Source organism: Triticum aestivum, chromosome 5A (genome assembly GCF_018294505.1).
Source record: "Triticum aestivum cultivar Chinese Spring chromosome 5A, IWGSC CS RefSeq v2.1, whole genome shotgun sequence".
Taxonomy (NCBI): domain Eukaryota; kingdom Viridiplantae; phylum Streptophyta; class Magnoliopsida; order Poales; family Poaceae; genus Triticum; species Triticum aestivum.
In genome coordinates, this window is record NC_057806.1 from 307427236 (window position 1) to 307499324 (window position 72089).

The following is a 72089-nucleotide window of genomic DNA, read 5'->3' on the forward strand; positions in this document are numbered from 1 at the left end:
TGAGTAGTGATGAGGGGTATTAGAGATTAGAGGTTAAAATAATTTAGAAATTTGAAAATAAAAAAATTCAAAAAAAATTCAGAAAAATCATAAAATTTCCTTTAGTACCGGTTGGTGTTACCAACCGGGACTAAAGGTGTACCTCCAGGCAGCGGCCACGTGGAGGGCCTTTAGTCCCGGTTCGTATAAGAACCGGGACTAAAGGGGGGGGGCTTTAGTACCGACCCTTTAGTCCCGGTTCCAGAACCGGGACTAAAGGCCCTTATGAACCGGGACTAAAGGCCCCTTTTCTACTAGTGATGGCACCCCAGACAAACCGGCCAACCATACTAACAGAGATTGTCGGGTCTTTAAACAAGCCAGCAAGGTCAACAGCAAAAACAAGGAAGGAGAATCACAGAGCGAGAACGATGATGAGGAGCCCCGGCAGCCGAACACTAGGGAGCAAAAGAAATTTCCCCCTCAAGTCAAGATGGTGAACATGATATACGCCACACACATCCCCAAAAGGGAGCGCAAGCACGCACTTAGGGACGTCTATGCATTAGAGCCAGTCGCCCCGAAATTCAATATGTGGTTGTCACTTCCGATCACCTTTGACCGCCGAGACCATCCAACCAGCGTCCGCCACGACGGTTCAGCCACACTGGACCTCAACCCAATCATCGATGGATTTCACCTGACACGAGTCCTAATGGACGGTGGTAGCAGCCTCAACCTGCTCTATCAGGATATAGTACGTAAAATGAGCATCGACCCCTCATGGGTCAAGCCCATGAAGACTGCTTTTAAAGGAGTCATACCAGGCGTAGAGGCCCGTTGTACGGGCTCAGTAACGCTGGAGGTAGTATTCGGTTCCCCAGATAACTTCCGAAGTGAAGAACTAATCTTCGATATCGTCCCATTTCGCAGCGGCTATCATGCCCTGCTTGGACGAACCGCATTCGCTAGATTCAATGCGGTGCCACATTACGCTTATCTCAAGCTCAAGATGCCCGGTCCACGTGGCATCATTACAGTAAATGGAAACATGGAACGCTCCCTCCGTACAGAGGAGCACACTGCCGCCCTAGCAGCAGAAGTACAGAGCGGCCTTCTCAAGCAGCATTATAATCCGGCTACCGAGCCCCTGGACATCATCAAGAGGGTCCAGACCACACTGCAGCAGGACAGCTCGGCTCGTCAAGAGCCGAATTAGCAATTTGACCTCTGTCCCAGCCCCGATGAGGCAATGTCACTAATACCGCGCGCACATAAACTACGCACTCAAAACCCCATGGGAATTGACGGAGGCATAACTCGTTTGCGATCCACTGTGCAGCTCGACCGACCCTGGGATTCGCACGCTTTTACTTTTCCTTTTTACGGGTTTTCTTCTCTTTTGGAGGTCTATAAGGACAACCCGCCGGCAGAACACACCAAGGAGGCAAGGAGCTCTGGCTTACAAGGGAATCCCTAGGTGGTCTCTACTAAACGATTGCCATACTTGCTTTTCATACCCGCACGTAGCTCGCCCTTGGTTGCGGCATGTTAAATAGCCCTACTTGCTTATCGCATTACTTGTACAAAGTACTCCTTGACGTACTAGTTACATCACAATGGTGAATACACGGTAGCGTCAGCTTATTATTTCATTTTTTCCGTTTACTCACCTCGGTATTAATTACTCACTACACACGTACATCATGGTACATATTACTATGCCAGGGGCTTCATTACACCCAACACTACGGCAATAAAAAGTCCGAACACTTTTATAGTACAGTTCGGCGCCCTGAACTTATAGCATTATATGCATCGGCTCCGAATCATGTCTTTGGTCAATAGTTGGGTTGCCCGGCTCCTGTGCTTGCTACCTTACGTTCCGCTATATCGGCTAGGGTAGTAAAGGGAGAACTATTACGATTGTGTCCCGGTTCTTCCAGACGAGCACCTCAGTAGAGAAAGCCGAAAACTGACTGTCATGATGCGGCGAGAGCCGGTCTGCTGTTCGAGAGGTTCTGAATCGTTAGAGATTCTTTTCCACTTCTTGCGAAGAATCGGTTCCCCTGATTAGGCGTGCATAGCGCCCCTAGTTCGGTCTTCCGAATACCAGGGGCTTCGCCAGCTTTCTTAATTGTCAAACTCCTATGGCTAAGTGAGGGCGGTAAAGGCCGCATAGTCTGATTGCCTTGTTCGTTGCACTAAACACCTCCTTTAAGGACCAGAATGTGGAGTAAAGAGTGTTTAGATTTATCCCTAACACCCCCGTACTATCTACGTGGGGGCAGAAGCCGACGACTGGTCAACCCTCAGAGTTAATAAACGGTCGCACAGGAGGTAAATTTAAATCATAAGCATTATACTACATAACATCATTATTCCACATTACAGGACAGGATAATACAAATGTTCTCATGGGAATATAACATCCTTCGAACATTGCTCCGCCACAAGGCGGGACCCCTCCAGGACACCATCAAAATAGAGCTCGGGTCGACGATGCTCCTTGCCCTCCGGCGGCCCCTTGGTCATCAGCTTCTTGGCATCCAACTTTGCACAATGCGTCTTGACGCGGGCAAATGCCATACGTGCACCTTCAATACAGACCGACCGCTTCACGGTTTCAAGCCGCGGATAGGCACTTACAAGCCGTTGAACAAGTCCGAAGTAGCTGCTAGGTATAGGCTCGGATGGCCAAAGTCGGACTATCAGGTCCTTCATGGCTAGATCTGCCGACCTATGCAGCTCGACCAACTTCTTCAGCTGGTTGCTGAAGGGCACCGGATGTTCAGGTCCAAGATATTGGGACCAGAACAGCTTCTCCGTAGACATCCCTTCTTCGGCTCTATAATACTCGGCAGCATCTGATATACTGCACGGCAGATCCGTAAACGCCCCTGGAAAACCCAAATTCGGATAAGTACAAGGTACGTTTCTTTTACATACTTGCTTTGCATGGAGAAAGACTTACCCGCCGCAATGTTCTTGGCCGCCTGAATTTCCTGGAGGGCGTTCTGGGCTTCGGCTCGTGCGTTATGTGCGTTCTGGCGGGCCTTCTCCAGTTCAGACTCTTGCGCCTTACAATCGCGCTCCAAGGACTCAAATCTCTCTATCACGCCCTGGAGCTGTTGCTGCGCCTCGTCAACCTAGGCCTCGTGCTTCTCGCACGCGGTGCTTTCCTTGGCCGCTTTGTCCTCGGCCTCGGCTAACGCCTTCTTGAGGGCGGCCACCTCGGTCGTGGCCCCTAATAAAGTTTATGACACTTTAGTCCGGACGGACTATTCATTTTTTCTTAAAATATACCTGCAGGTTACGGCATACCTTGGCTATCCTCCAGCTGCTTTTTCACGAGGCCGAGTTCCTCCTCGACCCGCTCCAATTTCTGCTTCAGTCGGGAAACCTCCGTAGCATGAGCGGTGGCAGCCTGTAGCGATACCTGCTTATTCACATAGACAACTTATGTTAGACTCCTGCGATATTTCTTCTCGATCCTCTGTTCAGCTTTTTCTTCCTGAACACCAAATAGAGCATCAGGGGATACTGTCTATACTGTGATATTCTTCCTACAATTGCATTACTTACCTCAAAGCCTGATAGAAGGCTAGTGCAGACTTCGATCAGTCTGTTCTTGACGAATTGAGCCTTCTCTATTACCATGCCCATAAGGGCATGAAAGGATCGAGAAGAGGTGTCTAGAGGGGGGGTGATTAGACACTAAGTGCCAAAAGTTGCAGTTTTTAATATTCTTAAGTTTAAGTTGAGTTTAAGCACAAGTTTAACAAACACAATACATATCAAGCAAGCATGCAATGAGTATATGAGCAGCGGAAGGTAAAGCATGCAACTTGCAAGAATGTAGAGAGAAGGGTTTGGAGTATTCAAACGCAATTGGATACACGGATGTTTTTGTCGTGGTTCCGATAGGTGGTGCTATCGTACATCCACGTTGATGAAGACTTCAACCCACGGAGGGTAACGGTTGCGCGAGTCCACGAAGGGCTCCACCCACGAAGGGTCCACAAAGAAGCAACCTTGTTTATTCCATCACCGCCGTCGCCCACGAAGGACTTGCCTCACTAGCGGTAGATCTTCACGAAGTAGGTGATCTCCTTGCCCTTACAAACTCCTTGGTTCAACTCCACAATCTTGTTGGAGGCTCCCAAGTGACACCTAGCCAATCTAGGAGACACCACTCTCCAAGAAGTAGCAAATGGTGTGTTGATGATGAACTCCTTGCTCTTGTGCTTCAAATGATAGTCTCCCCAACACTCAACTCTCTCTCACAGGATTTGGATTTGGTGGAAAGAAGATTTGAGTGGAAAGCAACTTGGAAAAGGCTAGAGATCAAGATTCATATGGTTGGAATGGAATATCTTGACCTCAACACAAGTGTAGGTGGTTCTCTCTTAGAAAATGTGTATTGGAAGTGTAGGTATGTTCTGATGGCTCTCTTCACGAATGAAGAGTGGGTGGAGGGGTATATATAGCCTCCACACAAAATCTAACCGTTACACACAATTTGCCAAACTCGGTGGGACCGAATGGTTAAACTCGGTCGGACCGATTCAGCAAACCTAGTGACCGTTAGGATTTTCGGTGGGACTGAGATGCAACTCGGTAGGACCGATATGGTTAGGGTTAGGGCATAACTAATCTCGGTGTGACCAATTACACAAACTCGGTGGGACCGATTTTGGTAATAAGCTAACTAGAGAGTTGGTCAGGCAAACTCGGTGAGACTGATTACACAAACTCGGTGGGTCCGATTTTGGTAATAAGCTAACCAGAGGGTTTGCATTGTAATCTCGGTAGTACCGATTGCTCAAACTCGGTGAGACCGATTTTGGTAATGGACATACACAGAGAGATTACAATCCCATTTCGGTGAGACCGAGATCCCTATCGGTGAAACCGATTTGCTAGGGTTTGTGGCAGTGGCTATGACATCTGAAACTCGGTGGCGCCGGATAGATAGAATCGGTGGGGCCGAGTTTGACTTTTGGTTTAGGTCATATGTGGATGTGGGAAGGTAGTTGAGGGTTTTGGAGCATATCACTAAGCACTTTGAGCAAGCAAGCCATTAAGCAACACATCATCCCCTCTTGATAGTATTGGCTTTTCCTATAGACTCAATGTGATCTTGGATCACTAAAATAGAAAATGTAGAGTCTTATCTTGAAGCTTGAGCCAATCCTTTGTCCTTAGCATCTTGAAGGGGTTCCACATCCTCTAGTCCATGCCACTCCATTGTTGAACTTATCTGAAACATACTAGGTAAAAGTGTTAGTCCAACAAGAGATATGTTGAAATTAATTACCAAAACCACCCAGTGAGCACTTGTGCTTTCAGGGCACGGTTTTCATTCACGATAGAGGCGCCTCGTAGCGCCTCCAGTAGATTGTTCGATGCCTCTGGTTGGGCAGAGGTCACTGGCGGAACAGGCACGTTACCTCCTTGGGGGAATGCCGATCGCTGGACCTCGGAGCTGTGTAAATCTCCGGAGTAGTATCCGGCCGAGGCCCGAAGGGAACTCGGGCCCCATCACCAGTCCCTGGGGGAACTTCCTCCCCCATGTGTCCGGCGGCCGAGGAGTCATCCTGGGATGTCACCCCGATGATCTCCGGAATCCCCCCCCCCCCGCCTGGGAAAGTCTTTTTGGACGCCACCTCGTCATCGCCCTTGGGTGAGACGGGATGAGCAAGTGGCAGAGACATGCTAGCCATCTCCTCCATGGCCAGCGAATCCTCTGTCGAGGATCGCGGGGACCCATCGCGTGCCGAAATGAAATGACAAGGTTTAAAATATGTCAATATTATAAATCAGGAAGGCCAGACGTTTGCAGATCATAGTACTTACGAAGCGGCCCGAGGCTTGGTTCGACGAGGTCGCTCCGGGCTACTATCAACATCCCACGTGGAGTTATCCGCGAGGGAGCCTCTCCCCCTCTTGGGCGCCTCCGCCTCCAAACTCGTGGAGGGCCCCCTTTTCTTCCTTCCTCCCGCAGGAGGGGAGTCGCCTCCCTCCTCGTCGCCATCATCGGCAGCTGAGGGGTCTGACTCATCATCACACGAGATGACCAAGGTGCTCCTTCGGCGAAGCCCACTCCTGGTGCCCTTGGCCGTGGTTTTGACCTTCTTCTCCGGCACGTCATAAGGCGTCGGAAATAGCACCTCTGTAAGGAGCGGGTTTCCTTCGTCTTCGGGCAGTAGAGCCGGACTATTAATCCGTCCCACTAGGTCGACCCAGGCCTGAAAAAGAAATTGATAAGAAGGCTTAGTATCCTTCCTTAAAGTGTGTCCTTAAAGACTATACCTTGATGTCTTACCGAATTGGCCTGCCGCTTAAAGTTGAGCCCACGATCTTTGGTCGAGGGTGGCAGTGTCTCGCTGCCCTTGAAAAGCACCTTCCAGATATCTTCGTGCGTCGTGCCGAAAAGCCTTAGCAGCGTCTGGTGCTTGGCCGAATCAAACTCCCACAAATAATAGGTCCGGCGCTGACATGGAAGGATCCGGCGTACAAGCATGACCTGGATCACATCAACGAGCCTGATCTTCCAGGTTATCATATTCTGGAGGCACATTTGGAGCCCCGTGATCTCTTCCAAAGATCCCCAGGTCAGGCCCTTCTCTTGCCAGGAGGTAAGCCGCATCGGGACTCCGGGTCGAAATTCGGGAGCCGCCGCCCAGTTGGCGTCGCGCGGCTCAGTGATGTAGAACCACACCGATTGCCATCCCTTCATCGACTCTACAAAGGAGCCTTCGAGCCAGGTGATATTGGGCATCTTGCCCACCATGGCACCTCCGCACTCGGCCTGTTGGCCGCGCACCACCTTCGGCTTTACATTAAAAGTCTTCAGCCATAGGCCAAAGTGAGGTGGGCTGCGGAGAAGGGCTTCGCACACAAGTATGAATGCGGAGATATTAAGGACGAAGTTGGGGGCGAGGTCATGGAAGTCCAATCCATAGTAAAACATCAGTCCACGAACAAATGGTGGAGAGGGAATCCTAACCCACAGACAAAATGCGCAAGGAACACCACCCTCTCTTGAGGTTTGGGAGTAGGCACAATCTATCCCTTGGCAGGGAGTCGGTGAACGATCCCCTCGACCAGGTATCCGGCCTCTCGGAGCTCCTTGATATCTTTCAACTCCACGGAGGAAGTCATCCACTTGCCCCCAGCTCCGGATCCGGACATCTTGGGAGTGCTTTCTCGGATGAGGGAAGGGCTAAAGCTTGGGCATTGGAGCTCAGGGACGAAAGGGCTGAGGAGGAACCGAGGTGTGGGTGAGGAAAGGGAATCCTTATCCCCCTATAAAGGCTATGAATATCAAGCGCCTCCCCACTCGCCTTAAAATTGCCTATTCCCAAGGACCGTGAAAACGGCATGGTTGGGTCACCCACACCCGTATTTATGAAAATCCTGCAATAAGGGGACACGATCTCTGCTTCGACAAGACGTGCCAATGGCAACCGCGTCTCGAAACATGGAGCGGCAGACGAAAAATGGTTCGAAATTATGACCGGACAGACGTGATGTCACATTGTAAAAAGCTGTCAGCGGATGGAACTCGTGCAAAAATATGTTATCTCTGCGGTTGTGTATGGTGTGTGTGACAGATCCGGATACTATCATCGCATTCGAAGACTACCTTGAAGTTTGGATAGAAGGGAACCCGCCTTGCAATGCCGAAGACAAATCTGCGCGCAGGACTCCTCGTCATTGAGGCCAGGTCCAGGGGCTACTGAGGGAGTCCTAGACTAAGGGGTCCTCGGGCGTCCGGCCTATTATCCATGGGCCGGACTAATGGGCTATGAAGACATGAAGGCCGAAGACTGCACCGTGTCTGGATTGGACTCTACTTGATGTGAAAGGCAAGCTTGGCGACCGAAGATTCCTTCTTATGTAACCGACTCCATGTAAACCCTACATCCCCTCGATGTCTATATAAACCGAAGGGGATAGTCCGGAAAGGACAACACATATACTCATTACCATATTCACATAGGCTAGACTTCTAGGGTTTAGCCATTATGATCTCGTGGTAGATCAACTCTTGTAATACTCATATTCATCAAGATCAATCAAGCAGGAAGTAGGGTATTACCTCCATAGAGAGGGCCCGAACCTGGGTAAACATCATGCCCCCGTCTCCTGTTACCATCGATCCTAGACGTAAAGTCCGGGACCCCTACCCGAGATCCACCGGTTTTGACACCGACAGAGGGATCATAGCCGGCAAGGTTACGTTGAGCTGACCCAACTTTGGTGTAAATCAGAGTTCTTCGATCTCCCCCATAATGCGGTCCACGCCCATTAGTTCTTCCAAGGAGAGCATGATACTGAACACGGGTGAGACTAAGCCTTCCAAGAACAATTTCAGAACATCACCCATCCTATATCCCGGGAGACCAGATGAAGTGGATCAACGAGCTACATGAGCTTGCTCGGCCTGCTACCAAGGCCGTCTGTGCGAAGTTATGGCTTCAAGTAGTTGTCCCTGACAACTTCTTCTACCTTGTCATTCGTCTTCAGGAGTCAGCTCGGCGGACCACGGAGTGGAAATCATCGCAACTTGGAAAGGAGCTCGACAAGCTTGGGCAATAGTGAAGGCCCACTACCCCAACCTCAACCTTGCGACGACCAACCTGAAGGGGCCAGACGGGGACGATGTTCTTCCGGACACCTTCTTTGACGCGGTGATGGAGTTCACCAGGCTCACCGGGCAGGACTGCACCCTGGAATTTTTTAGAGTAACTTACCAGATTCTACTCAATATGTTGAGGAAGTTATGTAAAAACTTTCAGTCTCAACTATGCTAAGTACTTTGGGTGCCAAAACTAGTTGCCCTTAAAAATACTTATTTTTGTGCTTTCGTCGTGCCTTAAAATTTTCTGCACCCGACTTCATGTATTGTGTCGACTAGCTTTCGACTTTAACCCCCTCGACAACCAATAGGCGAACTAAGGCTGCAACAAAGCAGCGCTTGCATTGCCAATGTAGCCGATATAGCGGAACTAAGGACACGCGGTGAAGCAAGGCAACCCTGCTTGGCCAAAGATACAAGTCAAAAATCATGACAGAAAAAACCAACAAAATGACTAAACAAGAAAATTGACTAGGCGAGTTAGCAGCGCAAATTCAAATAAAGGCTGTAACATCCCTCAAGTCCGGCCTGGATGGACAAAATCAAACAACAAGGCAAACCGGATAGGGCGAATTATCAAGCACGGTCAAATTAAATAAAGGCATAAAAGCATATAAGATACCCTGACTTGGGGGTAAACAAACTTCATTTAATTCACACAACAATGTCTGGATCAAGCTAAACAATAATCTGAACTAAGATAAATGAAAGGAGCTAAGCATAAAAGTGACATAGCAGGGCAATGTTCCAGGGACACGGCTCGAGGAAGCCCTTATCCGCGTGTCGAATCTGATATGCTCCACCAGAGAGCACTTTGTCAATGATGTAAGGACCATCCTGTGGTGGCGACAACTTGTGCTTCCCCTTCTTGTCCTAAAACCAACGTTAAAACGAGATTTTTGACGTTGAATGCCCAACCTCGTATGCCGTGGGCTTGATAGCGGCGAAGCTGGTGGTGGTAGATAGCTGACCTGGCTACGACGATGTCCCAGGCTTCATCTAGGGAGAGGAACTCTTTATCGGAGCCGTGCTTGAATGCGGTAATGGCCTCTGCGTCCTTGCAGTCCACGATCTCGTCCTTCTTTTTGAGGAGTCGGGTCCAATAGTTACGTATTGACTCATTCTTCCCCTGCTTCATGATACACAGGTCGCTGACATCAGCATATTGGACGTAAGTACCTCGGAAATTTGCCCTTAACTCGATTTGAAGGTCCTCGCAACTTCTGATCGATCCAGAGTGTGAAGCAGATCCTTCCATACAACGAAGTCTGCATTTTCTGTGATCAAGTTGTCGAGACCATGCAACACTTTCTTCTCCATTGCCCATTCTCGAGGCATGTCTGATATGACATCCTCTCCTGGTACAAAATCCATGCTACTTTGCCCTCAGACGACGATGATTTTCTGCAGTGATGGGCATCCATGACGTCCGCTACATCTGCTGGCATGCAAAAGGACGTGACTTATATCATTCTGCTAACGACATGGCTCATTTGAAGGCATCAAAACAGTTGCATTTTCAACAACACACAACCCTCTATCTCGCTCGCGCAAACCATCAAGGATGAGGCTTTCTCCTGGGCTAAGGCCGGTGCCAAGGGTGTTAACACATTAATTTCAGAATAATTTTGTACTTTACATGTCTCTAAAAATAAGATGTTTTGACAGTTCAAATTGCTAAAACGTCTTATATTTAGGAATGGAAGGAGTAGTTGTGTTTGGGGTTGAGCAACATTGTCGTCTTTTGTTTATGTGATGTTTCCTACGCCCGGTTTGTGTATGTAGAATGTTGTAACTCTCTACCCCGTTGTTCCTTCTATGATTATATAATGACTAGAGCATGATGCGCGCTTTGCTGCGCCTATTCTTCAGTCGTGGGTTAAGTCCCCTATGTTTATTTCGTGTGTGGTCTATTTCAATTGGTTGGCTCGTTGTGTGTAATTGTCATTTAGTTGTGCTATTTTTCAAGAAAAAAGGATTGCAATATAGAAGTGACAATCATGTTTAAGCATTTTTATAAAAGTATCCAGTGAAAAGGATTGCATATTGCTGAATTATAGTAGTGACAATTGGTTGGCTCGGGACGGGGGCTTGGTGACGGGCGGCGTGGGGCGGGGGCTTGCTGGCGGGCGGCGGTGAGGTGGGGGCTCTGGGCTAGGGCTTTGCGGTGGCAAATCAGGCGGCGGCGGTGGGGTGGGGGCTTGGGGTGGCGGCTTGGTGTCAGGCGATGGTGGGTTGGGGGCTTGGGGCGGGGGCTTCGCGGTGGCGAATCGACAGAGGCGGTGGGGTGGGGGCTCGGGGCGGGGGCTTGGTGGCGGGCGGCGATAGGGTGAGGGCTCGGGGCGGGGGCTTGGCGGTGGCGAATCAGATGTCGGTGCTGGAGAATCGAGCGGCGACAACGGTGGCGAATCGAGCCCGATTCGAGGCGGGCTGTGGCGACGGAGTCACGGAAACGACAGCGGGATTGGTTGGCGGCCGGATCTAGCACGGGACGACGGTGGCGTGGTGAGTGGGTGGGCGGGCGATGGTCGGAGGAAGAAGACGCACAATGGGGAGAAAAGAAATAAACAACAGTTGGCGTGCGACCAACCGTTTTACATCACCTGCAGGTGGAGATGCAAATTTGCATCTCCAGGTGTTGTATTTTACATCATTTAGCCAGGTGATATTTTTTTTACATCTACATCATTTATTAGAGGTGGCTTTTTGATCTCAAAGATGCAAAAGTTAGTTAGTTAGTTTTTCACCGAGAGGGCACCTCTTGCATCCATGGGCATATGCACCCACTTTTCAAAAAAATGCACTTTAAACACATTTTAAGAAGTCAAAAAATTCAAAAGAAAATTTCACGTATACATGTTCGCAAATGTGTGTGCAGCACAAAAATATTTTTTTTGTTTTGTCTCTGTAAAAAAGACAAATTTCAGTGCTTCTAAATAGCGTTTCACGACATAATTTTTTGTCTTTTTTGCACATGCCATAAAAAAAGTTATTTTTCTGGAAAAATTTATGCACACACATAGAACATGGAGACGTATCCGTGCAACCATTTTCAGATTTTTTTTTAGCATTTAGAAATATGTTTTCCGAAGTGGGTTCATATGTACCCAGGTTTATTCATGCACTTCCCGTTTTTCACCTACATTTTCTATTGGAGATGCTCTAAAGGCAGAAGGCACGATCTTACTGGTATAGTATGCAGGCAAGCAGAGCACTTTTGTTTGCTGAAGCACCCTTTCTAACCGATTTATAAATTGGCTCATAAGTATAAGACAACCTGTTGTTTATTTATTTAAGCATTAATAAAAACATTAACCGTAGCATGCAGTAAATTAAGCGGGTTTTTTTTTGCGAGAGCAGTAAATTGATCGGTTAATTATTGACTGTGCAGCATATAGTGTAGTGGCAAAGGATGTTACAAAAATGGTGCACGTCGTGCTGTTAGTGTCAAGTGAAAAAAAAGCATAAATGGGCCAAAAAAAGCCCTCCACAACCCCCAAACCACGAGAGGCCAAAAAATCATGGGAGCTTAGTAACTATAGTAACTACTCCCATGTTTTTTCACCAGCCACGCAACACGCTTATGAGAAAACTAATCATGTATACATTTCTCTGGAGTAGGTAGATACGAGCGTATTCATGAGAAATGTTTTTTCACCAGCCACGACCCATTAGTCAAGTAAGAGCAATTTTAATAGGGTGACCCATTTCGTCCGCGGTCATTTGTTTGGATCGACGTGGATAGAAGACGGTGCAACGCGTTGATCTAAACGGATACGCGTTCGTTTTTTGTCCGTGAGCGACCCATTTCCGACACATTTTTAAGCCTGATTTGTATCGGTGCGGACACGCGACGGACGCGCGCGCTCGCCTACTCTTGTCCTCGGGCCCGCTGGTCTATGGCACATTGGCCTCCTCTCTCACCTTCCGGCCATCAAGCAACTCTCGCCCCGCCTCCTCCGTCATCGGCGTCGCCGCCCATTTTTGCCGGCGACTCTTCCAGCTGCCGTCGCCTCCACATCCGCCTAGCAACGCCGCCCCTACCCCTAGTCGCCCGCCGTCGCCGTTTTGTCGCCGGAGAGCAAACTGGTTCCCGTCGCCGCTTCCCCCACCGCACAACCGCCCGCGACCAAGAAGACGCCCGCTAGCTGGTCTGTGGGCGCCGCGTCTCCCCTTGTCGGCCGTCTCTTTCTTCGACGTCGCAAGCTATTCGACAGTTTGTCAAGGTACGAAAATGGACTCCGCCGACGAGTTCTGTTTTCACAATTTCCTTTGCGACTCCGACGATTCGTCGTCCGACGACGAGGAGGAGATATTGGCTGCCGTGTTGGTCCATCACCACCTCAACAACCAACGACCGTTATTCAGTGGCTCCATTTCGGGCCACCTTCCGGTTTTGAATCGTAACCGAGAGAGCGGGCATTTCCTTCTCTGGAAGGACTATTTTGATGCAACAAACCCGTTGTTCAAACATCATAAATTCCGCTGCCGGTTTCGTATGAGTAGGCATGTTTTCAACTATATTAGAAAAGGAGTGGTCGGCTATGATGACTACTTTGAATGCAAAGAGGATGCCATCGGCAAGATTGGTTTCTCCTCTTATCAGAAATGCACTGCCGCCATCCAAATGCTTGCATATGGAGTGCCTGATGATCTCATTGACAAGTACGTCCGTATGAGCGAGTCCACATGCCTAGAATCACTGTATAAGTTCTGCAAGGCTGTGATTGCTGTGTTTGGCCCTGAGTATTTGAGAGAGCCGATAGCTGAAGACATGCGTGATTGAGAAACTCACGTGCAACTGCAAAATGATTTGGTTGAGTATATGTGGACTCATGTTGGCAACCAATAAATGTATCTTCTTTTATTCGTTTGCAAAACTATGTGAAACATTTTTATTTGTATTTGTCTTGTAAAAGTTTACCATTTATTTGGGCGGTTAAACTATTTTGCTTGTTATTTCATTTCACAATATGTTTGAATGCAAATCAATGTAAAATTGGGTGGCCAGCCGGCCATGCCTATACATTTGGGTTGGCATGTTGAGCGTGCTGCCGACCCATATAAACGGACGCCGGACGGACGGTCGACCCAAATGGACAAAAAAAATCGCTATCCGTTTGGATCGGCAGTTGCTCTAACTCTCCAGAGCGTGAACCAGACACGCAACACGCTTTTATCTCTTCTCTTGTCCACACGCTCACTTTATTCTCGGGCGACGCAGCCGAAAAACACTTTTTCTCCACTCTCCTCTGCTCGACAACATCCCGCCCTCCCGCCATGCTCTCCGTCGCCATGAGCACCCGCCCCGTGGTCTCCCGCCGCCCACACCTCCCAGCGCGAGCTGCTAACCCCACCCCATCCTCCTCGCCTACGACAGGTGTGTCTCCGCGCTTACCGCGTGTTCGTGCTTCCACTGGCACCCAATCTGCTGTTTTTATGTATATAATAATCACGTGAGAAAAACATTCGCAGAGACTCGTGGAGCCAGGCCGGGGGCCGTGGTGAGGCGGTCGCTCCTCCGCCCGCGCCCGATCGTGCTGTCATGTGTAGCCGGTACTAACCTGAAGCTTACCTTATGTGTACTTTTTTATCTCTTGCTGGCAACGTTTTCGATGCCATGGCTCTGAGAACACTGCTGTTTCTGCGTTCAGTGGGAAGTCTGGTTGCTGCTGGGGCTGCGAATGCTGCCGACCTCGGGGATTCTCTGGTGAGACAACATGGAGGGCCTTCAAATCTGTTTTGTTCTTATCGTTCCTGGATGCTTCCTCCTTGTTCTATAGAAGCTGTTAGTTTTAGGCATTAGCTAAAATCGAACTTTGACTGTCAATATCTACAAAGATATTTGGATTAACCCCGCGGAAAAAAAGAGAAAGATATTTGGATTGGTAGTGTAACACGTAGCCAATTTCATAAGCCGTAATCAGCACACCATGCATCAAAATCAATCAGTACGCTATTGCAAAGTGCTTCCAAACTATCTAGGCTATATCTGTGTTTCCTGTTTCTTGCTTGTTGCATCCCTTGGCAAACCTAAAAGGTAAAATCCTTCTTTACGTGGAGCGATCCCCCCAAACCATTTCTTGTTGTTCAGCTAGGATCATTGGGACTTCTCTTGGCTGACTTAGGCATCGGAGATTGGTTTGGAGGTTTATTGTTTTCAGCTGGGCAGCAAGCTAATGAGGCTGTTCTGGATCAGTTGTCTGCTCTCAGTTTCACCAGGTCAGCTTTCTTTCTCTGCAGTTAATTTGCTGTAGACACAGCATCCTTTAATTTTCTGCTTCCTATCCATACCTCTTTTCTTTCTGACCTTTTCCTCTATTCTCCAGCTTGGCAGTAATTTTTGGTGCTGGACTTGTAACTAGTTTGTCTCCCTGTACACTCAGTGTTCTGCCATTGACTCTAGGATATATAGGCAAGTATAGTGGCTATTCTGAAATGATCTCTTTGACCCAGAATTGGTTAGCACTAATGAATTGATATATCACATCTTTTAAAATCTTCCAGGTGCCTTTGGCTCTGGAAAAGATCGAGCTGAGGTAATTTAAGATAACTAAGCATATTCAGGTTTTGCGTGCCATAAAAGAACCAAAAGAAATTGGTAATGGTTATCTGTCAGAATATGTATGTGCAACATCGTTATCTGTCAGAATATGTATGTGCAACATCTAATCTGTACTAAGACGCTTACATGATTAGTTTGGCTCATTGATAGTCTGTATCATACCTGATACAAATTGAGTTGTTTTTGTTCTATCTAGTAGGTTGTTGGAAATTCAGTTGCTTTCTCATTAGGACTGGCAACAACCTTAGCCATCCTTGGTGTTGCTGCTTCTTTTGCTGGAAAGGCTTATGGGCAAGTAGGACAAGGACTCCCAGTGGCTGCTTCTGGGTTAGGAATCGTCATGGGACTGAACCTACTTGAGGTAAATCACAAACCAAAAGGAAAATTCATAAACTGGGGCATGTTAATCAATTTATCTTTCTACCATGCAGTCTTAAAGCCAAATCGATTAGGAGTTGATTTCATTGTGGTTTCTTTTTTCCTTAAATAATTGTAAAAACATAATCACAGTGGTAATTCCTTTCGTTGAAATTTAAGTTTCTGCTATTGCTTCTGTAATAATATTAGGTATAAGCACACTACCCTAATCCATTTTCTTTTCTGATTATGTTGTATCCGACAGGTAGTTGAGCTACAACTTCCCTCATTTTTCAGCGATTATGATCCTCGAGCTGCTGCAGCTAACTTGCCTTCCAGTGATGTTTCTTGACACTATTTTTTATTTCTTCCCTATATATGTCATTATATTTCTTTTAATCAGTCAGTAATATCTTGCTTTTTCCTAACTGTATTTGGTTGTCAGGTGTACAAGCATATCTTGCTGGCCTTACATTTGCATTAGCAGCATCACCTTGCAGTACACCTGTTCTTGCTACCCTTCTGGGATATGTTGCCACTTCAAGAGTATGCATATACTCCCTCCGTTCCGAATTACTTGTCGCGGGTATGGATGTATCTAGATGTATTTTAGTTCTAGATACATCCATTTCTGCGACGAGTAATTTGGAACGGAGGGAGTAACAGGATATATAAGTTGCCTCAGTACTTTATTACGTAGCTTAAAGCTCAAATGCAGAATTATTTTAATTTTTGTGATAGACTTTAATAGTTTAATTAGTAAAGTTAGTAATTCGCCATGTGATTCACATTTGTTTAAACTCTTCGCTTTCCAATCTGTGTTACCGTACTTTAATATGCTTGGTTAATCTTTTGACATAGTAGTGAACATGTAGTATCGGCTTCCTCCAGCTTATTCCTTCTCTTAAATGATGATGAAGTCTGGTAACTACAACTTCAACGTTCTCCTGTCAGGATCCAATTGTTGGGGGAAGTTTGTTGTTGACATATACAACTGGCTATGTTGCACCTCTTCTCATTGCAGCCTCTTTTGCTGGAGCATTGCAGGTATATATATAGAAATTATTAAGTACAGATAAGATAGTACCAGCAAAAACTAACTTCTAGTTGCTCTTGGACTTCATGAACATCATCATTCTAATAGATCAACCACACATGTTTTTTCTACTTTTGAGTTATGATGGCTGATTAGTTAATTGCCTTCTACAGAGTTTGCTGTCATTCAGAAGATATTCCACATGGATAAACCCCATCAGGTATCTACTTCTTAGTTTTTAGTTCTTACTGTGTCTTGTTTTTCTTTTCTGTTGAGTAAATATTTAACTCTACATGAACTCGCATCATGTACTTTTTGGTCAAGATTCTAAAATCAACTCTCATATTGGTGAACTTAATTTTGTGCATCAAATTGTCAACTTTAACCATATGTGTCCAATTCCTTGTACAAATACAGCGGATATACTTCACAATGCTAAATTACTAACTAAATCCATTCCTGGACTAGCTATGTAATTAAATACTTATGTACACTGTATATTGATTGCCAATTACCAACACATGATAACTGACATATGTAAGAAATAGCTACCCCTTTTTCTTTGGAGGTGAACATTTAAAGCATTTACATTAACTATCTATGTATCCTGTATATTGATTGCCCAGTAACAACACACGATAATTACCCTATGTAAGAAATCGCTAGTCCTTTTTCTTTGGAGGCGAACATTTAATCTACCTTTATTTTACAGATATCAAGCATATTTTGTTTTATACAATTTCACTATCTCAGCTCAGGACTTACAGTTACACTTTTTGTCTTTCTTTTTGGGAAAAGATAATACATCAAACCTACCCTTTTATTCTCCTCTAGAATACTGCTTTTTCCAAAGTACTGTTCTAAACTTATACCAAAAATGGCGCCATTCCTATTCCTCACAGAGGTTCTAACCAAGATCCTATTGTCGAGGAAAATATCCTCAGAAAAATACCAAGAATTCCTTTTAAATTGTATTTTCTATTTGTAGAAATGCATTGCACTAACATTTGCTTGGCAGTGGTGCATTTCTATTGGGTGGAGGTGTTTATACCCTACTGGACAAGCTGTTCCCTGCGACATCAATGGTGATGTGAACTGTAGAGTTGTAGGCCATTGCTGAACAAGAGCCGCTAGACAAGGATCACCATTGTTGCACATGCCAACATGTCTTGCGATGTAAAGTAGCTAAACATAAATGGCAAGGAAGTAGCATCAGTTATTTCTAGCTTTTATAGGAATGCAAATATGTTTACGGTAACTTAAACATCTTGATCTCAGCAGTCCACAGAAAAGTTTGAGGTTTGACCCCATTCCCTTCAGGGACCCAAAAGAAAACAACAACACGATAAGTAAATATCTACATGCCCATCTACTATGTATGAACTTGATACTACTCCCTCCGTAAACTAATATAAGAGTGTTTAGATCACTAAAATAGTGATCTAAACGCTCTTATATTAGTTTACAGAGGGAGTATATGATTTGTGCAGTTACCTCAGCAGGTTTTGTTACAGGGGACATCAGCACAGAATCATTCTGTTTTTTACAACCTGCAATAATCAAATCACAGAGAAACATAATACTCCAACTTGAATGGGCTCCAACTTAAACCAGCCTGCTCCAAATATGTGACTAGGTGCTTCCCTGTTTACAGCTCCATAATTCATGCAGGACTTAACATGAACTGAGTAGGAATTTTCTGTACTCTTCATGGAGATTTTGTTCTCAGGCATAACTTCCATCGTTTTTTTACGCGTCAACGGCGGGCTTACGCCTGCCTGAACTTTATTACCAACCGAATAGCCCAGAACATAGTTCAGAGTTACATTGAGGGAGAGGGGGGATTACAGAGGAAGAGTACAATAGTTTGATGAAGCTATAACTTCCATCGCCAATTTCCATATGATCAGCATTCTATCAGCCGGGGATTCATTTCCATATTATCAGCATTCTATCATCCCGGAATTCCTGTTTTCAAATGCCATACTTGTTATTAACATAAAAATATACTTGATTTCACTATTTGTTTGCTATTATTTAAGATAGTAAATCACTTGTTCATTGTGAAGTTTGTTACTCCTCGAGATGCCCGTCGGAGCAAGAGCTTCCTTGCATCAATAGCTATTCCCTCTGGCTGCATTTCAAAGAATTGGGATAATTTCAGAAAGGTTGAGGAAATTTTAGTTTCTTGGTTCTTTCTCTGGTTTCTAACTTCACATCACCTCTTCTGGAAACCAAACCCCTGGCTTTGTGCTGCCTTCTAGAACTGCTAGAGCAAATGCGGCCGCTGCATAGCCCACGGATCTGAATGTCCAATCTAAACTGCTTAGCTTCAATGTAACGATACTGGCAAAACAATGTTGGGCACAAGCAGGGGCTATACTTCAACTTTATTAAATGCATCGTGTTTGTGTTATCCGTATTAAAATTGTTATCCGGAGTATTTTATATGTTAGAACTTGTAGATTTAAAACATAGATTGGGAAACTAATTTAGTAGGTCTATGTCTACCAAGATGGCTTGTGCCGGAAAATTGTGCTTACACGGATAGATTGTTGTGAGCAAATAATCCAGTGGTGGTGTGCCCATTTGAACTTTCGAGATCAATCTGCTCAAACAAAACCAAATTGATTAAGTGGTATTCAACAGTTCTAATACACTGCCCTGGGCATTGACACAACAAACTTAATACATAACAAGTGTGCAAGTACTCACTCTTATGGCGACACGCTCTCCTACAATCCCATCAATAACTCGAATGAAAGGGTCAACGCACTCAGCAAACTTTAGAGTGACATTTTTATCTCTCAAAAGGTCCAGCATATAGATGTGAGAGAACGTCGTACCCTGCCTAGGGCGACGGTTGCGTGTTATATAGAGCGGGGCGCGACTCCCGTATAGCGTACAGAGAAGATTACATTGTTAGGATCCTTAACTTGGAGCCCAAGGGATAGACTAGAGAGATGGAGATAGTTACAAGAGATAAGATGAAATCACAACTAACTACCCTAGTCTAGGCTCGGTGGAGACGTCCTGGTTGAACCGGACCTTGCACGCCATATCTGTCGCTTAACACCCTCTCTTAATCACAACTGTATAAGGTTGAGATTACGCTTGAATTCTTCAAAATTCCTTGTGGGCAACGCTTTTGTAAAGCCATCTGCAACTTGGTCTCGTGAATGAACAAATCTGATTTCTAATTGTCTGTTTGCAACTCTTTCTCTGACAAAGTGGAAATCTATCTCAATATGCTTTGTTCTTGCATGGAAAACTGGGTTAGCAGATAGATAGGTAGCACCCAAGTTGTCACACCACAAACATGGAACTTTGGTATGCTTCACACCAAGTTCTCTTAACATAGACTGAACCCAGATAATTTCTGATGTAGCATTTGCTAATGCTTTATACTCTGCTTCAGTGCTTGACCTAGATACAGTAGCCTGTTTTTTAGCACACCATGATATCAAGTTTGGTCCAAAGAACACCGCAAAACCACCTGTGGATCGTCTATCATCCACACATCCTGCCCAATCAGAATCAGAAAATGCACTGACAAGATTTGATGATGACTTGCTGAAAAAGAGATCAAGCTTCATAGTATGTTTAACATATCTCACAATGCGCTTTGCAGCAGTCCAGTGAACTGTGGTGGGTGCATGAAAAAACTGGCATACTTTGTTGACAGCAAAAGATAAATCAGGTCTAGTCAAGGTTAAATACTGAAGAGCCCCAACTAAACTTCTGTATCTAGTACTATCTTCTTTGTAAACGAACCCTTCTTACCAGGTCAAGTGATAATTTTTCAGTACTTGAGAGGGGGGTCAACGATGGTTTGCATCCTTGTAAACCAACCCTTCTTACCAGGTCAGCAGCATATTTTTCTTGAGATAGGTGGAGGCCATCTTCATGTTTCTTTACCTCAATACCTAGAAAGTAATGCAGGTCTCTCAAATCCTTGAGAGCAAACTCAGCATTTAAGTCTTTTAACAGCCCTGTCACTGCTTCATTTGATGAACTTGTAACAATGATATCATCCACATAAATCAACACAAATATTGATGTATTTGACTTATTGTAAATAAACAGAGATGTATCAGACTTGGAAGGAGTAAAACCAAGTGCTTGCAATTTCTGACTCAGACGTGAGTACCATGCTCTGGGAGCCTGCTTTAGTCCATATAGAGCTTTATCAAGCTTGCACACATAGGAAGGCTTACTCTTGTTCTCAAACCCAGGAGGCTGTTTCATGTATACTTCCTCTTCCAGAACGCCATGAAGAAACACATTCTTGACATCCAGTTGTCTAAGACTCCATCCTCTGGATACAGCAATAGACAGTACAAGACGAATAGTTGCGGCTTTAACAACAGGACTAAATGTGTCCTCATAGTCAATACCATACCGCTGTTTGAAGCCTTTTGCAACCAACCTGGCCTTGTAGCGATCTATAGTTCCATCAGATTTTCTCTTTATTCTGTAAACCCACTTGCAATCAATTAGATTTTTACCTCGCCGTGGGGGAACTAAATGCCAAGTTCTGTTTTTCTGAAGTGCCATGTATTCTTCTTCCATGGCCTTTTTCCACTTTTCATCACCAAGTGCTTTATCAAGAGTGTCTGGCTCACCTGTAGAACAAGCTAGACCAAATTTGGTTATTTGCTTATAATTAAGAGGTTTAATTACCCCTTTTTGCAGCCTTGTACGTGAAGGAAGTGGAGGAGCTGCACTGTTGCCCTCCACAGAGGATCCAACCTTTGGTCGAGGCGTTCCCGAGGCGGATACTCCTGGCGCGGTTTCTGGAGCAGCAGGATCTTCTGCGGCACCATCGGTCGGTGTGGTCATGTCGAGCGGAGCAGAAGATCCCGAGCCATGCATGCGATCTACGTTGGACCCATCATGACACAATGATTGCGCGGGCCCGGCAGAATCCATGCCGGATCGCGCGTCCGCGGCAGGATCGGCACCGAATCCTGTGCCTACACCAGCTTCCGCGCCTGAAGGCCCACCTGGCTGGCGGCGCACGTAGTGGCGGGGTCCGCCCGCTGGCCAATGAGGCGGAGGTTGGCATGTGTCGCCAGCTGATTGGCGCGGAGCGGATGGCGCGCCTGGCGCAGTGGGAGGTGCCCGCATGGCAGTTGCGGGCTGGCTGCTGCCGCGCCCGGCAGTTGGGGCGAAACCCGACGCGCTGACGCCCTGTTGCAGCACAGATCCCGTGGGGGATTCACTGGCGCGCTGCTGGGGCACCGATCCCGAGGCGGATATGTCCTTCATTCGGTGACACATGAAATATCGCTCGTTTGGAGCGTATTGTGCACTGTTTTGAGGATTTCCTTCGCCATTTTCTTCAACGTTTGCATCTGCATCAGTACAGGACTCAAGAGCAAGGTTATGAGGATTGGTCAATAGTGGATCATCACAATCATTTTCCCCTTGATGAGCGCCGGTGAGACTAGATGGTAGAAGAAGTATTTTTTGACGTAGAAGAGCTCCGGCATTGGGGTGAAGATTTGCGAAGGGAAATTTTGTTTCATCAAACACTACATCTCGGGAGATATAGACACGACCCGTGGGAATGTCAAGGCACTTGACGCCCTTGTGTTGAGCACTATAACCAATAAAAGCACACTGTTTGGATCTAAGCATGAGTTTGCGATCATTGTAAGGGCGAAGATTTGGCCAACAGGCGCATCCAAACACATGAAGTGACGTGTAGTCGGGTTTGGTGTGAAGAAGCCTTTCCATGGGAGTTTCATTGTTAATCACACGACTAGGTAGCATGTTTATAATGTGGACAGCGGTGAGGAATGCCTCGTCCCAAAATTTAAGGGGCATGGAGGCGCCGGCTAGAAGAGAAAAACCAACATCTACAATATGTCGATGCTTGCGCTCGGCTGACCCATTCTGTTGATGGGCATGAGGACATGAAACATGATGGGATATGCCAAGTTTCTGAAAAAATGAGTTTAGCTTCTCATATTCCCCTCCCCAATCAGATTGGAGAGAAAGAATTTTACTGTCAAATTTTCTTTCTACAAGAGCTTGGAAATTGAGAAAAACTTGGCAAACATCCGAACGTTTCTTAAGGAGATAGATCCACGTGAACTTGCTATAGTCGTCAATGAAACTCACATAATATGTATGTCTACCAACAGAAGAGGGAGCAGGCCCCCAGACATCAGAAAAAATGAGCTGTAAAGGTTTGGTAGAAATACTTGTAGAAATTGGATAAGGCAATTGGTGGCTCTTGGCCCTTTGACACGAATCACAAATTGTTTCAACATCACGATCCCCAACATATGGGAGTTTATTTTCCTAAGCAAACGCTCAACTAAAGAGAAACTTGCATGACCTAATCGATCGTGCCACCGTGTTGAAGACACTTTGGTGGCACTAAGAACTTGTTTATTGGATCTTCTAATCTCCGGAATCAATGGGTAAAGCCCACGAACGCATCTACCTCGATACAGCACCCTCCTCGTTGCCTGATCCTTGACCAAAAAGAAGAAGGGGTGAAATTCAAGAAAGACATGATTATCAATGGCAATGCGATGGATAGAAAGAAGATTTTTGTTGGCACTAGGGACATGCAAGATGCATTTGAGATGAATTTTTCTATGAGGGGTTTTAATAATTGAGTGACCAATATGACCAATCTTCATACCTTCTCCACTAGCAGTGTGGATGTGATCTTGGCCGCGGTACTTCTCCTGCATGGTCACCTTCTCCAGCTCACCGGTGATGTGGTTTGTGGCACCGTTGTCGACGTACCAATTTATGTCGACGCCGTAGGAAGCTTCAGCAGCCCCGGCCACCTTTTCATCTTGAGATGATTCTTCATCTTCATCAAACCGGTACCAACAATCTTTTGCAGAGTGGCCCAGCTTACCGCAGATTTGGCAGCGGATAGCATCAGGCCGAGACTTGTTGGTGGAGCCATTAGATCGGCGGCCGCCCTTGGTGTTGGAGTAGGAGGGTCGGCCACCGCTGCGTGCGTTGTTGTTGCTGCTGATGTTTCCCCCGCCAGGGCCCCTGCTATTCCCGCGAGGAGGGCCATGAGGACAAGAGGCAACGCCACGCCTGCGGGTGGCGACATTTGCCGAAGACTTGAAGCCGCCACCGGTCCCAGCCCCTTGGAAGAGGGCCACTCGTTGATCGAAGTTGCTCATCTGAGCGAACAGTTCGTCAAGAGTGACTGGGATGACACAAGCATCAAGGGCAGAGACCAGTGGCTGATACTCCATGTCCAGGGCGTTGATGATGTAGGAGATGAGCTCGTCTTCATCTAGGGGTTTGCCGGCCGCCGCGAGCTCGTCGGCGAGAGATCGCATGTGTGCGAAGAAGGTGGCCACGGATTGTGTGCCCTTCTGCGCGTTGGTGAGCGCCGCCCGGATGTTGTTGACGCGGGATAGCGAGGTCGACGAGAACATCTTCGCCAGCGCCGACCACAGCTCGTGTGCATGGACGATCGACGTGACCTGCACGAGCACTTCCTTCGAGAGGTTATTCAGGAGATATCCCAATACCTGTTGATCCTCCCGGATCCACACGTGGTGGAGCGGATTTGGGATGGACTCCTCCTTGCCATCCTTGTCCTTGGTGACGACTTGGCCGGCTCGGGTATGCTTCCATCAACATACCCGAAGAAACCAGCACCTCGGAGCTGCGGCGTGATCTGGGTGCCAGATGATGTAGTTGGTGCGGGTGAGGCGCTCGGTGATCTGGCCGGAGAGGGTTGAGTTGGAGGAGCCGGAGGAGGCCATGGTAGGAGGTTTGTGGCAATGGAGGAACTAGATGAGATGGAAGAGGTAGGCTCTGATTACCATGTGAGAGAACGCCGTACCCTGCCTAGGGCGACGGTTGCGTGTTATATAGAGCGGGGCGCGACTCCCGTATAGCGTACAGAGAAGATTACATTGTTAGGATCCTTAACTTGGAGCCCAAGGGATAGACTAGAGAGATAGAGATAGTTACAAGAGATAAGATGAAATCACAACTAACTACCCTAGTCTAGGCTCGGTGGAGACGTCCTGGTTGAACCGGACCTTGCACGCCATATCTGTCGCTTAACAATAGACAGTTGTTTTTCTAGCTTAAGATTATACTCCAAACTTACTTGGTGCCAAATAATTTCCTAGTTTCAAATTAAGCTCGATGCTGGTCCTTATAACACCTCCATCTACATGATTCTTTTCAAGAAGTCAAAACATTTATTACTATCAATTTCATTTAATAAGATGAAGTTGCCAAATTTCGATCTCCATTTTCCTGAAGGAAGCTTTTTCTTGGTACTCATACCTTGTAACCTTTGGTTGGTACAAGTATCAGTAACACAATTTTAAGATGCGGGTTTATCAGTACCCTTCTTATTTTGTGTTAAACTTTGACCTTAGATTTGATTAGTAGCAAAATATAAGTTATATGCCATAAAAATATATGGGTAGATTCGTATTTGACTGAAGTTTTCAACGATATTTTTTTGGTTACATATAAATTATATCTTGTCAGTTAAATCTATTGTCAAACTTTGACCCAAAGTGCGAGGGAGACTAATAAACCAGGTCGGAGGTAGTAGTTAATTTGAGAAATAACACATACAAAAGGCAAGAAGTTTGCGAACGTTTCCATTCCCCAATTCCAGATGAAAGGATCTGAACCAAATCGAGCACGAACAGTTGGCAGACCTAAATTTTTGTGTGTGCTCTTCACCTCCGGTAAGTTCCTGCATTTGTTCAAGTAATATCACAGTGGATTTCTTTTTCTCAATTATGGGAGGGGAAACCATGATAATGGCTTGTTGCAGAGGAACATATAATTTGTTTTCCCATGGTATAGTAGAGGTACCACACACCGCATTTTTAATGAAATAAACTTGCATTGATCAAATTTCATAGGGATAAATTATTATAATCTGTGTTCGATGAAATGGAAACAATATATTCAAGGACTTACATCAAGTAAACATATTTCTTCCCAATCCCTTTTCCAAAATCAATGTTGCGAGCTCCACTGTAGGGTTTTAGTTTGATTTCGCTCCCTGGGTTTGTTCATAAAAAGATCAGGCAAGGCGAGGTTCATTTCTATATATTCACTGAATATTATAAAAAAAAAGGACAGCAAGTCCAAATGCAAGGGAGCCTTTATCATAGGCAATTACATCCTCCCCAAGAAGTAACAAGCTTGTGCCCAACGTAGTTGGACCTGCACCACCTGTACCTGCAATGTAATAGAAGAATCTGTAGGAGGATTTAGTAAGATAGGCTTGACCAAGGCTGCACATTAGGTTTGAAACAAAAGTGAGTTTTCACATCATTGGCGGTTCCCAAGTTTGTCAAACGTATCTTCCTGACCTGAGTGTTTCTGGTTCACCACCACTCTCGCCTTTTGCAGTACGTACAAGCTCAGCTGCCATCACTATCATACAAAACGATCGAGTTACAAACTAAGAATACAATTTTCAAAAGAAAATTCAAAGGGTTCAAACTAGGGATGCAACATGGCGTCGCATAGGCCGGCACAGGTGAATCATAGTAAGTACAAATTGAACTAACCCATCACAACTCAGCCTCTGAGAGTGCGTCGGTCCGGTGTGGGACCTAGTCTCGGTGTGTGGCTGGGCTGGGGCATCCAGCTTTAGATGTTAGGGTTTGGTGGTATTAGGCCTGAATATTCGGCACACCTTCATCAATGGGATAGGAGTAGCAATAGGTGTTGCCTAGTTGGTGGCTTCAGGTTGACTGATGTATTTATTTGTATGACCTATGTGAATAATTAATAAGATGGCCGCATGCATCGTCTAGATGCAGAGGCCGGGGGTCTATCCTCCTTTTTTCAAAAAAAAACTCATTTATAACTAAATCACCTAAGTTTGCATACCAGGCGGATCGGGCGCTGCCCTGCACCCTTAGTTGAAAGTTGAAACATAGGCTCTACTAATCGAGCGTCAATATTCCCATTCTGATTGCATCTGCAGTTGCAGAGCTTTCTCAGGCATTTATATTTAAATCTTGTGAACTGAATATGTACTCATCAGGGGTTATTCACAAATTGAATACTCAATTTCCTCATCAATCTGTTACATTACCTAGATTAATCTGAGCATTACTATTAGTTGTTCATAACTGAAGCTTTATCATAGATGTGGTGGTGTGTCTGGTGTATGATTTGTAAAAAAGGATGAAACATGAACTACTGTATGTAGTTGAGGTTCTTATAATATGCACCGAGAATTAGTGTACGTAGCAAGCATTTTTTTTTTGATACAAATCGATGGAGAAATTATGTGTGAATGCAAGAAATAAGACCATTGCTCACTCCAGGAGATATCCCTGCAGTTATGAGAGCTGGGACGCCGGAAGCTCTTGCTTGTTCATGGAAAGATTTTGCCCTCCATGAATAGTCCACTCCATCGCAGATATCAGTGTACCTTGTCTGGTCGGCAAAAGTTGAGCATGCAAATTAACTTAGGGCTTCTCAGATTTATATACAGAAATACTGCAAGCGTCGAAAAAATAGAACTAGTTTTGAAAAGTTGAAATAATTGAATACCACTTATATATTTACGTACAGTTCAGCATCAAATATTTCATGGCCCCACCCACCTTGGTAAATATTGCTGCCTGCAGGACTGTGCATTTGTCATCCCTCTGGAATGGTCCAGCCGCATGAACCACCAAATCCACACCTGTGAAACAAAATAAATGAAGTGTCTATTTTTGTGAGGGAAAATAAATGGAAGTATCTACGGAGTAGCTATTATTAGACTAAAAATATTTTGTTCATCCATCAAATTATTCCCATGGTTGGATTCATATCGCATGTCTATGAATGTTCGGAACACCTTGGGAGTTAGCGTAATATTATTGAAGAGGACCAAAGTCGCCCGCCAGAGCCAGAACAAGCCAACGACAACTAATTTAGGATCACATCGTCCCCCTGAAGAAGAATGCTACAATGGGTAATGGAAAACCATCCTAAATCCGATCAGACAGAATTAAGGAGGCCTTACCTCATCACCTTCTCGACAAGGCCAAAGTTGGTCATGCATTGCCTAACAGAGAAGAACCAAGGAGACCAACAAAACACAGCAATCCACTTCGCGCAACAATGCAGTCCATTTCGCGTAACAACGCATCCCAAAACTACCTAGACGAGACGTAGACAAAACTGGGCCCAAGATCCAGCCCTGGATTCTTTGTTCATGTTCCAGGCACATCCTTGTGTAGCTTTGCGCCTCAAGAAAATCGTGGTTGTGTCGCAAAACCTCATGAAAGAAAATTGATCCTCCCTCATTCCCCCGTGTATAGGGATGGCAGTTTTGCCCATGGGCATGGGTACCCGCGGGTATCCTACCCGAAAACAATGGGTATGGGCAAGACTTGAAGAGATTTTTTACCCACGGGTAATGGGTTCCCATACCCGCAAAATATATGGGTAGGGCATGGGTAAGAAATTGTGCCCATGAGTAACCCAATGGATACCAAAAAAAATTAATAAATGAAAATAACTCCTATAACATGTGGGTTTAACATCCAACTCATATGGTCCAACCCTAAATCTCCTATTCCTTAAACAAGTCATAGCTCATAGGCTCATAATCACCCGCTCGCCACTCCTCATACGTCCTACGTGACTCCTCAAAAAGATGAAATATCGACTCTTTACTACTAGACTCTTGTCGAACACTCGATTCAGCGATCCCCAATTCCCACCACCGCCTTCCACTACGTCGGCCTTCCACCAACCGCTACTCATACTCCCATGATGCCTCCAAGAGGCCACCCACTGGAGGAAGCCACATACGTGCTATACTACTCTACCACGATCACTTGAATTTTGAACTCATTTCTCTACCTCTTAAGAATTTGAATGCTATATATTGTACCCAATGGATATTCATTGGGTATAGGATACCCGATGGGTATGGGCATGGGTGTCATTTTATACCCATGGGTATTGAAGTGGGTGGGTATAAAAAGTTTCTATGGGTATGGATTTGAGTAGAAGGAAGTTATACCCGCCCATACCCTACCATTGTCATCCCTACCCGTGTAGGAAGGCAAACCAACCATGATGGCTTTGCGAGCAAGCAAGGCTGCAAAGATGGCCTTTTGTAGAGGATCTCTGCCTACTCTACTTTCCTATCTAGGACTTCAATATACAAAATATATACTATTACGAAGAATAGATTGCTGTTGACAAAGAATTTTCTTAGTATTTAGTTAGGTATTTGCATTCAAAATAAGAAAGGAATATATTAAGAACTTGTAAAATAAGCATTAGGGACCATGCAAAAAAGATTAGGGATTAATTTGGATTGCGCTATATCTATCAAAGAGTATACAATAATGATGGATTTGGTAAATCAAATCCATCAAAGCTCCACATGCCCTCCGCTGACACTAATAAGCATTGTTGGACTGATGAGGACTACGAGAAGCTATTTTATGTTGTCGATGAGGCCATCCCATTGCCACATCCGATCAGACACCTAGACTGAATCCTAGCCTGAGCTAGAGCTACACACACACACCACACAACCAACCCAAAACCAGGGTCCCCCCCCACCTTTCCGGCATCGAAAGGCAGCCAAAGGTGAACGGCATAGTAGCATCCCTTGCATAAAATCCCTAGCTGCCTTACTTTCATGAAAGGTGGAAGATGAGAAAAAACACTATTTTATGCATAATTATGTGTCCTTTCCGAGTTATGTAGCTAGCCGCAATCAAGTTACGACAAAGGAAATTTGTTGATTGTTAAGAGACATTCCCATTATGATTTTGCTGCTGAATTAAGACTTTCAGGACCAATTATCCATGTCTACCTTTTCTCTAAGTTTTTTCCTATAAAATATTTCATGTGTGACAGTAATGAAGCCGCATGCGTGCAAGTCAAACGAAATCGGGGGGGGGGGGGGGGGGGGCGTATAGGACATGTGGTGAACAATTAAAATAGTTTTAGGATCGAACTAGACATAAAGAAACATACAAGGGACATGAAAGAGAAATAAAATAGACATAAACTAAGAAAGACAATATAAAACACATACATAGGCTATGAGGATGTAGAATGGCTGAATGGGACAGTGTCAATCTTTTCAATAGTGAAGATAACAGATTTAAACCCCACAAAGGAGAGACAGGTAGCAAGGACGGGAAAACATTGTTTTCTTCTTCCACTCTTCATAACTTTAGAAAAATAACATTACCGAGGTACCGAGAAATGATACTCCCTCCGTCCCAAATTTCTTGTCTTAGATTTGTCTAAATACTGATGTTTCAAGTCACGTTTTAGTATTAGATACATCCATGACGAATCTAAGACAAGAATTTTGGGACGAAGGGAGTATTAACTTAGGGAGAGTATATTACATAGAGAAAAGATATTTTTGTAAAAATGCCTAAGGTCATATATAAAGTATCATAGATCTTTCCAAGCACATCCTTATAGAAAAATAACATTACGTTAAAATCCTTGGGGGTGTTGAAGTCCTCTTTCTCCTGCATCCATTAGCGGCGTGCCGTGAGGGTAGCTCGATGCCGGGCATACGCCTCAGCAGAGCAAACTAGTTTAAGCCTAAGAGCTTGTAAAAGAAGCAGTTGAGAAGTCGTCGATGCAGACATGAGATATTGGTGGCTGCGATATGCAAAGAAAATCACCGTCTTGGACAAGAAAACACAGAAAAGGGCATGTAGAAACTCCAATGAACTCGAAAGTCGGTTGAATCCAACCGGATCCATCGGAAACCCAAAACGACCAGATCCCGAAATACCCGTAGGAGACACAGTTGCACAATCTCTCCGCCTCCAACGATAAGCACACCAACATAATGGGAAAAGAGTGGGGAGGACATTATTCCTACACTTGTTCACTGTCAACGAGACAAATCACCCATGCCTCTGCATGCCAGATTTGGATCTGGCGCCGAGCTCATCGCTGCCTAAGACCATGCACCAATACCCTCGTTTTTGGTGGCCTAGCCAGGCGGGGCGGCCGTTGAAGATCATCGCACTGAAACACCAGCGCCGCCGTCGAGCATCGTTTGTCGAAGACTGCACCTCTACTATTCATCTCCGTTGTGGAACCACAACATCTCACAGACTCGTCCACCCCCCCCCCCCATGATCAACAACCTTCCCACCTATCATCAGCGCCGCACCTGGCACCAACGAGAGGGGAAGAATACAAGGTGGCGGCTAGGTTTCAGCCCCTGCCTTGACCCTCTCTCACGAAGTGCTTTCTTACATAGAAAAAAGTTGTTCACCGACTGCTTGCAACTGCAGTTGCACGCCGCATACCGTGTGCAACAGTATGTTTATCAGCTGCGCACAACTTAAGTTGCACGCACGTACCTATGTAAAAATGCATGTTGGCCATCCATGTGCAACTGCTCTTGCATGTCCACATACCCATGCACAACTGCATGTCCACTGGCTGTGGGCATCTATATTTACAATTTTTAAATACATTAAAATGATTGAGAAACAAAAAAGAGGAAAAAGGTAAAAAGAAGAAAATAGTAATAAAGATGCTAATGTCACCTTGATGACTTAGTTAATTCTCATTTAGATGGGAGCTAGCCGCATCCTTTTCTATAATGATTCATTTGCAATCTTTTTGGAGGAAATTTCCATCCATTTGAATTCAAACTTGCTATGTTTATTTGTTTCTCTAAGGCGTGTCAGCCATGTATTACACCGTTTAATACCAATGACATCTCAACGGTAGCCCGTCAATGATGTAAGTTTTTTTTTGAGGATCGACGAAAGTTTTCTGTAGTACTTCTAGGCTATGTTTTAACTTTAGACCGACCATAGTAAGAATAACTTTATGAGTAACATAAGCTCCAACTCGCAAAATTGTCTATGTGACATTGAGTTAATGAGGAGAGAGACAAATTTAGTAATTTAGCTAGTTACCGCAATATCACATATCCCAATACATATGAGTCTATAACATGATAAATGAAGTTCTGCATGACGCCACACTTAGGCTCTGTTTGGTTCATAAGTCCTAGGACTTTTTCTAGTCCCAACTAAAAAGTCCCTAATCCCTAAAAAGTCTCTGCCTGTTTGTTTTCAGGGACTAAAAAGTCTCTAGTCCCTCCCTAGAGGTTATTAAATGACATGTAAAAGACCATGTTACCCCTAGTATACAGAAAAATAACAACCAAACAACACCATGGGGTGACGAGGTAATGGGTGCAGGGAGGGGCATTGTTGGAAAAGTCTCAAAAAAGACTCTCCTTGAGAGTCTTCTTCATTTAGTCTCAAAAAGCAACTTTTAGTCCCTAGCAATCCCTCTTGTTTGATTAAAAAGTCTCTAAGAGGGACTTTTTTTAGTCTCTACACCAAAAAGTCCCCGGAAACAAACACCCCCTTATATTACTACCCATTATGAAGTTAGTAACATAGCCTAGTATAATGTGTGTTACTCGAAATTGTGCAGAAGCACTTGGCGACCATGCTCACTGGAATCATGCCATCAAATCGTCTTGGGATCCTCACTCACTATAATAGCCCCATTATATTCATGTCTTTATCATGTATAGTAGTATTTATCTTTCCCCTGTTCAATTAGCTGACGTGAAGCATGTTCAATTAGCTGATGTGAAGTACACACGTTTTGTTCCCACACAGCAAAGTTTCTATCTGGTACACTGTTCCAACCCCGCCGACAGAAGTTTCATTTATGTCATTTAATATTGCTGGTGCACTTTCAACGTGAACAGAAAAAGATGCTCTCCCTTTTTACCACTTACTACCTCTGTTTTGGTTTATTGGTTTCTTTTGTAATTTGTGTTAAATTTTGATCAAAGATTTAACTGATAAATATTAGTGCATGTCAACAAAAATTATATAGTCAGATTCGTATTTCAATATAGTTTTTAATGGTATAATTTTTAGTGACACGTATAAACATTTTATTAGTTAAATTTATAGTCAAAATTTGACACAAATTACGATGAGAACCAATAAACCTGAACGGAGGTAGTACACTTCAAAATTTTGAGTCTAGACATATAATGTAATATAAATAATTTGATAATAAGGTGCTTGGATTCTCGGTACGTGCAGAGATTTTCTTGCCCAACCCATTCGACTATGGTTGAGATGGTTAGGTGGACAGTGGTATCCCCAATCCACCAGGGTTCAAATCCTGGTACTCGCATTATTCCTGAATTTATTTCAGGATTTCCGGCGATGCGCTTTCAGTGGGAGGAGACGTTTCCGTCGACGACTAGGCGCCTACGGTGACTTCGTAAATCTCAAGATGATATGCCGGCCCAATCTCTCGGAGGTGCTCGTAGGGGTAGGGTGTGCGTGTGTGCGTTCATAGGGATGAGTATATGCGCGTGTATATGAGCGCTTGTGTCTGTACTGATGCTAAAAAAAAAAGACACATCAATCGTAAATGCACTGCGTCTAGGCCACTAGACAGAAGCATGCATGGTTACGCGTTCTACCGGCCATGAGTGATCTGGTTCCAATTAGATCCGCAGAAAGCGCCAAAGTGCTAGTAATAATCTGAACACAAAAGTAAAAGAAAACTTCCTGGAATAAAGACCATAGATGAGAAAGTTACCATTTGTTTTATTTTTTCCATTCTATTGAACACACCGGTAGCTAATTCGAGCGACAAACTGACAAGTCATGAGATAAATCTCGCTTCATTTAGAAACTCAATCCACGTTCATCTTCCTCTTCTTGCACGCGATGCTATTATGAGTAAAATGATTTACGAGGAATTAGTTGATAATCCATTTCTGAGCCCAGACTTATTTGCATCCACGCTGGAAAAAAATCAAAACAAATACAAAATTTTTTCAAAAAAAAGCTTCATTTTTTTGCATGGTAGATAATTTAATAAGTGAGGACCGCTCCAATTTTCAATCATTTGGACATTTGAGCAGCTCTCGGCAAAAAAGACAAATTCGGGGTCCGAAAAAAGTCTACTTTCATGCACTGTTCTAACCCAATTTGTCTTTTTTGTTGAGAGTTACTCAGATGTCCAGTTATTTGAAAATTGGAGCAGACCTCACTCAATAAATTTTCTACCATGCAATTATTATTTTTGGTTTTTTTAAATTTGTTTTGATTTTTTCTGACCAGGTGCAGATGAGCCTGGGCACCGGAACGGCTCGGAATTATAGCCAAAAAATGACTATTTTGTTTTTGTGCACGTAATCTATTTTGTGCACATAATATAACCTCTTATTATTTTTTTGACACTAGACAATGGGAGGAAGAGGAATAATGGCGGGGCGAAGAGAATCAAAGGGTCGAGCTTTGCGTTGGATCTGACAATGACAATAGAGAGTACAGTTTGTGTAATTAACATGACGATAAAGTATCGGTGGCTCAATAATCTTCAATAGTCTTCACAGTCCAATAAATGTCCAAGGTGTTGTACTTACAGTACGGCTTCTGGTTCTAATTTATTGTCTCCAAACAGGTAACATTGTGTCACTCTAGTGTATTCAATAGCAACAATTCATTTCGTCCAATTACACATTGACCACTAGATAGCAGCACAACGGCTAAGATTCCAATGAGCGTCGTCACCGAGTGCTCCAAATTCGCGTCTTTATATTATTCTTGAAGTTATTCTTCATTATGGCTAGTCTTAATAATAGCGCATACATGTAGCCTCTGCAACTGTCTTTAACTTTTCAGCTTCCTTTTCCATGCATGCAAGATTAAATACATCCTTTAGTTGTGTTTTTAGACACGTGATAGCCTCGGTTTATTTCTAAATATAACGCCGGCTTATCATAATGCGTCTTGGTCGCGTGTATCTCCGAAGACATCCTTTGCATCAAGATGGTAGTCCACGAACCAACCTATGGTTGGATAGTTAGCAGGATAATGATATTGATGCTCGTATTTTTCTGAATTTATTTTAGGCTTTTTGGTAATGTGCGTTCATTGAAAGGAGATGTTCCCGTTGACTACGAAGGCATATGTGACGATTTCGTCAGTTTTAAAATGATGTGCCGGCTCAGTTTCTCGGGGATGCTCATAGAGATAGGTGTACGTGGATGCAATGAGTATATGCTCATATATGTGAGCGACTTTGATTAAACCGTGTTAAAAAAATAGAAGAAATAATGCCCTCTTAAAAAAAACTAGAGGAAATACTCACCCTCCAACACGGCTTTCAGCCTGCTTGTATTGCGAATATCAACGTGGATGAACTCAGATCGTTCTCCGAGCTTAGATACCAGCGACATCCCTTTCTCCCTGGCAGAAAAAAGAAAGCATCCAAAATTAAATTGATTGTGCCTTTTGATTATCAAAAAGAGGCTTTTCAGCGAGACCAGATTTACAATAAAGTCCATCTTGATAATAAGCCAGACTGTTGTACGCGAAGTGCTACGGCTATAGACGATCAACTCATAACCAATCCTGTTCTGCAGACGGCTACAAAGAGTAAAAGAAATCTCCCTAGCATCGTTTCCAGCCAACCTACGAATCTTTTCTATACGGGCATGATGTGATGATCTATCCATCTCGCGTGCTGTAATCATCGACACTGCCTCCGCGCTATCCAACTCAAACAAAATAGATAGGTTAGATCGGTGCAAGGCCAGCTCCAAGCCTTCTCTGCATGCTGCTAGCTCCGCCTCTAAAGCATTGTCGCATGTACGTAGCTCCCTACATGCGTTGTAGATGATCTCGCCTCTGTTATCACGCAGGATTATACCTCCTCCCGCCGCACCTATGGCCGCTATGTAACTCCCATCCATGTTCAACTTAACCCAGCCCGGCTGGGGCGGTACCAAGTGTGTGCGCACCTTGGGCACCGTGTTTTCTGGAGCGCGTGATGGTGAAGGCAGAATCACCATCTTCCCTTTCTCCGTGTTAAAAAAAGTCGTCCCTCTACCAGCTCTCGTAGCAATGGCACTCAGCTCGATTCGATCGGTTAACTAGCTAGTGATCACAAGTAATGATCATATATGACTTTTTGATAGGCTAAACTAGCCTACCAAAACACTATATTTTACTTTTTCTCTCATAATTTAAGAGCATTTTTTACATTACTATAATGTAAAAAATACTTTTATATTATATAAGACGGAGAGAGTAGAATGGAGGTCGTAATGACGATCAATGATGTACTTCGGTCAGCTCAATCGACCATGGGCAAAACCATGCACGCACAGCTAGCACACGAGAGGCTCACAGGAGCAGGTACCTAGCCTAGCCATGAGGCACTGAGGCACGTACCGGTTCCTTCCGCCGATGAGGATGTTGAGGTCGGGCCGGAGCTGGGAGAGCGCGGTGGCCATTGAGCCGCCGACACGGCCAGTCCCGCCGAGCACGAGCACGCGGGGCCCCGAGGACGCGGAGGCGGCAGGCCGCATGCATGCTCTCACCATCCCATCTTGGAATTGGCCGTGCCGGAACCGGAAGGAGAGCTGGGGGACCAACAACAGCCTATAGTAGAGCCTTGATACAGGAGATCCGCCCGCATGCCGCTTGATACTGGAGCTCCTTGGTCAACTTCTGGCTTAATTACTACTCCGATCGAACAAGCCCGTTGACCCTGGAGATCCGCGTGTCCTCCTTTTCTATAGCTTGAGGCAGCACGAGGAGGTAAAATTGACAAATTTAACCTATGAATAAAATCAAATTACAGAATGAACTGTCCGTAAAACTATTTCACGCGGCTGATCTTTTTGTGTGACGCCCAACACGAAGGCGCCACACTACACTGTGCAACGTCTCACAGATAGACGCTACACGTCTGGCGAGCGTCGCACTCGTGTGATTCGAAAATTACTAAATCAGTATGCAGCGCCTGAGTTTCTAGGCGTTGCACTAGTGGTTGCTTCATTTTGTAGTGCAATCACTAGTGCAGCGCCTGAGAGCTAGGCGCCACACTATACAGTGCAGCGCCTAGCTCTTAGGCTCTGCACAATAACTTAGCAATTTTTAAGCAGTCTGAGGTGCAACGCTGGCCAGACGTGTAGCGCCTATCTGTGAAGCGTTGCACAGTGTAGTATGGCGCCTTCGTGTCGGGCGTCACACAAAAAGGTCAGCCGCGTGAAATAGTTTCACGGGCAGTTCATGTTGGGTTTCGTAGTAATTTCAAAATTTTCCTACGCACACGCAAGATCATGGTGATGCATAGCAACGAGAGGGGGAGAGTGTGATCTACGTACCCTTGTAGATCGACAACGGAAGCGTTAACTTGGTTGATGTAGTCGTACGTCTCCACGGCCCGACCGATCAAGCACCGAAACTACGGCACCTCCGAGTTCTAGCACACGTTCAGCTCGATGACGATCCCCGGACTCCGATCCAGCAAAGTGTTGGGGAAGAGTTCCGTCAGCACGACGGCGTGGTGACGATCTTGATGTTCTACCGTCGCAGGGCTTCGCCTAAGCACCGCTACAATATTATCGAGGACTATGGTGGAAGGGGGCACCGCACACGGCTAAGAATATGATCACGTGGATCAACTTGTGTCTCTAGGGGTGCCCCTTGCCTCCGTATATAAAGGCTCAAAGGGGGGGGGCGGCCGGCCAAGAGGAGGCGCGCCAGGAGGAGTCCTACTCCCTCCGGGAGTAGGACTCCCCCCCTTTCCTAGTTGGAATAGGATTCGCGGAGGGGGGAAAAAGAGGAGAGAGAGGAGGAAGGGGGGCCGGCCCCCTCTCCTTGTCCTATTCGGACCAAGGGGGGAGGGGCGCGTGGCCCATCTCTGGCCACCTCTCCTCTCTTCCACTAAGGCCCACTAAGGCCCATATACCTCCCGGGGGGTTCCGGTAACCTCCCGGTACTCCGGTAAAATCCCGATTTCACCCGGAACACTTCCGATATCCAAACATAGGCTTCCAATATATCAATCTTTATGTCTCGACCATTTCGAGACTCCTCGTCATGTCCGTGATCACATCCGGGACTCCGAACAAACTTCGGTACATCAAAATGCATAAACTCATAATATAACTGTCATCGTAACCTTAAGCGTGCGGACCCTACGGGTTCGAGAACAATGTAGACATGACCGAGACACGTCTCCGGTCAATAACCAATAGCGGAACCTGGATGCTCATATTGGCTCCTACATATTCTACGAAGATCTTTTATCGGTCAGACCGCATAACAACATACGTTGTTCCCTTTGTCATCGGTATGTTACTTGCCCGAGATTCGATCGTCGGTATCCCATACCTAGTTCAATCTCGTTACCGGCAAGTCTCTTTACTCGTTCCGTAATACATCATCCCGCAACTAACTCATTAGTTGCAATGCTTGCAAGGCTTCAGTGATGTGCATTACCGAGAGGGCCCAGAGATACCTCTCCGACAATCGGAGTGACAAATCCTAATCTCGAAATACGCCAACCCAACATGTACCTTTGGAGACACCTGTAGAGCTCCTTTATAATCACCCAGTTACGTTGTGACGTTTGGTAGCACACAAAGTGTTCCTCCGGCAAACGGGAGTTGCATAATCTCATAGTCATAGGAACATGTATAAGTCATGAAGAAAGCAATAGCAACATACTAAACGATCGGGTGCTAAGCTAATGGAATGGGTCATGTCAATCAGATCATTCAACTAATGATGTGATCCCGTTAATCAAATGACAACTCTTTGTCCATGGTTAGGAAACATAACCATCTTTGATTAACGAGCTAGTCAAGTAGAGGCATACTAGTGACACTCTGTTTGTCTATGTATTCACACATGTATTATGTTTCCGGTTAATACAATTCTAGCATGAATAATAAACTTTTATCATGATATAAGGAAATAAATAATAACTTTATTATTGCCTCTAGGGCATATTTCCTTCAGTCTCCCACTTGCACTAGAGTCAATAATCTAGATTATACTGTAATGATTCTAACACCCATGGAGCCTTGGTGCTGATCATGTTTTGCTCGTGGAAGAGGCTTAGTCAACGGGTCTGCTACATTCAGATCCGTATGTATCTTGCAAATCTCTATGTCTCCCACCTGGACTAGATCCCGGATGGAATTGAAGCGTCTTTTGATGTGCTTGGTTCTTTTGTGAAATCTGGATTCCTTCGCCAAGGCAATTGCACCAGTATTGTCACAAAAGATTTTCATTGGACCCGATGCACTAGGTATGACACCTAGATCGGATATGAATTCCTTCATCCAGACTCCTTCGTTTGCTGCTTCCGAAGCAGCTATGTACTCCGCTTCACATGTAGATCCCGCCACGACGCTTTGTTTAGAACTGCACCAACTGACAGCTCCACCGTTTAATGTAAACACGTATCCGGTTTGCGATTTAGAATCGTCCGGATCAGTGTCAAAGCTTGCATCCACGTAACCGTTTACGATGAGCTCTTTGTCACCTCCATATACGAGAAACATATCCTTAGTCCTTTTAAGGTACTTCAGGATGTTCTTGACCGCTGTCCAGTGATCCACTCCTGGATTACTTTGGTACCTCCCTGCTAGACTTATAGCAAGGCACACATCAGGTCTGGTACACAGCATTGCATACATGATAGAGCCTATGGCTGAAGCATAGGGAACATCTTTCATTTTCTCTCTATCTTCTGCAGTGGTCGGGCATTGAGTCTGACTCAACTTCACACCTTGTAACACAGGCAAGAACCCTTTCTTTGCTTGATCCATTTTGAACTTCTTCAAAACTTTGTCAAGGTATGTGCTTTGTGAAAGTCCAATTAAGCGTCTTGATCTATCTCTATAGATCTTAATGCCTAATATGTAAGCAGCTTCACCGAGGTCTTTCATTGAAAAACTCTTATTCAAGTATCCCTTTATGCTATCCAGAAATTCTATATCATTTCCAATCAGTAATATGTCATCCACATATAATATCAGAAATGCTACAGAGCTCCCACTCACTTTCTTGTAAATACAGGCTTCTCCGAAAGTCTGTATAAAACCAAATGCTTTGATCACACTATCAAAGCGTTTATTCCAACTCCGAGAGGCTTGCACCAGTCCATAAATGGATCGCTGGAGCTTGCACACTTTGTTAGCTCCCTTTGGATCGACAAAACCCTCTGGTTGCATCATATACAACTCTTCTTCCAGAAATCCATTCAGGAATGCAGTTTTGACATCCATCTGCCAAATTTCATAATCATAAAATGCGGCAATTGCTAACATGATTCGGACAGACTTAAGCATCGCTACGGGTGAGAAGGTCTCATCGTAGTCAATCCCTTGAACTTGCCGAAACCCTTTTGCGACAAGTCGAGCTTTGTAGACAGTAATATTACCGTCGGCGTCAGTCTTCTTCTTGAAGATCCATTTATTCTCAATTGCTTGCCGATCATTGGGCAAGTCAACCAAAGTCCACACTTTGTTCTCATACATGGATCCCATCTCAGATTTCATGGCTTCAAGCCATTTTGCGGAATCTGGGCTCACCATCGCTTCTTCATAGTTCGTAGGTTCATCATGATCTAGTAGCATGACTTCCAGAACAGGATTACCGTACCACTCTGGCGCGGATCTCACTCTGGTTGATCTACGAGGTTCAGTAGTATCTTGTTCTGAAGTTTCATGATCATTATCATTAGCTTCCTCACTAATTGGTGTAGGTGTCACAGAAACAGTTTTCTGTGATGCACTACTTTCCAATAAGGGAGCAGGTACAGTTACCTCGTCAAGTTCTACTTTCCTCCCACTCACTTCTTTCGAGAGAAACTCCTTCTCCAGAAAGTTTCCGAACTTAGCAACAAAAGTCTTGCCTTCGGATCTGTGATAGAAGGTGTATCCAATAGTCTCCTTTGGATATCCTATGAAGACACATTTCTCCGATTTGGGTTCGAGCTTATCAGGTTGAAGCTTTTTCACATAAGCATCGCAGCCCCAAACTTTCAGAAACGACAACTTTGGTTTCTTGCCAAACCATAGTTCATAAGGCGTCGTCTCAACGGATTTTGATGGTGCCCTATTTAACGTGAATGCGGCCGTCTCCAAAGCATAACCCCAAAACGATAGCGGTAAATCAGTAAGAGACATCATAGATCGCACCATATCTAGTAAAGTACGATTACGACGTTCGGACACACCATTACGCTGTGGTGTTCCGGGTGGCGTGAGTTGCGAAACTATTCCGCATTGTTTCAAATGTACACCAAACTCGTAACTCAAATATTCTCCTCCACGATCAGATCGTAGAAACTTTATTTTCTTGTTACGATGATTTTCAACTTCACTCTGAAATTCTTTGAACTTTTCAAACGTTTCAGACTTATGTTTCATTAAGTAGATATACCCATATCTGCTTAAGTCATCTGTGAAGGTGAGAAAATAACGATATCCGCCACGAGCCTCAATATTCATCGGACCACATACATCTGTATGTATGATTTCCAACAAATCTGTTGCTCTCTCCATAGTACCGGAGAACGGCGTTTTAGTCATCTTGCCCATGAGGCACGGTTCGCAAGTACCAAGTGATTCATAATCAAGTGGTTCCAAAAGTCCATCAGTATGGAGTTTCTTCATGCGCTTTACACCGATATGACCTAAACGCCAGTGCCACAAATAAGTTGCACTATCATTATCAACTCCGCATCTTTTGGCTTCAACATTATGAATATGTGTGTCACTACTATCGAGATTCAATAAGAATAGACCATTCTTCAAGGGTGCATGACCATAAAAGATATTACTCATATAAATAGAACAACCATTATTCTCTGATTTAAATGAATAACCGTCTCGCATCAAACAAGATCCAGATATAATGTCCATGCTTAACGCTGGCACCAAATAACAATTATTTAGGTCTAATATTAATCCCGAAGGTAGATGTAGAGGTAGCGTGCCGACCGCGATCACATCGACTTTGGAGCCGTTTCCCACGCGCATCGTCACCTCGTCCTCAGCCAATCTTCGCTTAACCCGTAGTCCCTGTTTCGAGTTGCAAATATTAGCAACAGAACCAGTATCAAATACCCAGGTGCTACTGCGAGCATTAGTAAGGTACACATCAATAACATGTATATCACATATACCTTTGTTCACCTTGCCATCCTTCTTATCCGCCAAATACTTGGGGCAGTTTCGCTTCCAGTGACCAGTCTGCTTGCAGTAGAAGCACTCAGTTTCAGGCTTAGGTCTAGACTTGGGTTTCTTCTCTTGAGCAGCAACTTGCTTGCTGTTCTTCTTGAAGTTCCCCTTCTTCTTCCCTTTGCCCTTTTTCTTGAAACTAGTGGTCTTGTTGACCATCAACACTTGATGCTCCTTCTTGATTTCTACCTCCGCAGCTTTCAGCATTGCGAAGAGCTCGGGAATAGTCTTATTCATCCCTTGCATATTATAGTTCATCACGAAGCTCTTGTAGCTTGGTGGAAGTGATTGGAGAATTCTGTCAATGACGCTATCATCCGGAAGATTAACTCCCAGTTGAATCAAGTGATTACAATACCCAGACATCTTGAGTATATGCTCACTGACAGAACTGTTCTCCTCCATCTTGCAGCTATAGAACTTATTGGAGACTTCATATCTCTCAATCCGGGCATTTGCTTGAAATATTAACTTCAACTCCTGGAACATCTCATATGCCCCATGACGTTCAAAACGTCGTTGAAGTCCCGGTTCTAAGCCGTAAAGCATGGCACATTGAACTATCGAGTAGTCATCAGCTTTGCTCTGCCAGACGTTCATAACATCTGGTGTTGCTCCAGCAGCAGGCCTGGCACCCAGCGGTGCTTCCAGGACGTAATTCTTCTGTGCAGCAATGAGGATAATCCTCAAGTTACGGACCCAGTCCGTGTAATTGCTACCATCATCTTTCAACTTTGCTTTCTCAAGGAACGCATTAAAATTCAACGGAACAACAGCACGGGCCATCTATCTACAATCAAACATACATAAGCAAGATACTATCAGGTACTAAGTTCATGATAAATTTAGGTTCAATTAATCATATTACTTAAAGAACTCCCACTTAGATAGACATCCCTCTAATCCTCTAAGTGATTACGTGATCCAAGTCAACTAAACCATGTCCGATCATCACGTGAGATGGAGTAGTTTCATTGGTGAACATCACTATGTTGATCATATCTACTATATGATTCACGCTCGACCTTTCGGTCTCCGTGTTCCGAGGCCATATCTGTATATGCTTGGCTCGTCAAGTATAACCTGAGTATTCCGCGTGTGCAACTGTTTTGCACCCGTTGTATTTGAACGTAGAGCCTATCACACCCGATCATCACGTGGTGTCTCAGCACGAAGAACTTTCGCAACGGTGCATACTCAGGGAGAACACTTCTTGATAATTAGTGAGAGATCATCTTATAATGCTACCGTCAATCAAAGCAAGATAAGATGCATAAAAGATAAACATCACATGCAATCAATATAAGTGATATGATATGGCCATCATCATCTTGTGCTTGTGATCTCCATCTCGAAGCACCGTCGTGATCACCATCGTCACCGGCGCGACACCTTGATCTCCATCGTAGCATCGTTGTCGTCTCGCCAATCTCATGCTTCCACGACTATCGCTACCGCTTAGTGATAAAGTAAAGCATTACAGCGCGAGCATTGCATACAATAAAGCGACAACCGTATGGCTCCTGCCAGTTGCCGATAACTCGGTTACAAAACATGATCATCTCATACAATAAAATTTAGCATCATGTCTTGACCATATCACATCACAACATGCCCTGCAAAAACAAGTTAGACGTCCTCTACTTTGTTGTTGCAAGTTTTACGTGGCTGCTACGGGCTTAAGCAAGAACCGATCTTACCTACGCATCAAAACCACAACGATAGTTTGTCAAGCTGGTGCTGTTTTAACCTTCGCAAGGACCGGGCATAGCCACACTCGGTTCAACTAAAGTTGGAGAAACTGTCACCTGCTAGCCACCTTTGTGCAAAGCACGTCGGGAGAACCGGTCTCGCGTAAGCGTACACGTAATGTCGGTCCGGGCCGCTTCGTCCAACAATACCGCCGAACCAAAGTATGACATGCTGGTAAGCAGTATGACTTATATCGTCCACAACTCACTTGTGTTCTACTCGTGCATATAACATCAACACATAAAACCTAGGCTCTGATACCACTGTTGGGTTTCGTAGTAATTTCAAAATTTTCCTACGCACACGCAAGATCATGGTGATGCATAGCAATGAGAGGGGGAGAGTGTGATCTACGTACCCTTGTAGATCGATAATGGAAGCGTTAACTTGGTTGATGTAGTCGTACGTCTTCACGGCCCGACCGATCAAGCACCGAAACTACGACACCTTCGAGTTCTAGCACACGTTCAGCTCGATGACGATCCCCGGACTTCGATCCAGCAAAGTGTCGGGGAAGCTTTCCGTCAGCACGACGGCATGGTGACGATCTTGATGTTCTACTGTCGCAGGGCTTCGCCTAAGCACCGCTACAATATTATCGAGGACTACGGTGGAAGGGGGCACCGCACATGGCTAAGAATATGATCACGTGGATCAACTTGTGTCTCTAGGGGTGCCCCTTGCCTCCGTATATAAAGGCTCAAAGGGGGGGCCGGCCGGCCAAGAGGAGGTGCGCCAGGAGGAGTCCTACTCCCTCCGGGAGTAGGACTCCCTCCCCTTTCCTAGTTGGAATAGGATTCGCGGAGGGGGGAAAAGAGGAGAGAGAGAGGAGGAAGGGGGGGCCGGCCCCCTCTCCTTGTCCTATTCGGACCAAGGGGGGGGGAGGGGCGCGCGGCCCATCTCTGGCCACCTCTCCTCTTTTCCACTAAGGCCCACTAAGCCCATATACCTCCCGGGGGTTTCCGGTAACCTCCCGGTACTCCCGTAAAATCCCGATTTCACCCGGAACACTTCCGATATCCAAACATAGGCTTCCAATATATCAATCTTTATGTCTCGACCATTTCGAGACTCCTCGTCATGTCCGTGATCACATCCGGGACTCCGAACAAACTTCGGTACATCAAAATGCATAAACTCATAATATAACTGTCATCGTAACCTTAAGCGTGCGGACCCTACGGGTTCGAGAACAATGTAGACATGACCGAGACACGTCTCCGGTCAATAACCAATAGCGGAACCTGGATGCTCATATTGGCTCCTACATATTCTACGAAGATCTTTTATCGGTCTGACCGCATAACAACATACGTTGTTCCCTTTGTCATCGGTATGTTACTTGCCCGAGATTCGATCGTCGGTATCCAATACCTAGTTCAATCTCGTTACCGGCAAGTCTCTTTACTCGTTCCGTAATACATCATCCCGCAACTAACTCATTAGTTGCAATGCTTGCAAGGCTTCAGTGATGTGCATTACCGAGAGGGCCCAGAGATACCTCTCCGACAATCGGAGTGACAAATCCTAATCTCGAAATACGCCAACCCAACATGTACCTTTGGAGACACCTGTAGAGCTCCTTTATAATCACCCAGTTACGTTGTGACGTTTGGTAGCACACAAAGTGTTCCTCCGGCAAACGGGAGTTGCATAATCTCATAGTCATAGGAACATGTATAAGTCATGAAGAAAGCAATAGCAACATACTAAACGATCGGGTGCTAAGCTAATGGAATGGGTCATGTCAATCAGATCATTCAACTAATGATGTGATCCCGTTAATCAAATGACAACTCTTTGTCCATGGTTAGGAAACATAACCATCTTTGATTAACGAGCTAGTCAAGTAGAGGCATACTAGTGACACTCTGTTTGTCTATGTATTCACACATGTATTATGTTTCCGGTTAATACAATTCTAGCATGAATAATAAACTTTTATCATGATATAAGGAAATAAATAATAACTTTATTATTGCCTCTAGGGCATATTTCCTTCAGTTCATTCTATGATTTGATTTTGTTCAGAGGTCAAATTTGTCAAATTTGCCGCACGAGGATGGCAAGGGGCTGGTCTTCTGAGTCAGCCTCAAAGGGTGCTTGAATTCAAGGGACTTATTTTAGTCTGACTAAACTTAGTCTCTTTAAGAGGCTAAAGTTCCAAGCACCCCTGACTAAAGAGAGGGTAAAACTAGTCTTGAGACTAAATTTTTTTTAGTCAAGGGTACCCCTACTAAAATGTGGATTAGTCCTCTCTCTTCTCATTTAACTCCTCTCCTTTAACACATGCGAGTTTTGGATTGGATGGTTTGAAGGATAATAAATGCTCATTAACTTGATTTTAGTCTCTTTAGTATTTGGATCCAAGCATGGAAGAGGCTAGCAAGTTTTAGTCCCACTACTTTTAGTCATGGGACTAGAACGTATCCAAGCATCCTCTCACTCTTTTTCTTTCTTTCTTAGAGCATCTCCAACAGCCGCGCAACGCGCCGCGCGCTAAAAGTCATGATACAATGCCGGGTTAGCCTTTTTTTGCGCGCGGCGGTGCGCTGGCTCCAGCTGCCGCCGCAAATTAAAGCGCGCCCACGCCGCTCCAGCAGGCGCGCTATATTTCAATTTTTTCTACTATGATTCGATACATATTTGGTTTCGTAGATAATACTCCTACTACTACTCGTCCGACTCGGACTCTGTCTCAGTGATGTCCTCCTCTGACGTCAGAGCGTAGGCGTCAAGGAACCGCTCGCCGCCGGAGTTCTAGGAGGACGCATCTCCTAGTGCTTGGTTGTATTTAGCGGCCACCTTCCGTGTTCGCTTGTCCTCGCGATAGTCGGCTCGCTCTTCCTCCTCTTCGCCCTCTTCGCCCTCCTCTGGGCGAAGAACTATTCCTCGTTGGTGTCTTTCGGGAAGCGATGACTCCACATCGCCATGGCTTGCTCGTCCATCTCGGCCCGCCTGAGACGATGCTCCCGCCTTCGGTGCTTGCGACGATCCTCGTCGGTGAGAAGCCGCGGGAAAGGGGCCAACTCCTGTGCGTGCTCCCGCGTTGCCACGTCGGTGAAGTTCATGTCCTGACGGGACCACAGGAGGTGCCATGCCACAGCGTCGTACGCGCGGGCGCCCTCCTGGGAGGTGTCGAAGGTTCCGAGACGGAGCCGCATGCCGCCGCCCGATCGAATCTCGGCGGAGTAGGTGCCGGACGGACGCACGCGGACGCCGCAGTAGTCCGTACCTCCCCGACGGCGAGGCGGCATGGTGGCGTGGTGGTGGCGTGTCGGCGACAGAGCGCGGCAGTGGGTGATGGAGAGATGGAGAGAGTGGCAGAGGGCGATGGAGAGATGGAGAAAGCGGCAGAGGGCGCTGCAATTTATAGGCACCCCGGACGCAGCGCGCCAAACGTAGCGCACTAGCGGCCGCCTCCCCCCGCTCGCAATCGTTTCCCACGCGCCCTAGTTTCCCGCCACCGCTGGAGCGCGCGAAAACGTCTGCGCACGCTAAAAAGACAATTTACTGCGTGCGCGTGTCTTTTGGCGCGACCGTTGGAGATGCTCTTATAAAGACATCGAAAGGCAGAGTGCTAAGAGCATCTTTAGCAGACCCCTTAAAATCGCAAACTACAAAACTGGGATATGGGCAAGCTTTTAAATCAAGGCCGATATGATCGATATAAAGACCGATATATCACTTTTGGGGCTCTACCGATATAGACATAACATATCATTTTGTAAATATCATTTATAAACATATCACCCGATATGGACCAAAATATCAACCGATATGGCCGATATCTAGCCCGATATGTCCACCGATATAGCACGCTACGTAGATAACAATAGTTATTTATTAAATAACAGTGAAACAAGATTATGCACTTACAACTCCAATATATATTATCAAAGTCATGCACAATGTTTCGTAGAAATGCATACATATCATATTGTTTTTAATCATAGACTAAGAATTTTGTGAATCTTTCCTTAATAGTTTCTTAATCAACAAGTTAATATACTAGGAATCTGAAAGTGTTATGTTGAAGCATTGACATCATACATTTTGTTCTACTAAAAAATACATGTTTTGAACAAGAATAATGAAAAAAAATAGACATGTTTTCTCCATTATATCTATATATCGTCTGATATATCACCCGATATCTGACATCCGATATGTCGAAGACAAACCGATACGAACCCGATATCTGATATTTTGAAGCTTGGATACGGGTTGGAGAAAATGCATTTTAAGGGTTCATTTTAGCTACGGCCGAACAGATATTGTAAGAAAAACTGTAAAACTGGAATAAAGAGCTCCTTCCTCTAGTCCAGCCGCCGCCGCCCCTTCCCCTAGCCGGCCACGCCTGTCGCATCCAACCCCGTCGGCCACGCCCCATCGCCCGCACGCCATGCCGCGTCGCCCGTCGGTCGCGCCTCGTCGCCCATCGGCCGCACCCCGCTGCTACCTCTTGAACACTGCATTGGTTTTCCCTTGAAGAGGAAAGGGTGGTCCAGTAAAGCAGCGTAAGTATTTCCCTCAGTTTTTTAGAACCAAGGTATCAATCCAGTAGGAGACCACGCGTGAGTAACCTCGTACCTACACACACAAATAAGAACCTCGCAACCAACGCGATAAAGGGGTTGTCAATCCCTTCACGACCACTTGCAAAAGTGAGATCTGATAAAGATGATAATAATAAGATAAATATTTTTGATATTTTATGATATAGATTGAAAGTAAAGATTGCAAAATAAAATATATTGGAAACTTGTATGATGGAAAATAGACCCGGGGGCCATAGGTTTCACTAGTGGCTTCTCTCAAGATAGCATAAGTATTACGGTGGGTGAACAAATTATTGTTGAGAAATTGATAGAAAAGCGAATAACTATGAGAATATCTAGGTATGATCATGTATATAGGCATCACGTCCGTGACAAGTAGACCGAAACGATTCTGCATCTACTACTATTACTGAAGGAAATATGCCCTAGAGGCAATAATAAAGTTATTATTTATTTCCTTATATCATGATAAATGTTTATTATTCATGCTAGAATTGTATTAACCGAAAACATAATAAATGTGTGAATACATAGACAAACAGTATGTCACTAGTATGCCTCTACTTGACTAGCTCATTGATTAGAGATGGTTAAGTTTTCTAACCATAGACAAAGAGTTGTCATTTTATTAATGAGATCACATCATTAGGAGAATGATGTGATTGACTTGACCCATTCCGTTAGCTTAGCACACGATAATTTAGTATTCTGCTATTGCTTTCTTCATGACTTATACATGTTCCTATGACTATGAGATTATGCAACTCCCGTTTACCGGAGGAACACTTTGTGTGCTACCAAACGTCACAACGTAACTAGGTGATTATAAAGGTGCTCTATAGGTGTCTCCGAAGGTACTTGTTGGGTTGGCGTATTTCGAGATTAGGAGTTGTCACTCCAATTGTGGGAGAGGTATCTCTGGGCCCTCTCGGTAATGCACATCACTTAAGCCTTGCAAGCATTGCAACTAAAGAGTTGGTTGTGGGATGATGTATTATAGAACGAGTAAAGAGACTTGCCGGTAACGAGATTTAACTAGGTATTGAGATACCGACGATCGAATCTCGGGCAAGTAACATACCAATGACAAAGGGAACAACGTATGTTGTTATGCGGTTTGACCGATAAAGATCTTCGTAGAATATGTGGGAGCCAATATGAACATCCAGGTTCCGCTATTGGTTATTGACCGGAGACGTGTCTCGGCCATGTCTACATAGTTCTCGAACCCGTAGGGTCCGCACGCTTAACGTTTCGATGACAGTTATATTATGAGTTTATATGTTTTGATGGACCGAAGGTTGTTCAGAGTCCCAGATGTGATCACGGACATGACGAGGAGTCTCTAAATGGTCGAGACATGAAGATTGATATATTGGAAGCCTATGTTTGGATATCGGAAGTGTTCTGGGTGAAATCGAGATTTTACCGGAGTACCGGGAGGTTACCGGACCCCCCTGGGAGGTAAATGGGCCTTAGTGGGCCTTTACGGAGAAGAGGAGAGGCGGCGAGGGCCGGGCCACGTGCCCCTCCCCCTAGTCTGAATAGGACAAGGAGAGGGGGCGGCGCATGTCGTGGTTCTAGGTCTGACAGTAGAATGGGGGTAGGAATGTAGAGGCAAGATCCTAGCTGTGGAGGAGTTGTACGCGCGAGTTTTACGAGTTCAGGCCCTTCTCGGAGGAAGTAACAGCCCTACGTCTCGGAGCCCGGAGGCGGTCGACTGGATTATATGTGTGTGAGTTACAGGGGGTGCGAACCCTTGTCCCTGAGGAGGGGGTGGCTTATATAGAGTTCGCCAGACCCCTCCCGCCCTCAGTTACAAAGGGTTTAAGGTACATAAAGGTAGAGACGTTACTGGTAACGCCTGTAATAAAAGTACATAAATGACCATTAAAGCTATGACTTAAATCCCGATCGTTGCAGGGTGAGTGGCTCTTAGTCTTCTGGTAGTCGAGTGGTTGTTCGTATGGTCGAGTGTCTTCAAGACTGTCGAGTGAAACATGGCTTTATGGTCGAGTGGACGATGATTTTTCTTCGACTGCTTCTGGTTCTTTAAGAGATGTCCTTGGGGAGGGTATCTTGATCAGATCCATGACCCTACCCTAGGTACATAGCTTCATCATTAGCCCCCGAATGGATCAGGGTTTGAGTGAGGAAGGAGTTGAGAACACTTCCGACTCATTCTTCGCGTTACGAGTATATCTCGCTCTGGATCAATGAACTAAGGGGATAACATCAACTTCTTTTTCAGTCGCCTTGGTCTATTCTTAGTTTTTATCGATTGAACTTTCATGGTAGAGCTCCGAATGACGACGTGGAGGATGTTTTCGTCTGACAAGTTGCTCTGCTCCCCGCGGATTTCGCGAGATTCGAATTTTGGGAAGCGCGCCGGACGGGCGAGGCCGTGGTAATCGGGATGGATTAGGCAGGTCGCCTCAATCCCCGTGCCACCTTTTTCGCCACATATCGCGCGCACGACTATTGCAGGATTTGTTTAGATCGCCTGGGCCTACAAGTCAGTCACTCGGGAATGACCTTATAAAGACACCGGACCAGGCCTTTGAAAAGTGCGCCCTCATTCTCTTTCTTCTTCCTCAGACTTCTCCGTCGCGCCCGCTTCCGCTCTCGGCGTCGCAACCTTGCTTGGACTCGATCCGCCGTCATGGGAAAAGAGAAGACGGTGGCGCTGGAGCGCGTGAAGAAGGCGACCGTGAAGGCGAAGGGTAAGAGGACCAGCCGGGGCGGATCCTGGTCAAGATCCGGCCTGCCGCCGGGCTGGATCTAGGGCAACTAGATCCGCTCGATGATCAGCCAGGACAACCTCGACGACCTGGTGGAGGGGGGACTGATCCCCCGCAAATCGGCGCGGCTCCCAGGGAATGAGACCGAGCCGCAGCCGCGGGAGGGTGAGTGCGTTCTCCTCGCTACTCACGTCGACCGCGGGTTTTCTTTGCCTCCTCATCCTTTCTTCCATGGCTTTTTGAAATTCTTCAGGGCTCAACTCCACCACTTCACTCCAAACACCATAGTTTATCTGGCTGCCTTTGTGTCAATGTGCGAAAATTTCTTGGGTTGTCGACCGCACTGGGGTCTCTTCAAACACATATTCACCTGCCGCTCCCAGTCGGTCAAGAAGGCCAACCCGAGTGATGAGAGGACGCATGTGATCCAGATGTGCGGGGGCCTTGGGATCCATATGAGGAACAAGAGTACCTTCCCAGTGATGATCCTTCCCGACTCGGTCCAGGGCTGGCAGTCGACTTGGTTTTACTGTAAGGACCAGCCGACCCCGGGTCAGTCGACTAGACTTCCCCCCTTTTCCATGGCTCGAGTGGAGAAGCCCTCCTTCTTGAGGGTGATCCCAGAAGAGAAGGCGCAGGTCAAGGCATTGGTCGAGTGGGTCGTCCAACTTGTCCGTGACGGGGTGACTAGGATGGACCTGCTGGAGGTCTTTCTCAGTCGACGCATCCAACCGCTTCAGGCCCGTGACCATCCGATGTGGATGTACTTGGGACTCGAGGACTCCACTCGGATCCACCCGGAGGACGTCAACGAAGACACGGTGGAGAAGTGGCTGAGGGGAATCACCGGCAACAAAGACAATCCCCGGGGGTCTAGGAGGGTGATTCCATTCGACCACTCAAGCCAGCCAGAACAGGTATGATTCTGCTTTGCCAAGTATCTTCTCGATTCACTGTGTGACACCTTGTTGATGTCCGACCGTATTTCTTTTGCTCATTGTCCTTTCAGGCTCTCATTTATATGTACTCGATGCCCAATGGAGTACAGGAGCAAGACGTCGAGGAAGGAGCGAGTGGGGGCGAGAGTGGTGAGTGGCACTTGGATGCAGAGGAGGACGAGCAGAGCGACGACTCGAGTGATGACGAAGAGGTCGACTCGCCTCCTTGCAGAGAGAGGAGATCCAAGCACGCTCATGACCCGGCGAGCACCCCGGTCCTGGCGACCGCGCTGACTGGGCAATCTTCGAAGTGCCCCCGGACGTATTCCCCAGCGCTGATTGAGAAGGCTCCAAAGCAGCTCAAGGTTGTGCCGCCTCCTGCGCCAAAAGCATCGAAGGCCACCTCCTCCAAACCACCGAAGGCTTTGCCCAGAATCAAAGTGACCATCCCCACCATCTCCAGGTAATCTATGACTTGTTCTTTTCATCGACTCGAGCAATAGAACGTAACCGACTGAGTGCGGACATTTGCAGTGCTACTACATCAGGAACCTCTTCCTACCAGTACCGAGACGAGGAGATGGAAGACGCGGTTACCTCCAACCCAGGTAAAAACTCTTATGATCTTGTTCTTGATTACTCGGTCGATTGAATTCTAGCGGTTCACTTGGGGTTGACTGAACTTCTCTGCAGCTCCACCCAACGTCATCGATCTCCCAGACGACGATGTAGATGTGGCTCCTAGGCCCAGAAAGAACAAAAAGGTAGCGGCTGGTAAGGCGTCTCAGTGGGGACCAATGACAACACCAACCGTCCGTCAATCTGAAGATGCGGGCGGGGCCTCTATAACCTTCGTTGTACCCTTGTCGAGTGAGCGCCCTGCACTGTCGACTGTACCGGTGTCTCCTTCAGTCGTCCAATCCCACGCCCCGGAGCTCCAAGCTGCTGTACCTGGGTCGTCTTCCCTCTTCTTCGCCAGCTACCCTGTTCCAGAAAACCAGTTGGATGCGACTGCGGAAGCCATCTGTTAGGCTAACGTGATGATGGAGCGGATGAAGACGGTGCGCGAGAATAGCTAGGCTGCTTACGACGCCAGCGCTGCTCTCCGGGCCAATGTCCAGGTAAGTAAACTTTCGACTAACCTTGTTCTATCAGGATATGCTACCCGAAATATTTTCTTCCATACAATCTCCTGTTGTTTGCTTCGAATCTGTACACCCACTGGGTGTTTTGTTGTCTTTGGTATTTTTGCTCTTCCACTCGGTCTGGGCGAGTAGGATCTGAACCGGTGGGGGCACGCTAAGTGCACCCACTGGGTGTAGTCCCCAAGACCGCAGTCGACTGCTGGCAGTCGACTGGGGTCTGAGTTATTTTTCCTTTCTTTTCTTCCACTCGACCCAGGCGGACCGGTCGAATGAGATCCGAACCAGTGGGGGCACGTCAAGTGCACCCACTGGGTGTAGTCCCCGAGACCACGGTCGACTGCTGGCAGTCGACTAGGTCTGATTAGTTTTTTACTTGACCCGGGCGGACCGGTCGAGTTGGGTCTGACTCAGCGGGAGCACGCCAAGTGCACCCGCTGGGTGTAGTCCCTGAGACCGCAGTCAACTGCGTGCAGTTGGCTGGGGTCTAAGTGAACTCTTTAAGTTTTATTCACTCTAAAGTCAATAACCTTTGATCTTGTCGATTGACATGTCTTTTGCCTCCTGTAGAAATCTTGTACTCTCATTTCCAAGTTTGCTGAACTTGAGGAGAAGCAGTGGCAACTCAACCTCGACTTGGAGCTATCCCAACAGAATCTGAAGAAAGCTCCCCTTCGACCGAGAAGTGAGTCGTCTGAAGAAGGATAAAATTGTCCTGAATGAAAAGCTAGAGTCTGCGGTCCACAAGAGGAATGACACGGAAGCTTATCTGAGAACTCTTGCCAAGAAGCTCTATCTTATGTTGGAAGGTACTTCTTTTAAACCGACTGTGTTGATGCTTGCAAAGGAATCTTGTCCAGTCGACTCACTAATTTTTTGACTGCAGAATTCTGTCAAGACTTTGACGAGGAAACCGGAAGGGTCGAGACGGGTTTGGACCCTATCACTTCTCCAGTTTGGGACGAAACTGCCATGAACGTGCTCCGACTGGAGTCTCGCGTCGCTAGCGTCACGAGTTACGTCGCGCGTCTGAAGGTGGCAGTCTCACGAGTCGACTCATTGCTCTGGCCAAGGGCGACGCTTCAAAATGACCTGGAATCTCTGATGGCTCGACTCGACGAAATCCCCGATCGAGTGCAAGAATGGAAGAAGTCCTCCGCCCGGTATGGTGCTGACGTGGCGCTATCCTTGGTACGAGTCCACTGCAAGGAAGCCCGTGAAGACAAGCTGGCGGCGATCAAGGTCGCAAACACCAAAAGGCATGACTTCCAGTCCTTTATGGAGACTTTCATCGCTGCTGCCACTCGGATTGCGGATGGGATCTACTTGGACGAATTCGTCGAACCTGCCAGCCCTCCTCCTGCCGAGTGAACAAACTGATGAGATTTGAATCCATCTTAAATTTGCCCCGAAATGCTGAGTGATTGTTGTAACCGTTAAAATCCTTCGGGCTTGATGCTCGGATACTTTTGATTTCCTGCTTGGAACTTTAGGATTTATCCGAATTGCTTTTGAGTATACTTGCGATTGCTTTTGAGATCTGCTCCGTTGTATGTGTGGCGTAGCTCGAAGGAGAAGGTTGCAGTCGGCCTGCGCCTCGTCGTCCTTGCGGACAAGGATGAAGCGTATGTTGTATTTGTGGCGTAGCTCGGAGAAGAGGGTCGCGGTCGACCTGCACCTCATCGTCCTTGCGGACAAGGATGGAGCGTACGTTGTATTTGTGGCGTAGCTCGGAGAAGAGTGTCGTGGTCGACCTGCACCACGTCGCCCTTGCGGACAAGGAATTTATAAACATAGGCCAGTGCTGGACTGCAGCTAAGCCACCGAGTGGGAGGATTACTCACCACTCGGTAGGATTTTACAGACTTAGGCGAGTACTTGACTGCAGCTAAGCCCCCGAGTGAGAGGATTGCTCTCCACTCGGCAGGATTTTATAAACTTAGGCGAGTACTGGACTGCAGCTAAGCCCCCGAGTGAGAGGATTGCTCACCACTCGGTAGGATTTTACAAACTTAGGCGAGTACTGGACTGCAGCTAAGCCCCCGAGTGAGAGGATTGCTCACCACTCGGTAGGATTTTACAAACTTAGGCGAGTACTGGACTGCAGCTAAGCCCCCGAGTGAGCGGATTTCTCTCCACTCGGTAGGATTTTATAAACTTAGGCGAGTACTGGACTGCAGCTAAGCCCCCGAGTGGGAGGATTGCTCTCCAATCGGTAGGATTTTACAAACTTAGGCGACTACTGGACTGCAGATAAGCCCCCGAGTGGGAGGATTGCTCTCCACTCGGTAGGATTTTATAAACTTAGGCGAGTACTGGACTACAGCTAAGCCCCCCGAGTGGGAGGATTGCTCACCACTTGGTAGGATTTTATAAACTTAGGCGAGTATTGGACTGCAGCTAAGCCCCCGAGTGGGAGGATTGCTCTCCACTCGGTAGGATTTTATAAACTTAGGCGAGTACTGGACTATAGCTAAGCCCCCCGAGTGGGAGGATTGCTCACCACTCGGTAGGATTTTACAAACTTAGGCGAGTACTGGACTGCAGCTAAGCCACTGAGTGGGAGGATTGCTCACCACTCGGTAGGATTTTACAAACTTAGGTGAGTACTGGACTGCAGCTAAGCCCCCCGAGTGGGAGGATTGCTCACCAGTCAGTAGGATTTTACAAACTTAGGCGAGTACTGGACTGCAGCTAAGCCCCCGAGTGGGAGGATTGCTCTCCAGTTGGTAGGATTTTATAAACTTAGGCGAGTACTGGACTACAGCTAAGCCCCCCGAGTGGGAGGATTGCTCACCACTCGGTAGGATTTTACAAACTTAGGCGAGTACTGGACTGCAGCTAAGCCCCCGAGTGGGAGGATTGCTCTCCACTCGGTAGGATTTTATAAACTTAGGTGAGTACTGGACTGCAGCTAAGCCCCCGAGTGGGAGGATTGCTCACCACTCGGTAGGATTTTACAAACTTAGGCGAGTACTGGACTGCAGCTAAGCCCCCCGAGTGGGAGGATTGCTCACCACTCGGTAGTATTTTACAAACTTAGGTGAGTACTGGACTGCAGCTAAGCCCCCAAGTGGGAAGGTTGCTCACCACTTGGTAGGATTTTCTTTCGAGCTTAGGCGAAACAGATTCGCGGCTAAGCCTCCCGAGTGAGAGGCTTGCTCATCACTCGGTAGGATTTTCTTTCGAACTTAGGCGAAACGGATTCGCGGCTAAGCCCACCCACTGGGGAATTTCGGAGGTAAATAAAAACAACAACAATCGTGCGAGAAGACTGAAAAGCTCTTGTCTTTGACGAACAAATTACAAAGGTACTTCTTATTACATTTTATTCGAACGAGTGCTTAAGTATAAAAGGGGCGAAGCAGCTCCGCGTTCCAAGCCCGTGGCTCATCCTTCTGATGCTCAACGTTGTAAAGATGGTATGCTCCATTGTGGAGAACTTCGGTGATGATGAAGGGGCCTTCCCAAGCCAGGGCGAGCTTGTGTGGTTTCTGTTGATCCACTCGAAGAACCAGGTCTCCCTCTTGAAAGGTTCGACCCCTCATGTTTCTGGCGTCGAATCGACGCAAGTCTTGCTGATAAATGGTCGACCGGATCAAGCCCATCTCTCTTTCCTCCTCTAAGAGATCAACTGAATCTTGCCGGGCCTGCTCTGCTTCCTCTTCGGAGAAGAGCTCAACTCGGGGTGCGTTGTGGAGCAGGTCACTTGGCAGAACAGCTTCGGCTCCATAGACCAAAAAGAAGGGAGTTCGTCCAGTCGACCGATTGGGAGTTGTCCTCAAACCCCAAATAACTGACGGAAGTTCATCGACCCAAGTGCCTGCTGCGTGTTTGAGATCATGCATCAGTTGGGGTTTCAGTCCTTTGAGAATTAGGCCATTCGCTCTTTCTGCTTGTCCGTCCGACTGCGGGTGAGCGACTGAAGCATAGTCGACTCGTGTGCCTTGAGAAGCGCAGCAAGCTCTAAACTCATCAGAATCGAAGTTCGACCCGTTGTCAGTGATGATGCTGTGTGGAACTCCATATCTGAATGTCAATTCTCTGATAAAACTGACAGCAGTGCTGGCTTCAAGATTCTTGATAGGTTTAGCTTCGATCCATTTGGTAAACTTGTCGACTTCTACGAGCACATGAGTGAAGCCGCTCCTACCAGTCCTCGATGGTCCAACCATATCCAATCCCCAAACAGCAAAGGGCTAGACGAGAGGAATGGTCTTCAGGGCTGACGCTGGCTTGTGAGACATGTCAGAGTAAAACTGGCAGCCTTCACATCTGTTGACTATATCTTTCTCCATTTCATTTGCTCGTGGCCAATAGAATCCGGCTCGGTATGCTTTAGCCACGATGGCCCGAGAGGACGCATGGTGACCACAGGTCCCCGAGTGGATGTCGTTGAGGATCATTCAACCTTCTTCTTGCGTTATGCATCTCTGACCGACTCCAGTCATGCTTTCCCTGAACAGTTGTCCTCTTATCACAGTAAAGGCCTTGGATTGACGGACGATTTGTCGAGCCTCTTCTTCGTCCTCTGGAAGTTCCTTCCTAAGGATGTACGCAATGTACGACACTGTCCAGTCGGGAGTAATGACCAGAACCTCCATGATTAGGTCGACCATGGCTGGGACCTCGACTTCAGTTAGATCTGTGGCGCTCTTGGGCTGCGGGGGCTCTTCAGTAAAAGGATCTTCCTGAACTGTCAGTGTGTGAATATGTCCCAAAAAAACATTGCTAGGAATGGCTTCTCTCTCGGAACCTATCTTTGCCAAGTCATCGGCTGCTTGATTTTTTAGACAGGGTATGTGATGGATCTCTAACCCCTCAAACTTCTTTTCCAACTTTCTCACCGCATTACAGTAACCAGTCATAGCTGGGCTTCTAACGTCCCATTCTTTCATCACTTGATTGACCACCAAATCTGAGTCGCCGTAAACCATGAGGCGACGGACGCCGAGTGAAATGGCCATACGTAACCCATATAGGAGTGCTTCATATTCTGCTTCGTTATTGGAGGAATCGAAGTGAATCTGGAGGACGTATCTGAGCTTGTCTCCTCGGGGGGAAACCAGTACCACCCCAGCACCAGAACCATTCAGCATTTTGGATCCATCAAAGAACATGGTCCAGTGCTTCGAGTGAACTTGAGTCGGCAGTTGTTGTTCGATCCACTCGGCGAGGAAATCTGCCACTGCTTGGGAATTGATAGCTTTCTTTGCCTCAAACTTGATATCTAAGGCAAGGAGTTCAATCGCCCATTTTGCCACTCGACCTGTTGCGTCTCTATTGTGCAGAATCTCCGACAATGGAGCGTCACTGACGACTGTAACAGAGTGATCAGAGAAATAGTGTGCAACCTTCTTTGTGGTCATGTAAATCCCATAAACAAGCTTCTGATAGTGTGGATATCTCTGCTTTGACGGAGTCAGGACTTCAGAAATATAATAAACCAGGTGCTGAACTTTATAAGCTTTTCCCTCTTCTTCCCGCTCGACCGTAAGTACTGTACTGATGACTTGTCCAGTGGCTGCTATATAAAGCAGTAAAGGCTCTTTGCTGATTGGGGCAGCAAGCACCGGCTGGGTGGAAAGCAGGGCTTTTAGCTCTGCAAATGTTGCATCAGCTTCAGGAGTCCACTCGAACTTATCTGATTTCTTCATCAGTCGGTAAAGAGGTAGTGCCTTTTCACCGAGCTGAGAAATGAATCGACTTAGGGCGGCCAAACAACCAGTAAGCTTCTGGAAATCATGCACATGCATAGGGCGTTTCATCCGGAGTATAGCACCCACTTTCTCTGGGTTAGCATCGATCCCTCGTTCGAAAACGAGAAAACCGAGTAATTTTCCGCTTGGAACTCCAAACGTGCACTTTGATGGATTAAGTTTGATATCATATCTTCTAAGGTTGGCAAAGGTTTCAGCAAGGTCAGCCAGTAGGTCGGAACCTTTACGTGACTTGACCACAATGTCATCCATGTATGCTTCCACATTCCGACTGATCTGAGTGAGCAGGCACTTCTGTATCATCCGCATGAATGTGGCTCCAGCGTTCTTCAAGCCGAATGGCATAGTGACATAACAGAAGCACCCAAATGGGGTGATGAAAGCTGTTTTTATCTCGTCGGGTCCGTACAAACGGATCTGGTGGTACCCAGAGTGGGCGTCCAAAAAGGACAAACGCTCGCACCCCGCAGTCGAGTCGGCTATCTGGTCGATGCGAGGGAGAGGAAAGTGATCTTTCGGGCAGGCCCGATTGATATGTTTGAAGTCGATGCACATGCGAAGTGAGTCGTCCTTCTTTGGGACCATGACAACATTGGCTAACCACTCGGAGTGGTAAATCTCACGGATAAACTCAGCTGCCAAAAGCCAAGCCACCTCTTCACCGATTGCCTTCCTCTTCTGTATGGCGGACCATCAAAAATGTTCTTTGACCGGTTTCACTTTTGGGTCGACTCGCAAATGATGCTTAGCCAGTCCCCTGGGAACACCTGGCATGTCCGAAGGTTTCCATGCAAAGATGTCCCATTTCTCATGGAGGAACTGGGTGAGCGCTTCTTCCTATTTGGAGTCGAGTGTTGTTGAAATTTGAGTCGGAGCAGCATTGGGATCTGTGGGGTGAATGCGAATCGACTTTGTTTCGCTAGACGACTGGAATGCTGAATCCGTGGCAGGCTTCTTGACTCGCAACAAATCACTCGGATCTGCACATTTTTGGTATTCTTGCAATTCTACTACAGCCATCTGTGCATCGGTGATCTTTGAGCCCTTCTCGAAGCACTCTTCCGCCTTCTTCCGACTACCAGTGATAGTGATCACCCCTTTGGGACCAGACATCTTCAATTTGAGGTACACGTAACACGGTCGAGCCATAAAACGTGCATAAGCTGGCCTGCCCAGAATAGCATGATAGGCACTCTGGAAATCCACAGCTTCAAATGTCAACTTTTCTTTGTGGTAATTCTTGGAATCACCGAAAACCACGTCGAGAGCAATCTGGCCGAGTGATGCAACCTTTTTGCCAGGAATGACCCCATGGAAACTCATATTACTTTCACTGAGGACATCGGAATGCCCATTCCTTTCAACGTCTCTGCATATTCAGGCCACTGCCACCATCCATCAGAACCTTAGTCAGTCGGGTGCCTTCGACTACTGGGTCGACCACCAATGCTTGCCTCCCAGGGGTGGCTATGTGCGCTGGGTGATCGGACTGGTCGAATGTAATGGCAGTCTGGGACCACTTCAAATAACTGGGTGTCACCGGGGCGACCATATTCACTTCTCTGTTGATGACTTTCAATCGACTTTTACTCTCAACGCCAGCGAAAATCATCAGAGTGGAATTCACGTGGGGATAACCATCATCCTCATCCTCAACCTTGTCAACTTCTTTCTCCTTTTCCTTGGGTTTTTTCTCTCGGAATTGTTGGATTAGGAGTCAACACTGCCGAGTGGTATGCTTCGGGTAAATGAAATTACCCTCTTCATATTTTTTGGTGTGGATGTGGCATGGCAAATCCAACACATCATTTCCATCTTGATCTTTTACTTTCTTGGGGTTCCACGGCCCTTTGGGCTTCCCCTTGAACTTTCCTTTAGTCACGGCTAAGGCTTCACCAGGAGCGGCTGGCTCGGCTTTGCGCTTCTTTTTCTGACTGGAGTTTCCTCCTCCGGTTTCATGGGCGACTGTTTTGTGCTTGCCACTTCGGAGTCGGTCTTCTTCTTCACCGTTGGCATACTTGGTGGAAATTTCCATCATCCGAGTCAGAGTCATATCTCCTATCCGACCAAATTTCAGATTCAACTCCCGATACTTGACGCCTTCTTTAAAGGCACAAATTGCCTGATGACCAGACACATTCTCCATCGTGTGGTGCAATGTGATCCATCTCTGGATATAATCCCTCAAAGTCTCATTTGGTTTCTGAACGCAACACTGTAATTCGGTTAACCTTGCCGGCCGTTTGCAAGTACCTTCGAATGTTCCGACAAATACTCGGGCAAGATCTTCCCAAGTATAAATACTACTAGGTGCTAACTGATTCAGCCATGCTCTAGTCAAGCCCTCCAACATTAGAGGAAGGTGTTTCATGGCCACTTCATCATTGCCGCCACCAATCTGGACAGCCACTCAGTAGTCTTCAAGCCAAGTGTCCGGCTTGGACTCACCAGTGAACTTACCGACTCCAGTCGCCAACCTAAAGTTGGGGGGAATCACTGCAGCCCTGATGGCTCTGCTGAAGCACTCCGGGCCTGAGACATGCACCCTGCTGTTGGTTGGTAGATCTCTGTCATGACCTTCTCGGTGAGCCCTGTTTTTGTCGACCAAGCCCTGAACGAGAATAGATCTCGCATCAAAGCCTGGTTCTCTGGGGTCGACTGGAATCCCTCGCCCCATACTATGAGGGCGCCTGTCATCAGGTTGCCGAGGCACGTACGACCCACTCCTTGGGGAGGCGTAGGCACTCGAGGACGATCATCGCGATCGACTCAGTGATCATACTGCTCACGGTTTCTGTACTGATCTCGTCGATCTCCACGTCCCTCACGCCTCGGAGGCGATCTTGGGCTGTGAGCCGACTGAACTGTGTCTGCAACCACGGATCTGCTATGGATCTTATTCCGCGACTGAGATACTACTGTATTATGCTCTCCCGCCTCACGGAGCAAGGCCCAGATCTGCACTAGACCTCGACCAGCTTCCAATTGGGAAGGTTGGATCGACTCCGCTATCCAGGCTACAGCTGTGAGATTCTAGATAGGAGTTCGGTATACCTGAGTCGGAGGCGGAAAAAGTTGACGTCGACTGGATTTAGGAGCACGCTGTCGAGCACGCTTGTCGAGGGCGCGCTGGAGATTCTCCAGTCGAGTGCGCTCAGCCAAGTTGGCCAGGCGCGCCTCCTCCAAGGCCTAGGCCTCGGGGGTTTCTCCAACGATAGGAGTGTAAAGCGCATCCATGTTCCGGCGACGAAGTTCTTCTCTCCGCCGCGAAGAGAGGGGTTTGGGGCGGTACTCTTCATAAACACGCGATGGATCGCCGCCCCCATCGCCTCCGTCTTCACGGGTGAAGCCAGGAGGACTGCGTGGTCCATTGACCATCAAAACTTCCACCGCTGGGTCGCTGCTGTCGCACTCGGATGCAGTCTCTACGGAGCCAGCCGACAGATCGAACATGCCGTAGAGGGTTTCGTCGGGCTCGATTGCCGCAACTTGAGGGGTGGCCGACTGGCGAACCACCGCATGCTTCACCCACCGCTGAAGCCTCGATCGACCGGAACGTTTGCTCCGACGGGCCGCATGGAGGGGAAAAGCTACATGAGCCGACTGATACATTTATCGGTTTGTCTTACAATATCTGTTTGGCCGTAGCTAAAATGAACCCTTAAAATGCATTTTCTCCAACCCGTATCCAAGCTTCAAAATATCAAATATCGGGTTCGTATCGGTTTGTCTTCGACATATCGGATGTCAGATATCGGGTGATATATCAGACGATTTTTCTTCGACTGCTAATGGTTCTTTAAGAGATGTCCTTGGGGAGGGTATCTTGATCAGATCCATGACCCTATCCTAGGTACATAGCTTCATCAGCGCCCCACCTTTCCTTCTCTCCCTCCTCTTTCCCCCTCCCGAATCTTATTCCAACTAGGAAGGGGGGAGTCCTACTAGCGCCGGTAAGTAGGACTCCTCCTGGCGCGCCCTCTCCCTGGCCGGCCGCACCCCACTTGCTCCTCCTGGCGCGCCCTCTCCCTGGCCGGTAGGAGTAGGACTCCTCCTAGCGTGCCCTCTCCCTGGCCGGCCGCACCCCCCCTTGATCCTTTATATACGGGGGCAGGGGGGCACCCCATAGACACAACAATTGATCGTTTGATCTTTTAGCCGTGTGCGGTGCCCCCCTCCACCATAGTCCACCTCGATAATACTGTAGCAGTGCTTAGGCGAAGCCCTGCGTCGGTAGAACATCATCATCGTCACCACACCGTCGTGCTGACGAAACTCTCCCTCAACACTCGGCTGGATCGGAGTTCGAGGGACGTCATCGGGCTGAACGTGTGCTGAACTCGGAGGTGCCGTACGTTCGGTACTTGATCGGTCAGATTGTGAAGACGTACGACTACATCAACCGCGTTGTGCTAACGCTTCCGCTTTCGGTCTACGAGGGTACATGGACAACACTCTCCCCACTTGTTGCTATGCATCACCATGATCTTGCGTGTGCGTAGGATTTTTTTTTTAAATTACTACGTTCCCCAACAGTGGCATCAGAGCCTGGTTTTATGCGTAGATGTCATATGCACGAGTAGAACACAAGTGAGTTGTGGGCGATATAAGTCATACTGCTTACCAGCATGTCATACTTTGGTTCGGCGGTATTGTTGGATGAAGCGGCCCGGACCAACATTACGCGTATGCTTACGCGAGACTGGTTCTACCGACGTGCTTTGCACACAGGTGGCTGGCGGGTGTCTATTCTCCAACTTTAGTTGAACCGAGTGTGGCTACACCCGGTCCTTGAGAAGGTTAAAACAACACCAACTTGACAAACTATCGTTGTGGTTTTGATGCGTAGGTAAGAACGGTTCTTGCTAAGCCCGTAGCAGCCATGTAAAATTTGCAACAACAAAGTAGAGGACGTCTAAACTATTTTTGCAGGGCATGTTGTGATGTGATATGGTCAAGACATGATGCTAAATTTTATTGTATGAGATGATCATGTTTTTTAACCAAGTTATCGGCAACTGGCAGGAGCCATATGGTTGTCGCTTTATTGTATGCAATGCAATCGCCCTGTAATGCTTTACTGTATCACTAAGCGGTAGCGATAGTCGTGGAAGCATAAGATTGGCGAGACGACAACGATGCTACGATGGAGATCAAGGTGTCGCGCCGGTGATGATGGTGATCATGACGGTGCTTTGGAGATGGGGATCATAAGCACAAGATGATGATGGCCATATCATATCACTTATATTGATTGCATGTGATGTTTATCTTTTATGCATCTTATCTTGCTTTGATTGATGGTAGCATTATAAGATGATCCCTCACTAAATTATCAAAGTATAAGTGTTCTCCCTGAGTATGCACCGTTGCGAAAGTTCTTCGTGCTGAGACACCACGTGATGATCATGTGTGATAGGGTCTATGTTCAAATACAACGGGTGCAAAACAGTTGCACACGCGGAATACTCAGGTTAAACTTGACGAGCCTAGCATATAACAGATATGGCCTTAGAACACGGAGACCGAAAGGTCGAGCATGAATCATATAGTAGATATGATCAATATAGTGATGTTCACCGTTGAAACTACTCCATCTCACGTGATGATCGGACATGGTTTAGTTGATATGGATCACGTGGTCACTTAGAGGATTAGAGGGATGTCTATCTAAGTGGGAGTTCTTAAGTATTATGATTAATTGAACTTAAATTTATCATGAACTTAGTACATGATAGTATATTGCTTGTCTATGTTGATTGTAGATAGATGGCTTGTGTTGTTGTTCCGTTAAATTTTAATGCGTTCCTTAAGAAAGCAAAGTTGAAAGATGATGGTAGCAATTACACGGACTGGGTCCGTAACTTGAGGATTATCCTCATTGCTGCTCAGAAGAATTACATCCTGGAAGCACCGCTGAGTGCCAGGCCTGCTGCTGATGCAACTGGCGATGTTAAGAATGTCTGGCAGAGCAAAGCTGATGACTACTCGATAGTTCAATGTGCAATGCTTTACGGCTTAGAACCGAGACTTCGACGACATTTTGAACGTCATGGAGCATATGAGATGTTCGAGGAGTTGAAGTTAATATTTCAAGGAAATGCACGGATTGAGAGATATGAAGTCTCCAATAAGTCCTACAGCTGCAAGATGGAGGGGAATAGTTCTGTCAGTGAGCATATACTCAAGATGTCTGGGTGCTACAATCACTTGATTCAACTGGGAGTTAATCTTCCGGATGATTGCGTCATTGACAGAATTCTCCAATCACTGCCACCAAGCTAGAAGAGCTTCGTGATGAACTATAATATGCAAGGGATGGATAAGACAATTCTCGAGCTCTTCGCAATGCTAAAGGCAGCGGAGGTAGAAATCAAGAAGGAGCATCAAGTGTTGATGGTCAATAAGACCACCAGTTTCAAGAAAAAGGGCAAAGGGAAGAAGAAGGGGAACTTCAAAAAGAATAGCAAGCAAGTTGTTGCTCAGGAGAAGAAACCCAAGTCTGGACCTAAGCCTGAGACTGAGTGCTTCTACTTCAAGCAGACTGGTCACTGGAAGCGGAACCGCCCCAAGTATTTGGCGGATAAAAAGGATGACAAGGTGAACAAAGGTATATGTGATATACATGTTATTGATGTGTACCTTACTAGTGCTCGCAGTAGCACCTGGGTATTTGATACTGGTTCTGTTGCTAATATTTGCAAGTCGAAACAGGGGCTACAGATTAAGCGAAGATTGGCTAAGGACGAGGTGACGATGCGCGTGGGAAATGGTTCCAAAGTCGATGTGATCGCAGTCGGCATGCTACCTCTACATCTACATTCGGGATTAGTATTAGACCTAAATAATTGTTATTTGGTGCCAGCGTTGAGCATGAACATTATATCTGGATCTTGTTTGATGCGAGACGGTTATTCATTTAAATCAGAGAATAATGGTTGTTCTATTTATATGAGTAATATCTTTTATGGTCATGCACCCTTGAAGAGTGGCCTATTTTTGCTAAATTTCGATAGCGGTGATACACATATTCATAATATTGAAGCCAAAAGATGCAAAGTTGATAATGATAGTGCAACTTATTTGTGGCACTGCCGTTTAGGTCATATCGGTGAAAAGCGCATGAAGAAACTCCATACTGATGGACTTTTGGAAACACTTGATTATGAATCACTTGGTACTTGTGAACTGTGCCTCATGGGCAAGATGACTAAAACGCCGTTCTCCGGAACTATGCAGAGAGCAACAAATTTGTTGGAAATCATACATACAGATGTATGTGGTCCAATGATGTTGAGGCTCGTGGCGGATATCATTATTTTCTCACATTCACAGATGATTTAAGCAGATATGGGTATATCTACTTAATGAAACATAAGTCTGAAACATTTGAAAAGTTCAAAGAATTTCAGAGTGAAGTTGAAAATCATCGTAACAAGAAAATAAAGTTTCTACGATCTGATCGTGGAGGAGAATATTTGAGTTATGAGTTTGGTCTTCATTTAAAACAATGCGGAATAGTTCCGCAACTCACGCCACCCGGAACACCACAGCGTAATGGTGTGTCCGAACGTCGTAATCATACTTTACTAGATATGGTGCGATCTATGATGTCTCTTACTGATTTACCGCTATCGTTTTGGGGTTATGCTTTAGAGACGGCCGCATTCACGTTAAATAGGGCACTATCGAAATCCATTGAGACGACGCCTTATGAACTATGGTTTGGTAAGAAACCAAAGTTGTCGTTTCAGAAAGTTTGGGGCTGCGATGCTTATGTGAAAAAGCTTCAACCTGATAAGCTCGAACCCAAATTGGAGAAATGTGTCTTCATAGGATACCCAAAGGAGACTGTTGGGTACACCTTCTATCACAGATCCGAAGGCAAGACTTTTTGTTGCTAAATTCAGAGTCTTTCTAGAGAAGGAGTTTCTCTCGAAAGAAGTGAGTGGTAGGAAAGTAGAACTTGATGAGGTAACTATACCTGCTCCTCTATTGGAAAGTAGTTCATCACAGAAACCGGTTTCTATGACGCCTACACCAATTAGTGAGGAAGTTAATGATGATGATCATGGAACTTCAGATCAAGTTGTTATTGAACCTCGTAGATCAACCAGAGTAAGATCCGCACCAGAGTGGTACGGTAATCCTGTTCTGGAAGTCATGCTACTAGATCATGATGAACCTACGAACTATGAAGAAGCGATGGTGAGCCCAGATTCCGCAAAATGGCTTGAGGCCATGAAATCTGAGATGGGAATGAAGTGTGGACTTTGGTTGACTTGCCTGATGATCGGCAAGCAATTGAGAATAAATGGATCTTCGAGAAGAAGACTGACGCTGACGGTAATGTTACTGTCTACAAAGCTCGACTTGTTGCGAAAGGTTTTCGACAAGTTCAAGGGATTGACTACGATGAGACCTTCTCACCCGTAGCGATGCTCAAGTTTGTCCGAATCATGTTAGCAATTGCTGCATTTTATGATTATGGAATTTGGCAAATGGATGTCAAAACTTCATTCCTGAATGGATTTCTAGAAGAAGAGTTCTATATGATGCAACCAGAAGATTTTGTCGATCCAAAGGGAGCTAACAAAGTGTGCAAGCTCCAGCGATCCATTTATGGACTGGTGCAAGCCTCTCGGAGTTGGAATAAACGCTTTGATAGTGTAATCAAATCATTTGGTTTTATACAAAGTTTTGGAGAAGTCTGTATTTACAAGAAAGTGAGTGGGAGCTCTGTAGCATTTCTAATATTATATGTGGATGACATATTTTTGATTGGAAATGATATAGAATTTCTAGATAGCATAAAGGGATACTTGAATAAGAGTTTTTCAATGAAAGACCTCGGTGAAGCTGCTTATATATTGGGCATCAAGATCTATAGAGATAGATCAAGACGCTTAATTGGACTTTCACAAAGCACATACCTTGACAAAGTTTTGAAGAAGTTCAAAATGGATCAAGCAAAGAAAGGGTTCTTGCCTGTGTTACAAGGTGTGAAGTTGAGTAAGACTCAATGCCCGACCACTGCAGAAGATAGAGAGAAAATGAAAGATGTTCCCTATGCTTCAGCCATAGGCTCTATCATGTATGCAATGCTGTGTACCAGACCTGATGTGTGCCTTGCTATAAGTCTAGCAGGGAGGTACCAAAGTAATCTAGGAGTGGATCACTGGACATCGGTCAAGAACATCCTGAAATACCTAAAAAGGACTAAAGATATGTTTCTCGTTTATGGAGGTGACAAATAGCTCATCGTAAATGGTTACGTTGATGCAAGCTTTGACACTAATCTGGACGATTCTAAATCGCAAACCGGATACATGTTTACATTGAACGATGGAGCTGTCAGTGGGTGCAGTTCTAAACAAATCATTGTGGCGGGATCTACATGTGAAGCGGAGTACATATCTGCTTCGGAAGCAGCAAATGAAGGAGTATGGATGAAGGAGTTCATATCCGATCTAGGTGTCATACCTAGTGCATCGGGTCCAATGAAAATCTTTTTTGACAATACTGGTGCAATTGCCTTGGCAAAGGAATCCAGATTTCACAAGATAACCAAGCACATCAAGAGATGCTTCAATTCCATCCAGGATTTAGTCCAGGTGGGATACATAGAAATTTGCAAGATACATACAGATCTGAATGTTGCAGACCCGTTGACTAAGCCTCTTCCACGAGCAAAACATGATCAGCACCAAGGCTCCATGGGTGTTAGAATCATTACTGTGTAATCTAGATTATTGACTCTAGTGCAAGTGGGAGACTGAAGGAAATATGTCCTAGAGGCAATAATAAAGTTATTATTTATTTCCTTATATCATGATAAATGTTTATTATTCATGCTAGAATTGTATTAACCGGAAGCATAATACATGTGTGAATACATAGACAAATAGTATGTCACTAGTATGCCTCTACTTGACTAGCTCGTTGATCAGAGATGGTTAAGTTTCCTAACCATAGACAAAGAGTTGTCATTTGATTAATGAGATCAAATCATTAGGAGAATGATGTGATTGACTTGACCCATTCCGTTAGCTTAGCACACGATCGTTTAGTATTTTGCTATTGCTTTCTTCATGACTTATACATGTTCCTATGACTATGAGATTATGCAACTCCCGTTTACCGGAGGAACACTTTGTGTGCTACCAAATGTCACAATGTAACTGGGTGATTATAAAGGTGCTCTACAGGTGTCTCCGAAGGTACTTGTTGGGTTGGCGTATTTCGAGATTAGGATTTGTCACTCCGATTGTCGAAGGGGTATCTCTGGGCCCTCTCGGTAATGCACATCACTTAAGCCTTGCAAGCATTGCAACTAAAGAGTTGGTTGCGGGATGATGTATTACAGAACGAGTAAAGAGACTTGCCGGTAACGAGATTGAACTAGGTATTGAGATACCGATGATCGAATCTCGGGCAAGTAACATACTAATGACAAAGGGAACAACGTATGTTGTTATGCGGTTTGACCGATAAAGATCTTCGTAGAATATGTGGGAGCCAATATGAACATCCAGGTTCCGCTATTGGTTATTGACCGGAGACGTGTCTCGGTCATGTCTACATAGTTCTCGAACCCGTAGGGTCCGCACGCTTAACGTTTTGATGACATTTATAGTATGAGTTTATATGTTTTAATGGACCATAGGTTGTTCGGAGTCCCGGATGTGATCACGAACATGACGAGGAGTCTCAAAATGGTCGAGACATGAAGATTGATATATTGGAAGCCTATGTTTGGATATCGAAAATGTTCCGGGTGAAATCGGGATTTTACCGGAGTACCGGGAGGTTACTGGAACCCCCGGGGAGGTAAATGGGCCTTAGTGGGCCTTTACGGAGAAGAGGAGAGGCGGCCAGGGCTGGGACGCACGCCCCTCCCCCCTAGTCCGAATAGGACAAGCAGAGGGGAGCGGCGCCCCCCCTTTCCTTCTTTCCCTCCTCTTTCCCCCTCCTGAATCCTATTCCAACTAGGAAGGGAGGGGAGTCCTACTCCCGGTGGGAGTAGGACTCCTCCTGGCGCGCCCTCTCCCTGGACGGCCGCACCCCCCTTGCTCCTATATATACGGGGGCAGGGGGGCACCCCATAGACACAACAATTGATCGTTTGATCTTTTAGCCGTGTGCGGTGCCCCCCTCCACCATAGTCCACCTCAATAATACTGTAGCGGTGCTTAGGCGAAGCCCTGCGTCGGTAGAACATCATCATTGTCACCACGCCGTCGTGCTGACAAAACTCTCCCTCAACACTCGGCTGGATCGGAGTTCAAGGGACATCATCGGGCTGAACGTGTCCTGAACTCGGAGGTGCCGTACGTTCGGTACTTGATCGGTCGGATCGTGAAGACGTACGACTACATCAACCGCGTTGTGCTAACGCTTCCGCTTTTGGTCTACGAGGGTATGTGGACAACACTCTCCCCTCTCGTCGCTATGCATCACCATGATCTTGCTTGTGCGTAGGATTTTTTTTTGAAATTTCTACGTTCCCCAACAATTACTCCACACATCTACCGCTATCCAACATGCATCTAGAGTACTAAGTTCATGAGAACAGAGTAACGCCTTAAGCAAGATGACATGATGTAGAGGGATAAACTCATGCAATATGATATAAACACCATCTTTTTATCCTCGATGGCAACAATACAATACGTGTTGTTTCCCTTTCTGCCACTGGGAACGAGCACCGCAAGATTGAACCCAAAGCTAAGCACTTCTCCCATTGCAAGAAAGATCAATCTAGTAGGCCAACCCAAACTCATAATTCGAGCAAAGATAAACCAATCATACATAAAATAATTCAGAGAAGATTCAAATATTGTTCATAGATAAACTTGACCATAAACCCACAATTCATCGGATCTCGACAAACACGCCGCAAAAGAAGATTACATCGAATAGATCTCCAAGAGAATCGAGGAGAACTTTGTATTGAGATCAAAAGAGAGAGAAGAAGCCATCTAGCTACTAGCTATGGACCTGAAGGTCTGAGGTAAACTACTCACACATCATCGGAGGGGCCATGGAGTAGATGTAGAGGCCCTCCGTAATCGATGCCCCCTCTGGTAGAGCTCCGGAAAAAGCCCCAAGATGGGATCTCTTGGGTACAGAAGGTTGCGGCGGTGGTACTAGGGTTTCATGGCGCTCCTGGATGTTTGCAGGGTATATGGATATATATAGGTGGAAGAAGTAGGTCGATGGAGCAACGAGGGGCCCACGAGGGTGGAGGGCGCGCCCCCTGCCTCGTGGCCTCCTCGTTGATTGCTTGACGTCCACTCCAAGTCCTCTGGATCACGTTTGTTCCAAAAATTACGCTCCCGAAGGTTTCATTCCGTTTGGACTCCGTTTGATATTCCTTTTCTACGAAACACTGAAATAGGCAAAAAAACAGCAATTTGGGCTGGGCCCCGGTTAATAGGTTAGTCGCAAAACTAATATAAAAGTGTAAAATAAAGCCCATTATCATCCAAAACAGATAATATAATAGCATGGAACAATCAAAAATTATAGATACGTTGGAGACGTATCAAGCATCCCCAAGCTTAATTCCTGCTCGTCCTCGAGTAGGTAAATGATAAAAACAGAATTTTTGATGTGGAATGCTTCCTAACATATTTCTAAATATAATTTTATTTATTGTGGCATGAATGTTCAGATCAGAAAGATTCAAGATAAAGGTTTAATATTGACATAAAAATAATAATACTTCAAGCATACTAAGAAAGCAATCATGTCTTCTCAAAATAACATGGCCAAAGAAAGTTCAACCCTACAAAATCATATAGTTTGGTCATGCTCTATTTTCGTCACACAAGAATGCTCTCATCATGCACAACCCTGATGACAAGCCAAGGAATTGTTTCATACTTTAGTAATCTCAAACTTTTTTCAATTTTCACGCAATACATGAGTGTGAGCCATGGATATAGCACTATGGGTGGAATAGAATATAATGAAGGGGGTTATGTGGAGAAGAAAAAAAAGGAGAAAGTCTCACATCGATGCGGCTAATCAATGGGCTAGGGAGATGCCCATCAATTGATGTCAATTCAAGGAGTAGGGATTGCCATGCAATGGATGCACTAGAGCTATAAATGTATGAAAGCTCAACAAAAGAAACTAAGTGGGTGTGCATCCAACTTGCTTGCTCACAAAGACCTAGGGCACTTGAGGAGGCCCATTGTTGGAATATACAAGCCAAGTTCTATAATGAAAAATTATCACTAGTATATGAAAATGACAAAACGAGAGACTCTCTATCATAAAGATCATGGTGCTAATTTGAATCACAAGTGTGGAAAAAAGGATAGTAGCATTGCCCCTTTTTTTGGGCCTTATTTTTTATTTGGCCTTTCTTTTTCCCCTTTTTATGGGACAATGCTCTATTACTGATGATCATCACACTTCTATTTATTTACAACTCAATGATTACAACTCGATACTAGAACAAGATATGAGTATATATGAATGCCTCCGGCGGTGTCCCGGGATGTGCAATGACTCATGAGTGACATGTATGAAAGAATTATTAATGATGGCTTTGCCACAAATACGATGTCAACTACATGATCATGCAAGGAAATATGACAA

At 45.9% G+C, this 72089-nt stretch overlaps 2 protein-coding genes, 1 long non-coding RNA gene and 1 pseudogene across 6 annotated transcripts; 1 reads left to right on the plus strand and 3 right to left on the minus strand.

Moving 5' to 3' along the window:
* The first annotated feature begins 13746 nt into the window (after positions 1-13746).
* On the plus strand, positions 13747-17894 carry LOC123103062 (cytochrome c-type biogenesis ccda-like chloroplastic protein 1). 3 transcript variants are annotated; one of them, XM_044524548.1, is made up of 12 exons: positions 13747-14006; positions 14102-14182; positions 14281-14336; positions 14721-14848; positions 14956-15041; positions 15134-15165; positions 15391-15552; positions 15814-15886; positions 15994-16134; positions 16503-16595; positions 16758-16804; positions 17603-17894. In XM_044524548.1, exons 1-12 carry the CDS (start codon positions 13907-13909, stop codon positions 17702-17704), a joined length of 1101 nt encoding a protein of 366 aa, XP_044380483.1. In that variant the 5' UTR covers positions 13747-13906; the 3' UTR covers positions 17705-17894. The 3 variants fall into 3 exon arrangements, with proteins under 3 accessions (XP_044380483.1, XP_044380484.1, XP_044380485.1); XM_044524549.1 differs by having other exon boundaries at positions 13748-14006; positions 15994-16094; XM_044524550.1 differs by having other exon boundaries at positions 13787-14006; positions 14755-14848.
* Positions 17895-18454: 560 nt separating this feature from the next.
* Positions 18455-19399, minus strand: LOC123103064 (uncharacterized). Its single transcript, XR_006449607.1, has 4 exons — positions 19128-19399; positions 18807-18888; positions 18639-18718; positions 18455-18552 (listed from the first exon to the last, which is right to left on the minus strand). It is a non-coding gene; the product is annotated as an uncharacterized lncRNA (long non-coding RNA).
* A 4335-nt stretch (positions 19400-23734) lies between these two features.
* Positions 23735-23873, minus strand: LOC123109279 (uncharacterized; annotated as a pseudogene).
* An 877-nt stretch (positions 23874-24750) lies between these two features.
* LOC123103063 (uncharacterized) lies at positions 24751-36069 on the minus strand. Of its 2 annotated transcripts, none has more exons than XM_044524551.1 (8): positions 35811-36069; positions 34726-34823; positions 27183-27265; positions 26886-27012; positions 25932-25995; positions 25720-25817; positions 25534-25618; positions 24751-25303 (listed from the first exon to the last, which is right to left on the minus strand). In XM_044524551.1, exons 1-8 carry the CDS (start codon positions 35960-35962, stop codon positions 25102-25104), a joined length of 909 nt encoding a protein of 302 aa, XP_044380486.1. In that variant the 5' UTR covers positions 35963-36069; the 3' UTR covers positions 24751-25101. The 2 variants fall into 2 exon arrangements, 1 of the variants encoding a protein (XP_044380486.1); XR_006449606.1 differs by having other exon boundaries at positions 25212-25303; positions 25720-25797.
* Positions 36070-72089: the final 36020 nt, after the last annotated feature.

Excerpts from the sequence above, each read along its gene's own strand:
- LOC123103063 (XM_044524551.1), bottom strand. The coding sequence starts at position 35,962 with ATGGTGAGAGCATGCATGCGGCCTGCCGCCTCCGCGTCCTCGGGGCCC. Across the intron at positions 27,266-34,725 it reads GCTGAAAGCCGTGTTGGAGG|GTGTGGATTTGGTGGTTCAT; the intron begins GTGAGTATTTCC and ends TTTGTTTCACAG. Across the intron at positions 25,619-25,719 it reads TGTAATTGCCTATGATAAAG|GGAGCGAAATCAAACTAAAA; the intron begins GCTCCCTTGCAT and ends GAACAAACCCAG.
- LOC123103062 (XM_044524548.1), top strand. The coding sequence starts at position 13,907 with ATGCTCTCCGTCGCCATGAGCACCCGCCCCGTGGTCTCCCGCCGCCCA. Across the intron at positions 15,166-15,390 it reads CTGGAAAAGATCGAGCTGAG|GTTGTTGGAAATTCAGTTGC; the intron begins GTAATTTAAGAT and ends TCTATCTAGTAG. Across the intron at positions 16,805-17,602 it reads ACATGGATAAACCCCATCAG|TGGTGCATTTCTATTGGGTG; the intron begins GTATCTACTTCT and ends TTTGCTTGGCAG.